We start from the raw sequence: 72089 nt of genomic DNA, 5'->3' as shown, positions 1-72089 counted from the left end.
GAGGGCTCAGGAGTAAAAATTGGAGAGTGTGTAAGTATCTGTGTGTGTGTATGCACGTGTGTGTGTGACTCTTATGTGTGTGCTTGTGCGTCTACGTTCATGAGTCTGTGCATGTGACCCTGTGACCTAGGGCTGGTAGGCATGTATGGAATTCTATGAGTTTATGTCTGTGTATGAGTGTGCTAATACATTTAGGTATATGTAGCTTTTACTTGTTTGTTGTTATATAGGAGGAAGGGAGTAGCTGAGCATTAGAAGTTCATTTATTCATTCATTCAGGAAATATTCACTTAGAGGATAAGAGGGTCAGACTGAGTGGGTGAGGTCATGGTGCAGCCAATGGAGGGATCATGCCAAATGCAGATGGAGAAATGCTGGTCTCTCTTGTGTGCTTTGAGCAGCACTTTGCAAACTCCTCTGTGGAGGCTCAGGTGGCAGCTGTGGGAATCAACAAAGCCCTTTAATGATCTTCAAGGCCATACATATTAGGCTATAAAAAACAGAGAGTTCTGTCTTTTTCTTCCTGTCTTCTACTCTATTCCCCTTCCTTGCATACCCAAGCCCCTTCTGGGAGAGCCTACTTCACCCTAAGGAGGAGAGACACTAACCTGATGTGCTCCTTCTAATGCAGCCGAAGAGGACAAGTTCCTGTTCAATTGGTGAAGTTTCTGTCGCTCCCAGTGAAGGCCCTAGGACATCATCAGGGGCTTAGGATGCAGTCTAACTCATTTCACATTTTGTTATTAAAGTCAGGAAGCTCAGTTAGGGAGACTTGTATTATCCCAATTGTCACCAGAGGAGCATTTTTGAGTGTTCTAAGAGCAAAAAGAAAGTTCATCATTTTTACTTGCTTCAGGAACAATGCCAGGAATGATGTGTCGTGGAAAGGAGAAATGAGGGCAGCACTTCCCAGAAAGAAGACATGCCCTGCTCAAGGCCTGGCCAGGGTGAGCTGTGACGGGAACCCGAAGCTCCCAGTTCAAGATCTTCTAAAACCCCTATTCCTGTGTGAATGCTGTCTAATTTCTCTTTTCCCAAAAGATTTATAGCAGAGTAAGTGTCTCCTGACCTACCTCTGTGTTTAACTGTTGTGTACCAGAGTAAGTCCTCCTGGAGCATTTCAGGCTCTGCTCCACAGCACATCCTGCAGCCATTTATAGCCTATAGGCACTTGGACCAGTGTTTACTCTTTTATGTGATTTTCTCATGCCCCCGGTGAGGCAGGTGATTACAACTATTCTAAACGTAGAGAAATTGAGGTTCTGGGGAGGGGGGAGGGATAGTAAGATGCAAAACCAGAACTGAAGGCTCACACCCAGGTTTTTACTGACTGGAGTATAGTTAATTTTTTTACACACCTGCCTCCCCCACACACTAGGTGTTCCTGAAGGGTAGAAGCTCCATCTCGTTCCTTGGTTCACCTTTGCCCTTGAACTTGGGGCCTGGCTTGGTGTCTAGGGTTAATTTCCCTGAGAGCCAGACTCTGGAATTGGAAGAGGAAGCTCATTGGAGAATCTCCTTAGGCTCAGTCAATGCCTGTGGAGGAATGAAAGTAGCAGAACTGGACAGAGGAGAACTGCTGCAATGGCAGCGACAAGGAAGGCATCCACCTATCCCACCAGCAGCGCTGGGGCTGGGATGGCCCTTCAGAGTTGTGTTCAATACAGGGGAGGGCTCCAGGCCTTTCTAGCCTGTTATTGACCAGTCACTGGATGTGAGCTGCCTCTAGGGAAGGGTGTGACGTTGGGCGAGGTGACTCTCTTTGAGGAAGTACAATTCAGGGATTCAGGGAGAGGAACTCAATTAAGTTCAGAGGAACTCAGAGTCGCCTGCTACCAACACTCCCAGCAGCTGGCAAATGAGTGACTCAGCCCCATGAGGGGATCTGGGTGGCACACTACAGAACAAGCAGGAAGGGGTTGTGACGTCACCCTTTCTCCACAGCTTGCTTCCCTGTTCTCTTACCAGCACACACTCCTGGTGTATGGTTGGTTTTCCTGCACAAGGCATCCCGGCTCTTTGGATATTGCTGTCTTCCATGCCCCACTTCTTACTGTGACTGTGTTCCGAATGCTGCTTCTGCATGTGCATGTGCGTGTGTGTGTGTGTGTGTGTGTGTGTGTGTTCATGAGTGTGGGGGCTGTGTGTGTGTAGAGGGGGCATATGTGTGCATGTGTGTGTGCAGACATGGCTGTGTGAACATGTGTTTGTTTTTCACCAACATCAGGGCTCATTCTATGTGTCACTCAGGCAGGGACCTCAGTTTTCCTGGCCACCCTGCTTTCCATGTACAGCTCCGGTAGTGAGAAGAGCATCAGAGCCCTGGCTCTGCTTTGTTTCTGTGCCCAGGGTATCTCTGGGCCTCAAACTCATGACCCTGGAAACCTGCCTAACACTTATGAGAACAAAGACTACACCCAGTGGTAGAATGACTCCAGGTTCAGCAGGGTTGAAGTCCCTGGCATCCATCTGGGAACTCTTGGACCCCTTGCCAGGGTGGGGCCCCACTGTAGGGGTCAGTGGAGACAGCTTTGGCAGCAAGGGATTCAGAGGACAGATGCTGAGGCTGAGGCTTGTTCTGAAACAGAGGCTCCATTCTCCACGGAGGGGTCATCGGTCATGCTGTGGCAAGCTCTCCAACCCCCTGAGTACAGACTCTGTGGGATGTGATGAACCAGGCCATGGGACATTATGCCCCCTCCCTGAATAGTTCTGTGACTGGACAGATTTCTCCCACATTCCAAAGTCTGCACCAGGGGTCTGGTGTGAAAAGTCTTCCCCCAAGGGGTCATCCTTGACCACTGTCCACACTTCACATTTTCTAATCAGAGAGCTGGGCTCCACCATCCAGCTGGTCCACAGCCTATGGAATTCCGTCACTCTCCAGGCTGCCTTCCAGGCTGATGGGCCACAGGGTGGAGGAGGCTGCTCCGTACTTGGGCAATTTCAGGGAGTCCAGAAAGAACTTCTGGCTCCCCTAAGTCCTGTTTCTTAGCTTTTGCCATGAGATTCCTGCTGGTTGATACCAGAATTCCCTTTTAGCAGATGACAACATTTTTTGAAGATAGCTCAGACACAGAGAGCACCTTTCAGGATAGGTAGGAGCGGGGCACAGTGTTAGAGATGGGACCCTTCCTGGGAGCTGGATATTTTGGTGAGGCGTGAGGAGAGGAACGAGACTCTGAAATGGGGAAGGCTATGGAATGCAGTGGACCCCAGAGGCTGGGAATGGCATCAAGACCAAGGCTACAGAATTTGCCAAGTGGTCAACACTGTCTCAATCTGACTGGCAGGTGACCTTGATAAATTCAGAGAGAACATTGACATAATTTCAGAGACAGGCTCAAGTGTGGGCTCACAGTGCTGTGTGTCACGTCGTGCTGTGAAGTGGGTGTGTCCCCAAGGTTCCTCATGAGGAAGCTGGCTCAGAAACACAATTTGGGTGCTCATTTGTAAAATTGATCACCTCTCTTGGAGCCAAGCAAAGCTTTCCAGAGGAGGCAACATCTGAGATAGGGCTTAAGAAGCAGGTTAGGAGTTCTACAAGCAGACCTTTGTCCCAGACTTGCTCTGCACTGAGGGAGTTCTCAGAAGGAGAGGACAGTGCCTGTAATTTCAGGGTCTCCTGGGGAGGTAGCTGTAAGCCATAGTTCTCATCACTGCATAGATCAATAACTGGTAGGAACTTAACAGAAGCAAGAGCAGTCGGAGAAACAAAGATGCTTTGAAAGTTACAAAAGAGAAGAGAATGACTAAGGCAGAGATAGAGAATTTATACAAAAGTTGAACATGAAGATACCGTGTCCTTTGAAAAAAAAAGACTATTTTTTTTCATGGACTTCATTTTTTATTTTTTTTCTGACTGGAATCAGAAACCTCATAGGAAGAGATTAAGGGAGAAGGCCACCTGGAATGGTTGTGAATCTGCAACAGAAGTACTTATGTGTCTTTAACAAAGAAAACTGAGAGGTGACTGTAGCTCACTGGAAAGGGCCCTAGGTGGAGCTGCTGGCTCCTGCCCCTCCCAGATGCTCTGTGAGCTCTCTGTGTGTCCTAGGACAAGCCCCTTGCCTTCTCTGGATCTCCCACGGCAAAATCATTAACTGAAAGATGCCTTTAAATTCTCACCCTCTATGGATCTATTTTTAACCAAAAAAAAAAAAAAAAAAAAAAAAAATCACACTTATCCCACACTGTGAGCTTGCCATAACAACATTTGTAGCTACACAAACTTCCCAGAATCAGAAAGAAATAGCATTTGTGAAGTGTCATCTCATCAAAAATTACTGGCAACCAGGGGGTTCCAAGTCCATCCCCAAAACCTGCTCCATGATGTGAACATAGGCCAGGCAGGCGTCTTCCCGGCACGATGCCTCTCGGGCCATGTTCTTGCTGACTACGCCACGTGTTCTCACAACAGAAATAGCATCCGTCTGTCACACAGCAAGTGCACTCCTGGGAGAGTGGAGTGTGTGAGTGTGTGTGTGTGTGTATGTATTTTTTTATTTAATTTTTTTTCTAGATAATTCTCTGTCAAAGAAAGTTATTTCGGAAGCAGGGGGCATGAGGCCCTGGAAAGCTGTTAGCTCCCTGCTAGACAAGTCACTTATCACAGCGTCTTGGCATCCCCAACTACAGACAGTGCCAAGAATGCTCAGCGCACGCCCTGCAGGGGTGTCATGGGGCCCATGTTGGGGACTTATAGACTTTTTAGATGTGAAACTCCACTGCAAAGCAAAGCATCCCCAGATGATTGGGACACATTAGTTGTCTTCTCCTAATCCTAGATTCAGGATACCCATGAGCTAAACCAAGCTGGTAGCTCTGAGCTCATGCCATCCTTAGATCAGAGACCAGTTCCTCTGAGATCACCCTTTCCACTGTGTTTGGTACAGCTTCTCTGACAAGGGGCATCCAGCTGCCTAATCATCCATCTGAGATCTACACAGTGGCCAGTGGGGTTTCTCTTGTCCTAATATAATCTCAGTGTTGAAACTATCAGCAACTTGAGAACCTCTTCGTAGGGGGAAGAATCAGGAGATTGGGATCAAGCTCCAACTCTTCCACAAATAAGCTGCATAACCTTAGCAGACTTTTTAGATCTCTCTGTGCATCAGTGTCATCTGTAACTTGGGGATCATGAAAGCATTTGTCTTACCATCTTGTGGGTTCTTGTAAATATGACCTATGCCACTGGGCATCAGATTATGTTAAGCACAGTCTAAGCTGGGCAAGGAAGGACCCTTGGGTGCTGTGTACATGGTACAGTGCCAGACACCTGCGGCTAAAGAGGTGGGATAAAAATAGTGCCCAGATGACAACTACCAGGCAGAAAGCTAGAATTTAGAGTGCAGGACCTCTGGAATGTGAGAGATCAGAGGAGGTAAAGTCATTGGCAAGTGTTTTTTTTTTTTTTTTTTCTTTTCTTTTCAACTTTTATTTTAGAATTGGGGGTCCATGTACAGGTTTGTACAAAGGCATATTGCCTGATGCTGAGGTTTGGGGTATGATTGAAACTGTCACCCAGGTAGTGAGCATAGTACCCAATTGGTAGCTTTTCAGTCCCTCCTCTGCACCCTCTAGTAGTCCCCAGTGTCTGTTGTTGTCATCTTTATGTCCATGTGTACCCAAGGTTTTGCTGCTTCTTATAAGTGAGAGCATGCAGTATTTGATTTTCTGTTTCTGTATTAGTTTGCTTAGGATAATGGTCTCCGGCTGCATTCATGTTGCTGCAAAGAGCAAGATTTCATTATTCTACATGACTGCATAGTATTTAATGGTATATATGTACCGTATTTTCTTTATTCAATCCACCCTTGAAAGGCGCCTGGGTTAATTCCATGGTTTTGCACTTGTGAAGAGCACTGTGAGAAACCTATGCACACATGTGTCCTTTTGGTAGAATGATTTATTTTCCTGTGGGTATATACCCAGCAATGGGATTGGTGGGTCAAATGGTAGTTCAACCCTTAGTTCTTTGAGAAATCTCTAAACTGCTTTCCACAGTGGCTGGACTAGTTTACATTCCCATCAACAATGTATAAGTGTTCCCTTTTCCTCTCAGTCTCATTAACATCTGTTATTTTTTGATTTTCTAACAGAAGTCATTCTGACTGGTGTGAGATGGTATCTCATCATCTTTCTTTGATGATTAGTGATGATAAGCATTTTTTCATATGTTTGTTGGCTGCTTGTATGTCTTCTTTTGAGAAGTGTCTGTTCCTGTCCTTTGTCCACTTTTAAATGGGGTTATTTGCTTTTTGCTTATTGATTTGCTTAAGCTCCTTATAGATTCTGGAAATTAGATCTCATTTCTTGAAGGAGACCCATGTCTAGGCAGTCCTCCCTGCCCCTGCCAGAATATGTGTGTATTAGTCTATTCTTATAGTGCTAAAAAGAACTACCTGAGACTGGGTAATTTATGAAGAAAAAAGGTTTAATTGACTCACAGTTATGCAGACTTAACAGGAAACATGACTGGGAAGCCTCAGGAAACTTACAGTCATTCCCGAAGGTGAAGGGGAAGAAAGGACCTTCTTCACATGGTAGCAGGAGACAGTGAAGAGGGAAGCATCACACACTTTCAAACACCATATCTCACGAGAACTCACTGAGTATCATGAGAACAGCAAGGGGGAAATCTGTATCCACGATCCAATCACCTCCCACCAGGCCCCTCCTCCAATTTGACATGAAATTTGGGCAGGGACACAAATCCAAACCGTATCAATGTTCCCTCAGACACCCCTCAGCCCAAGAGATCATTGGTCTTCCCACATATGTGAGCCGTGCCTGCTAGCCTTGTGACAGGTCCCTGAGAGAGAACAGAGATACTGGTTTCCTGTTGTTCCCCAGACCTGTCTAGCTGGGTAGGCTCATTCCAGGTGCTCAGGTCCCTTTTAGGGCCATTCCTCAGCCTGTCACACCACTGGGCACAACTTGACTGTTCTCCTGAGCCAGGTCTCAGCACACAGACATATCCCTGCACTTTCCTGTCCCTGGGACCCTCTAGTGAGGCCAAACCTCTGCCTGTTGCCAGACTCATTCATGCATTCATGTCATCTTTTCCTCATTTAACAATATTTGGTACATTTTAGACTCCAGCTGGGCACTGGAGATTAAGAGATGAGCGGGCATGGTCCCTGCTCATGTGGATCTTGGAAAGTTCCTTGATGAATGACTACCCTACCAGCCCTAAGGAGTCCTGACTAGCTTGTGGCTAAGCTGAGGAATGGATAGCCACATTTAAATTGGGCCCATCAGCAATGAGCATGCAGAACAACTAGTTATTTCCTTCCATCCACACAGCAGCCCCTGTGAGAAGTTTTATACCCATTTTCCTGATATGGCAACTGAGGCTAGGAGGAGACTAGTAAGAGGTAGAGCCAGGATTAGAGATAAAATCTTCTGGCCAGGCATGGTGGTTTATGCCTCTATTCCCAGCACTGTGGGAGGCCAAGGTGGGCAGATCAGGAGGTCAAGAGACCAAGATCTTCCTGGCCGACAAGGTGAAACCCTGTCTCTACTAAAATACAAAAATTATCGGCACATGGTGGTGTGCACCTGTAGTCCCAGCTACTCGGGAGGTTGAGGCAGGAGAATTGGTTGAATCCAGCAGGCGGGGGTTGCAGTAAGCCGAGATTGTGTCACTGTACTCCAGCCTGGCAACAGAGCGAGACTCTGTCTAAAAAAAAAAAGAAAAAATAAATAAAGTCTTCTGGCCCCTGGTAATGTATGTTCATAGTAAACCAAGATTCTTGGGTTCTTTAAGAGGCCCAAGATAAATTTGGGGATGAAAATGGTGGAAAGAGTGCTAAAATAGTCCTTCTGCCTGGGATAAATGAACATGAGTCAGTGGGGAGGCAGCATTTTCTCCTTGGAAAACATGTGTGTAATTCTGCAATTAGAGGTTCCAGTAAAAGTGGGTGGGCAATTCTCTGGGATATAAATCACTACCAATAGTCAAAGATGAACAGCTGTGGCTACAACGGGCTGGGGCCAGGGAAGTTCAGGCACTCCACGCTTTATGTCATGACCACCTTGGAACCTTCCCCTGACTTTGGCTATGGATCTCTGAGATTCATTTTTCTCTGTTGCCTCTCAATCCTTCCTTATCTCAGTCATCTTGGTGATATTTATTTTAAAAATTTGTATACTCTATATGTGTGTGCCTGTAGCCAGGTCACCTCCCTAATTAAAACTCTTCATTGGTTTTCTAGATCCACAGGTAGAATTTAAACTCTTGAGTATGGCTTATGGAGTTGTCTTAGTTTGAGTTATCCCCGAGGCAAAGATTCGAGTGAGGAATTGCCCACCGAGTGGTACAACAGCTGAGGCATTTATCCACCAATGCTTGTTTCTCTTCGATGAAGGCTTGTTTCGAGGGATATTAACTTCCCACCATGTCTGTTCTGCTCCTCACAGAGCCAGCTTGCTCCTGGGAGTAACAAGGGCTTTCAGATGGAGAAGTGGAGGCGCTCAAGGTAGTAGTCATTTGCCTGTGGGGGAACCGTCCACTCAAGCTGCTGGCACCCTCCCAAGGTGAGCCAACAGGATGTGGGTGTCAGTGTGTGTGTGCTGTTTACTGCAAGGACTCTGCAAGGCATTTCTTCTTGGCCTCATCCTCTGCTCCTGCACCTGCTCCAAGATTTCACAGAGATGTCACTCTATGAGAAAGAAAAACAAATAGATCATATACACAGTTACAGCACATTTGTAAGAATCTGTTTATCTGAAGAAGCAGGGAGTTAATCTTTTTTTAGTTGATTGACCAGGCTGTGAGCTTTGCACTGTTTTCTTTCTTAGTATAAGGTCTCATATCCTTACTAATAGGCAGGAAAAGGAACCAAATAGCAATATAAACAACTCACAGCTATCAGAAAACACAAATCCTTGTGTGATAGGCATGAGGCAAGGCTACGTTCAACTCTCTTCCTGGACCTGGATGGAAATACCCTATAAGACTCCTTAAACAATGGAGGATTCTGTAATACAAAGGAGCAATTTAGTTGCATTCTTTAGACTCTCCTTAGTAAGGCAAAACAAAGAATATGACCAGATGTGTGGAGATTTAACTTGAGTTTCTGATTAAATAAGGCTTGAAATCTGTTCCTGAATAGACAATTTCCCCAGGCTCCCATATTTTGCATATGCTGGTCCCTCTACTGAGACTTCCCTTCCCACGTTTGTCCATCACTGCTTCCGTGAAATCTCCGACCAGTGCATACATCCTTGTCTCTGCAGAATACCTGAAAATACTTTGTCATACCCTTTGAAACTATTAACCCCTTTCTAAAATTAATTTTATTTGTCTGTCAAAGTGTCCACAATAATGAACTTTAAGGCCAAACATTTTTGAATCTAATATAATCTTCATTATTTTAATAGCATACTCACCTAATCTGTAGAGCACTACGTATGCTTTTCTTTTTCTTAAAAACATCTATTTCAGATTGACTATAAAAAGAAATTCCTTGATTCAAAGGTAATTGCTAAATATTTTCTGTGGGCCAGGCTACATCTATAATTTATTATCCCTATCCTATCCTAAGGAAATTTATTATTCTGCTAAGAAGCTGATGTATAATCCAGGAAATAGCTAAGAATTAATTCCAGTCACTTGGCAAACCAGAAGGAATTCATGCCACGGAGAAATCCAGTGCAAGTTGGGGCAACATCTTAAGGTTATGAGGCTCCAGTTGAGCTTTGGAGGAAGAATGGGATATGGCTCTTCTGATGATAGAAGGAGGACATCCTGAAACAGTATAGTCCGAGTGGCACAGAACCTCAGTGGGAATAAGCAAGGTGTGTGGTTGAAGGAGAGTAGGACCATGATGGATTTTCCTGAAACAGCCTCTTTGTGCTGGTTGGAAGGATGTGTTCACTGAAAGGTGTAATTGGAAGGGCGCAGGTTGGCGAGAACCAGGATGCCAGCCAATGGGATTTAACATTCAACTAACATATAATCAGTGATTTTTTAAAGAAAAAGATGGACACTAAGATGCTTGTGCATAGGAAAGTCAATGTGGCCACTGTAAGAAAGATGGATTGGGTGAAGATGAGAAGTAGACTGAGATGGGACAAAGGGAAGATGGCAAGTCAGGAGACTGTCCCACTGAGACCTTCAGGAGAACAATGCTTGAGGTGAGGAAAGGAGAATAGATGCATGTTTGGTGGGACATTAGTCTGGAAGGCAAGAAAGAAGGATGTAATAACAACCACAATGTTTGGCTCTTGTCCAGGAGAATAGAATAGTGTTGATGGTGGTGGATGGGTAGGAGAAATTCACCCAAAGAGGTAAGACTTGTTGAAGCCACATAAATGGAGTGCATTTGTGTGTGTGTGTGTTTGCGTGTGTGTGTGTGTGTGTGTGTGTGTTTAGGGGGCACAGAGTTTTGCTGTGAGAAGAGGAGCAGAAGTGGGAAGAAGATAGAGGTAGTCAGAGGGCGGATTAATTGGGTTAAAGCCAGTTAGGATTTAATGGGGCTAAAGACCATCTTTGAATATAGCTTAGTTTCAGTCATACCCACTACTTGAGCCATTCTTTGGAGCACACAGGGGCTCTGCCTTCCCAGGGCATCAATAATGCAGCAGGGAAATTGCAGGTCTGTTCCTGAATAACGACATGGATTAGGAACGTAAGCCATTTGAAAAGCTCTTCCTTTATCACTGTCATTACAAACATAGCCCGTGTTTGGGACCTGGCATGGAATTTGATGCTTGACTTTTCAATATGTGACCACGCAGTTTCCATATACTTTCTTTTTGGCTGATGACACTACTGAAGTTTGTACATAGATACAAATGCAGCCATTCATAGCCTATACAAAAACACGTCTACAGATGTTTTGCACAAGAATCATGCTCAGTGACTCTCAAAATGCTTTCACCACCTCCACACTCCTGAGGGGTATAATACACTCGAATCAATAACAGAGAGTTAATTTTTATGTCTTCCATTTCAGCGGGAGAATGGAAAGGCATACATCCCCGAGTGCTTGAGTCAGAATCTACGGTGGGGAGAGTGGGAAGCCCTTCAGGAGGCAGGCCCCTCCAAGGGGACTCATTGTTTTCTAATTCAAGTGCAGCCTGGACTTATCTTTCTGCCAAAGCTGTATTTTCTGCCCTGCCTTCTGCCCTTCGAATCCGAAACCTAGCCTCAACCCTTAAATGCTCTTCAAGAGCCAGTTGTAGTTTTCTCTTCAGCCGAGAGACGACCTCTGACTCACATAGCCAAGGCCATCTCTTCAATGTGCCATCCTGGCCCTTGCATTTTGCATTTAATTATCTCTTTGAGTGTCTGTCTCCTCCTCTAGACTGTGAGCTCGCTGAGAGTAGGTGCTATGTCTCAGTCATCTCTGAAGCTCTGCATCATAGTGCTTGGCAGAGGGTAGATGGTGAAAGCTTACAGATGGGATGAATGAACGAGGTGGTTGATGAATCTATGACACACGAGCCGTTGCATGCTATGCTAGTTTTCAGGTGTTTGCAGCATTTCACAATACCTGACCGCTGCCATCTTGATATGGTTGATATGGAATCCTTGATATGGAAGGATATGGTACTTATCCTTACCATAGTGCTGCCCTGGAAGGCTAACAGTGACAGTATAATTATTCTCCTGTTGTATACAAAAAACTCAGGTACTTGAGAGTAAAGTGGTATGACTGAGGTTGATATCAGCAGATGGAGGAGTTAGGACCAGTACCTAGGTAGTCTGACTCCAGGATGGGGTTTTTCCACTTCATCACATTTTATCTTTTCCAGCCAGTATGCGTTCCCTTTCTGCCTTTGGGGATTGGTTCAATATTTCTTTGTTGGAGCTGAGTGGGGGACACGCCAACAAATACCTGGCTCTTGCCTCTTCTGATTCTTCTGGAAGGAGTCCACTTTCCGTAAGTGGAAAATCCAAAATAAACTATTTTTCTGGAGAGGCCCAGTGCCTGATCTCTCATGCTCTACATTTCCCGACTCTCTTCCGGAAGTTACACTGACCCCAGATGACTTCGGAGCCTCTTTCCGAGGCTTAGAGCAACAGTAATTGGCAAGCACTGTTTGGCATCCACCTTCTTAAAATGGAACACTAGAATACATATCATTCTATTTTGTTAAAGTTTTTTCCTCTTCTCTTCCTCCTCCAAGTCTCCTCTTCCTCCTTTTCCTCCTCTTCATCTTTCTACTCCTTTTTTTTCCCTGTCTATTCCTTTCAGCATTTTAAAGCTCTTCACACACATATGGGCAATAAAATTTTTTTTGCTAAGTCACTTTTGCTTCATTATAATTAAAACTAATGTGTATTTTTTTTCTGCAAAACTTTACTAAAGTCCCTAGCTAGAATACAAAAAACATGGGTTCTAGTCATTTTTTCTTAGTCACTGGACTTGTGGCTTCAGAAGAGCCACATAATCTTTCAGTTCTCTTGTTGATCATGTTTCATTTTCAATTATTTATTTTTACAATTGCCTTCCCTACTGGACAGCGAACAAGTAGAAGGTAAGGCCAACATTCTGTTCAAATACACATTCTCAAGGCCTAGCACAATTTCCAGCAGATATTGTTTGAATTCAATGGCGCATGGAATGCCAGAGAGAGGATGGGAGGCAATTAACTGCAGAAAAGGTACACTGAGAAGCCCTGCTCACCTGTTGGGTGCTTTCCTTGATATTTGAGGAGGAAAGTAGCAGGGTCAAAGGGGTGGGAGGTGTGGAGATGACGACAGTAATGATGATGATGACAATGTGTGTGCATGCATGTGTGTGCAAGCACTCTCCTGTGCACACACATGTGATGTTTGTTCAGAATGGAGGACATAGAGTTGTTGGCAGGAAGGGAAGGAAGGGTGCCACAAGTGACAAAAACCCGGACAGTGGATCACTGAATATCAGGATTTGATCTAACCAGAGAAAATGGAGTCAAAATTCCCTAGTCCAATACCCAACAGAAACCTAGTCAAATACCCATGATCTTAGCACCACTGTGTGGCAAGAGCTGGGAGTCAAGAGTTCTTCTAACTCATTGGGTGACACAAGAAAAGCTGTCTCTACTTTAGGGTGACCTTTCAATTTCCAAGACAGCAGAGGACAATGAAGGTTATCAGCTGAATTTTCGGAGATGCAAAAATACCAAAGAGTTGTTGAGTGTGCCATTCTATTTTCTGGGAAAACAGAGGCATGCTATGATTTGCTTGTTTTGGAATTGCTTCATATCAACAATGCCAAGGAAAAGGCCACATGCTGCCAGAAAGCCAAACTATGATTAGGATTGTTGGGCTAGGGATAAGAAATGCCCAGAAGATAGGATATTTTTTTCTAAAAGAAAGACTGTGAAATATATATGAAGGTGAAAATAGAGTGATCACATATGATTAGTGTGATTGGGACCAAGACATTATGGAGAAGGCAATTCTGCTTAATTATTTAAAAGCAAAAGAGATACCACAAATGAATCCTATGAGAGAACGCAACTCAGGAGATTGACATGGCTATGAGGAAGATAGGAAAGTATTTTTACCAACACAAAGAGGAGTGTGGAATATATTTTCTAAAAATGCTTCATACATCCTATCCTTCTGATATGATTTGGCTCTGTGTCTAAATCTCATCTCAAACTGTAATACCCACATGTCAAGGGAAGGACCTGGTGGGAGGTGATTGGATTATGGGGGTGGTTTCCCTCATGCTGTTCTCGTGATAGTGAGTGAGTTCTCATGAGATCTGGTTGTTTGATAAGTGTCTGGTGCTTCCCCACGTCACTCACTCTCCTGCCGCCTTGTGAAGAAGGTGCCTGCTTTCTCTTCTGCCATAATTATAAGTTTCCTGAGGCTTCCCCAGCCATGCAGAACTGTGAGTCAATTAAACCTCCTTTGTTTATACATTGCCCAGTCCCAGATAGTATTTTTATAGAAGTGTGAAAATGGACTAATACACCTTCTTAGGAATAATTTTAACATTAAATAAATGTTCAAGATAATACAAATAGTGGTTTTCTATAAGAAAATATTTTGTGTGAAAAGACCCAGATTCTCAGCTTTATGTATTCTGTGGCTGTCCCAACAACAATTTTCTTGGAATTAAGCAGCCATCTGTTCACTGACTCTCAAATGCTTTTCCCATTACAATGGCCAGCGTGAGAGGCTGAGACATACATCTCCATTCCTATATAAGAATTTGGGGGTATTTCAACAACTGAGCTGACTGTGTTTCATCTTCTCAAAGTACTTCTGTTTTGATCATTTTTTCTTATGAAATAGGGAAAATAAAATAAGAAAAACCAAAACCACAATTCCTATGAGTTTCATACTTTGTAAGTGTGTAATAACACTGCCAATACTCTCTATGAGCATCAAGGTAACTTTTCCATAAAACATCAGGTTTTGTTTGCTTTTCTTAAACTTAAGAAGCAGGTTTTGTCCTGCCATGACTTTGCATCGTTAGAGGCCAACAGAGGGGTCTGTTTCCTGCATGTTTCCTTACTGCAGAGCACTGGATTGTTCTGCATATAGTACTCTGCCAGTTGTCTGGGCATCATTTCATCCTTCTTGACTATGTCTCATCAGGTTTCACTCTGAGTTGATGATCTATTTTAAGGGTCACTCTTTCACTCTGCTACATCTGAGGAAACACTGTAAAACAATGCAAAACTAAATATTGGTTCTACATTATTGCAGGGGAGAGACTTTTTGCACATGTAGCCACCTTTCTCATAACATAAAAGAGCTATAAACATCAAAGCCTAAATAGATCTGAGATCACCTGTGGCCCACACCAAGGAGAGAAATTTAACCCACAGCATTTTTAGTTTGAACACAAGCAAATATGATTCCTGGGCAGAATGTCTAGAAGAAAAATAAATGGGCACTGCATCTTTCTTTGTCTATAGAATGAGGGGATAAGATGTCAGATGAGAGTTGATCATGGGTTAGGAAAACTGGTAAATTGGGGAAATTTGCTTTCAAAGGCACTAGCCTCCATATTCCCTGCACAGTGTCTCAGGCTCTCTGAAAGGCAGTTGATGCCTTAGACGCTTGAAGAAATTAGTGTTAGTCATTTTCCACTAGAAAGCGGTGTCATGGCATGCTCTCTCCTCATCCTCCCTTCTCATTGGACCCATTTCTTCTTCCTTCTTGAAGTCATCATATAACATGGACTCTGTATCTGACAAGCACCAATGATCGCAGAATGAAAGTTCTGCCTCTCTGCCTGCAACTTCACAGTGCAGAGAGGGTCAACCTAAATGTTTGTACTCAACATTTCTTGACTTTCATTTTCTAAATTCATCATCACTTTTTAAGCTTTCAGAAGTCCTGGGTTTTAACTGCTTGCAGGAGTTCTGGGTTCTAATTACTGTGAATGATACCTGATAATTTCCTTGGCCACAATTTCTCTGTCTGAATTTTAAACATCAAAAAACATACCGCATATGATAGCCAAGAACACATTTTAAGTCAAAAAATTTAATATACTCATGATGATGATAATTTTCCAACCATAGAGAAAATGGTTTCACACACTTGTTTTTGCTGAAATGCTGGCTGTGTGTGTCTATTGAGGCATTCGTCTCCTTCCTACCCAAGAGACTCTTCCCATTTCCTCAGAGTTGAGACTCACATCCCATCCTCCAGCAAGAGAGTGCTGCAAGGCCGTTCAGTATAGAGATTCATGTGTGCTTCACTTACAATGAATCTCACCCCTGTCACCCACATAAAATATTATATCTCAGGCCATCACCAAGAGGAAATTCCAAGTCAGCTAAATGCCTTCCTGATCGTGACACAAGAGCATGAACAAGGCTCTAAACCAGCTCCGGCGCCTGCCTCCCTTTCCAGCCTTGCCTCCACCAGACCCACAGTGCACCCCACGCTTCAGACAGACACAATCACTTGTACTTTTCCACTGTTCTTGCTCTGACTTGCCTCTGAGCAGGCATCCCCTTGATCTGGATATCTTCCATTCATTCTTCAAAAAAAGGCATCCTGTCCTCTGGGAAACTGAAACACTACTTTGCTGCTGTAAGGATGAGATTACCATCATTTTTTTTCTTGGCACTACTGGCATTCATTTTTCTCCTATCCTCTTTATTATTTTTTAAAAGCATTTAAAAACTTACAAATAAGTGTGTGTAATATAGCCATATACTTTAAAGAATAATAATAAAACGAACACCCAGATACCTACCATCTGGCTTGACTGTCAACTTTTTGAAAACATTGTGTGCCTTTCCCTGATCCATTCCCTTCCCCTCCCCAGGAAAAAAATTCAGATCCCCACTTTCCTGAATTTTTGAATTTTCTTTTTTATTTCTGTAGACTTTGACCACATTTGCAATCATATGTAAACAACACATTACATGTTTTACTTATATTTAAACTTTCTGTACATTGAATCAAATGACTTACAATTCATATTCTTCTGATTTGCTTTTTTCACTCAACATTATATCTTTGAGATCCATCCATGATAATGCCTAAGGCCAATGTCCATGAGTTCTTTCATTGTTATATAGGGTTCCACTGTATAAATCATCACAATTTATGTATCCATTCTACTGATGATAGAGTATTATTTTTTATTCTTGTAAGAAATTCTCATAAATGTTTCTGAACACTTCTCTTAGTGTAGATTGCAAGTCAAAAATATAGTTTTTAAGCTATATACTTAGAAATGACAGTGTTGTGTCAAAAATGCAAATTTCATTCTTTTAGGCAATGCTAAATTGTTTTTGAAAGCCGTTATACCAGTTTATCCTTTCTTTACTATCATTTGTAGTTTCCAAGTTTTTTTTTGGTCTTTCCTTTATTTTCTCCTTTTTTTTTTTTAAAGGTGGAGTCTCGCCCTGTCACCTAGGCTGGAGTACAGTGGCGTGACCTCAGCTCACTGCAACCTCCACCTCCCGGGTTCAAGAGATTCTCCTGCCTCAGCCTCCTGAGTAGCTGGGATTACAGGTGCCTGCCACCATGGTCGGCTAATTTTTGTATTTTTAGTAGAGACAGGGTTTTGCCATGTTGGCCAGGCTGGTCTCGAACTCCTGGCCTCAAGCAATCCACCCTCCTTGGCCTTCCAAAATGTTGGGATTACAGGCGTGAGCCACTGCGCCCAGCCTTTTTCCTTTCTCGCCTTCTTTTGAACTGATTTATATCTCTTTCATACTTTAATTTTCTTCAACTACTGTGGAAGTTACACACACACACACACACACACACACACAAGTTAAATTCTGAACTTGGTCAGTATCTTTAACTTCTTCTAAACAGTATGAAAATTTTATGACACATTAACTCTGATCGTCTCAATTCTAAATAATTTGCTAATGTTGTCCTGAATTTTGGCTCTTTCTTGTTTGCTTAGGTGTATGAATTAACTGTGCATATTATAATAGTTTAATGCAATAGATATTTTTACATTTACTCACATTTTTAACATTTTCTTTGTTTCCTATTCCATTTGTAGTTTTCAACTTTCCTTCTGAAATTATTGTACCTCTTCCTTTTTTCTTAAAGTAGTGATTTGACTTCAGTCTTTCTTCTTTCTCCTCTGATGATTCTAATTAGACACATTAATACCTTCTGAGTTTATTGTTCATGTCTCTTTACTTGTGTCTTTCTATTTTTTGGTGGGGGGGGCACATTCTGAGTAATTTTTTTCAGATAAATCCTCCAGGTCATAAATTTTATCTCCAATAAAATTGGTGATTTTTTAAACACATAGACACTTTTATCTCTATAATTTGTATTTGTTTATTTTTTTCTATTTTACATGTGTCTGATCAATTTTAATATCTTATTTCTTCATTACACTTTTGATTCCATTTTATATTTCTAGAAACATTACAGATATTTGTTTCATACTCTCTTCCTTATAATTGAAATACCTGCAGCCTTTTCCCTTGTAATTCTATATGATTTATACCACCTCTGCTGGGGACACTTTTCCTTTTCTGTTGAGTGAGTTTTAATCGTGAGCTCATGCTCTTTAGTTCTTTATCTGTGGGAATTCTTTGAAGTCTTGGTTTAAAATACATTTCTGCAGAGAGGATTTGCCCTTGGTGTCTTTGGAACAGTAGCATTCTAGGGCTGTTCAGAACTAAAGCCTAGAGGGTATTTTTGGTTTTGAATTTTTTTTTTTTTTTTCTGCTGCATAGATAAGTTTAATTTTGATCATAGACCTACAGGAGTATAGGCACAAGTTTAAAAATTATAAAAGAAGTTGGTTTTTATTTTTTTTCTGTTTAATTAAAACACAGCCTCACCATGTGCTTTTGTAGGGTGTGTTTTATCCCCTTGTTTTCCCATTTGAAATGTTGCTCCTCAAAGCGGCCTGGCTTTTGTGGGTATCTTTGATTCAGTCAATCCTGCTAAAGGCCAAGGTTTGTCTTTGGTCTTATTTGATACTCATGAAGACCCAAGTTTTAAGCACCCAGATATCCGCATACCGCCTCAAAGTACCTGGCTCCTGGACTAGTTTCACCTGTGGAATCGTGCTTGTCACTTCCTTGTCATTTCTGGCTTCTGAGGAATTTCCTTTCCATCTACTCTAGCTATGCATCTCTCTCTATATAGTTAATGTAGCTGCATTTAAACTGTGCTTAAGTGATTTTCTTGCGTATCTAATCCCTCATGTTGTCATAAATAGAATCCCCATCCTGAAAATTGTTCAGTCTTAACATTTATCACAATTGCCACAAATATCTGGTTTACTTATCTGACTCTCCCCAAGAGCTTCTTAGCAGCAAGAACTGTGATTGCTTCATCTTTTAATTCCAATGCTTGATACAAAGTAGGGACTCAATCAAAGTTGCATGAACAAAATAGTACATTCTGAAAACCAATAATCCAGCAACTGGAGGTTTCGTCTGTACCAAACAGAATCAATTTATTAAAGTTGGTTACCCTCACATTCCAGGCTGATTACTATAAATTGGATATTTGAATAAATGATGATCTTCTTTCAAAAATTCTGAATTTGCTGGAGGATTTATGGGATTGGAAAACCATGTTGAGAGTTAATTGGCTTGGATATTGCATACCCTGAGGGACTACAGAGAATGTGTGGGAAGCGGTGAGTCCAACAGGCAGCACCGTGAAGAGGCAGGATCTGATAAGCAGGTGCTTTTAATCTTCTGGGGTAGCACTAGAGGGGGCCAGGAGCCTCCCATGAGACAGCATGGACATCTGAGCCTGGAGTGAAGGCAGGATCCTGGCTGGATCCTGCCTACCCTGCTGGTGTTATCTTGAGGTGAGGGATGTAACTGCTCCTGGTCCCAGCCTCTTCTTCTCCACAGTCTCATCAGAGGACACTAGGCTAGCAGACTGATGTGCGGAATGTAGAGCAGGCCTGGCTGAGACTCTAGACTCTCCTGGCTGCATTAATTCAAAAACTATTGGACATTAAGTGACCCCAGTGAAGCTGTGAGTCCCTTCATTTGATCTCACATTATAATAATCAGAAACAGCTTGCGCCCACAGCTACTTCTTGCCCTCAACTAAAGAATTCTAAGTAGCTTTGAACTTCAAAAGGAAAATGAACATTTGCATGATCCCTTCCCTTATTGCAGTGGAATGGTGTTGCAGCATGGCAAGGTGATGGTTGGACTGGAGCTCAGGGATTAAGGCCGCACTCACTCTTAGCTCTGTCACTGCTGGGTACCTTGCTTAGTAACCCTGGGCCAGTTGCTCCCCACTGGAGACCTCAGTTTGCTCATCTATTCAGTGAGGTAGGGCACAGAATGCTCTCTAAGGTGTTTCCCAGTTTAACAAGTCTAGGATTCTGTGATTCACAATGTTTTACTTCCTGATTGTACTATAGGCTATGATTTATCTTCTTCTTTGGAAACTGACAAAATAATTTCCAATAAGGCATTCCATCCCCCTCTAAAAATAATGTAGATGCATCTTTTGAATCTGTTACTAAGTACTTTGCCTATAGATATTAGGTGAATATTATTTCAGGAGTCATACATTTAAAAATCACATGAGAATAAAAATATATCACCCATTACTCATTTTTCCTGTGCATGTATAGGCCTACCTACTTTTTTTAGTCTTCTAGAATTGTCTTGAGAATCATGCATTTTCAAATGATTATTTTTGGAGACTTGGCCAGAACTAATTCTTCCATATAATCACAATGTAGAACCATTCAATTGAGTCTGAGACCTCGGAACAGACTAGGTCTGGATGACTGCTGTATGTAGACTTCCTTTGATATTTCAAATTGTCCTCAGTTCCCTTCCCTCAGCTCTTACAAATGGAGTTTTAGGGTTATAGTCATTGATTTTCTAGGACTTCATGCCCAGTTCCCTTGTGGAGACACTGAGAGCAGCCTTCCCTTCTTTCTCTACCCAAGATGGTCCAGTTTCTTCAACACACCTGTAGTGAGCACACACCCAGGTGCTGAGCTGGGCACTGGGAGAAAGGGAGCTACTAGAGCAAGGTACCAAAGACCTCATGGGCTAGTTTAGTGGGGGTGGCAAGACAGAGTTACTTTATGAATCCCAAGGCCCTAGGCACTCACTCTTGCCTCCACAGGCTCCTTCTGCTGTTAAAATAAAAATTGAAAAATTGAAAATCATCATGTATTTTATGACTACATTGGCATAAAGATAAACACAATCTGGGCATGAGTCATTATTACATGTTCATTAATGTTACTATGCTCAGTTTGTCTTTTGATTTTAAAGGAGATTAAAATATTTTTATTCATCCCTAAAAGTATCATGGGTCCCAGGCACCGTACCTAATGGAAGTCAGCCCTGGGCAGGTGGAGAGGGGTTATACCTATGGAAACTGGCAAGTGAGCCTTCAAAAGAGCTCTGTGGGTACCCAGTGCTCTCTGGGACCCCAGAGCAGGGTTTCTTAATTCAGTAAGGCATGCAATGAGAAGTGCTACCCTGTCCAGAGAAGAGAGTTAATAGGGAAGTTTAAGCCTAGTGTTGAAGCTAAGTAGGAATGGAGCAGGCAAAGAGAGGTAGAAAGGCCCTTTTGGAAGAGAAAACAACCTGAGAAATGAAGAAGTAAGAAATGAAATCTGTGTGCAAAAAACCAGAAGCTTCTGGATGTAGGTGCAAGAAGTACCAAGCAGGAATGGTCCAAGATAGAGCTGGAGAGGTGGATGGGTCCAGACAGTGATGAGTCTCATGGGTCACTTGACTGGCATGGACTTTGTCCTGGATGGACAGTAGGGATCTATGGGCTTAAAATGAGAACAGGATGATCAGACTTCAGATTAGAAAGACTGGAAAATACACGTATTAATCAAATCAGATGAGGAAGAAGAGTGAGTGAGTGTGTGTGTATGTGTGTGCGCTTGTGTGCACATAAGCATTTTCTGGGCATATTCTGCTCCATCAGGGCCTCTTTGAAAACCAGTGAACTTTCTTCCATGGATGTGCCATAGGCCAGGAAGGCACAGCCTCTGACAAAGTCAGCTTTAGGAGCAGAGGCTGCACAGTACGTTCTCTCAAAACTCCTGTGAAAATAATCACTTAAAAAACTTTTGTCCTGTGATGTTATATGTGGCAATGTTTGGCACTGTTCTCAGGAAAGCAGAGAGAGAACAATCTCTTAGAGAAGTCCCATTTTTCCCATCCTACTAAATATCACACAGTTCCCCAAAGTGACTTTGCTGTCTTCTGTCGCCCCATGCCTTCCTGCATGCTGTTCCCTTTGCCCAGAATACATTTCCTTTCTTGTCTTGTGTGTTGAACACCTGCATGTGCTGTAAGATGCAATTCAAGTGGCTCCAATGAACGTTCGCTTGATTCTTCTCTCTGTGTGAGAGAAGTGAGTGAGGCATTACTCACTCCTTCCTTGGATCAGCTGTGACAAAGCATGGTTCTCTCTATGAGAGCCCCTTCACTGGGGCGCCACTGTGAGCATGACTGAGTCCCTGTGGAAGAGCAGGTCCTTGAGGGCACAGACTCTATTTCAGTGTATCCTCAGGATCCAAGCCACTCCCAGCACATGGGATCCAGGATAATCTTGAATCAATAAATGAGTTACTCCAGAGCTCACTTCACTTCAACAGGATGGACTCATCACTCCTGGTTTTAAGCAAAGTGCCTCACATCTAAAAAAAACAATGCAGCAGTGTTTTTGAACTTTAAGCTGTATGTCAATGTTTTTCACAAAACTGTGTATGCTTTAACATCTCATTTTCCCAGCGTTATCTCACTTCTTCAGAGGTTGTATAAATCTCATATTACAGGGGTCAAAGTCGTCACCACAGGGTGTTTTTTTTTTTCTTTGCGTGTGAAAGAGTTTCAGGCACACAATTCATGTCAATACATTCTACTCCAGAGTCTTTTCTAATAGAATAAAATGAGACCATGCATGTGTTTAACTAGAGGTCAGTTTTCCGGCTTGATTTGTCTGCCTTACACAGAGGAGGGCATTTAGGAATGAGCTGAATGCTTGTGATTCACATGGTGAATCTGGGTGATGATATGTCCAGGGCCCTCAGAGGAAGTCGAGATGATGGAATACACTCTAGGCCTCTCAAGATCAAGGCCCTTCTGTTTGCTAAGGATGGAGGAAGAGTGAAAAGCCTTGAAAATTCTTAGTTATGTGCCTGAGTCTGCACACAGGCAGGTGCCCAGAGGCTCAGTGCTCTTCTCTGGTTAGCTATGTCCTCTGGCCCCTGAGCAGAAATATACAGGCTGGGATCAATGGGAACAGGCTAGAACAGGCCACTCAGAAATAACTGCTACTCTTTACTGAATGAGCCAGGTACTGTGTGGGGAATCTACAGACACAATCTTATTCAATACTCACAGTTCATTCATTCAAGAAATACTCAGTAAACAGCTTCTAGTCACCACTGTGGGCAATGAGATACAGAGATTGTTAAAAGATTTAAAACACAAAGCCCCAGTTCCCCCACAGAGTCTACATTATGTTTTGGAAGGTACACAGACAGTAATGAAGCATGTAAATAGCAAACAGATAACTGTGTTGATAAATACCATAAAGAAAGTAAACAGGGCAAGAAGATAGAGTGAGATAATGGAGTGTATGTTATTTTACATAAAATGATAAAGAGAGGCCTCACTGATCAGATGGCATTTTGACCAAGACCCTGTTGAAATGAGAGAGTGAGCTACACAGATAAATGGAGGAACCTTGTGTTCAGCAGGGGGAACAGCATCTGCAAAGGTCTTGAGGCAGGACTGCAAGTAGTATCTTTGAAAATAGTAATCATCCTGCAAAGTAATTGCTATTGTCCTCATTTTACAGATAAAAAATCGGAGGCACCATACGGCAAAGCAGCTCATCTAAGGTCACAGGACTGGTGAACGTACAGCTGTAATTTCAGCCTGAGTCTCTCTGACTCCAAAGTCTATGTTCTTTCCTTCACATTGCCGTGTTCAAAGGCAGTGCTGGTGGTACAAAAAGAGAGAGTGGGATGCCCCCTGAATTTATCATCCCACCTCACTCTTCCAGGAAAGTTTCCTGGATCCTTCCTCCATCCATACATCAAGCAGTTTATCTTGACTGAGCAACCACTATGTGCCCACTTGTGCTGGGCACCAAGGGAAAGCCAGGGTTCCTGACCACCTGATGATCTTGCACCGGAGACAGCTCACAGGGGGTCAAAGTCCACCTGGAGTAGGTCAGAGAATGAGAGCTGGCCTGGGAATGCTTGATGAGGGAGATAGAATATGAGCTGGGCGTGAAAGAATGAGGATTGAATGAAAGAAAGCCAGAAGAATGAAAGCTTCTGGCTTGGTGCCTACTCAGCTTCCCCATCACCGCCACCTGTAGTAGGTAGTATTATTTGTTGACCCTTATTTCTTTCTCTACTTCTATTGCCAAGTCCTGTGTGCAGAATGTCGTCATTTCATTGACTTTGGCTTTGGCCCTATGATGTGCATGGGTTAATGGAATGTGAGTGACAGTGACAGGAACTGCTTTGATCTGAAACTTGGAGAGTCATGGCAAAGCTCTGCTGGTCTTTTACTCTTCTACTTCACCACAAGAATTAAAGCATACCAGGTAGTTGCTGGTCCAGAATGAGTAGACATATGGAGTGGACCTAAATCCAACCCATTTTCTAAAGTCAAGCTCAGCCAACCCGGCAGGTGCCAGTAGTATCACTGCTGGCCTGTCCACCATAAGCCAGTGATATGTTTGTAATTGTGTATTACCTGGCACTCTTACAGCAGTATTTAAATAATACGCCTTTGCTCTCAATCATAGGTAAACTCAGGTAAGCACCTTAACTGCTTTGGGGGATGGGGCACATTATGAAAACCAGCCAGAAAATGTATTAGTCACTCAGGTTCATGAACTCTGCAGCTCAAGATTCTGTCTCTGTCTTTATAGATGTCCCAAGAATTGTGTTTTTGTTCCCACCCCCCTCATCTTATCATCTAGCCTACAGATTGTGCATAGCACAGAGTATGAAAATTTTTTTTAGAAGTTGGTTCCTATATTAGTCCACTTTGCGTCACTGTACAGGAATACCTGAGACTGGGCAATTTACAAAGCAAAGGGTTTTGTTTGTCTCATGGTTCTGCAGGCTGTACAAGAAGCACAGCAGCAGCATCTGGTTATGGTGGGGCCTCAGGATACTTTTACTCATGGCAGAAGGCAAGGGAAGCTGGTACATAATACGGTGGGAAAGGGATCAAGAGAAGAGGAGAGGGAGGTGCCAGACTCTTTAACAACCAGTTCTTACACAAACTAATAAAGTGAGGACTTACCCATTACTGAGGGGAGGACACTAAGTCATTCATGAGGGATCCACTCGCCTGACCCAAACATCTCCCACCAGATCCCACCTCCAACATTGGGGTCACATTTCAACATGAGATTCAGAGGGGACAAATATTCAAATTCTATCAGTTCCTGTGACCCAATAATTTCTAGTTCTTTACAGTAGAGAATATTAATTTTGTTCCATGAAATCCTAGAGCACTATAGGGGCTACTGAAGGGCCAGCCATGGTAAGAGAAGGACAACAAGACCAGGGATTCTAGAACCCCATCTGGGCTGCAACTTACAAATTTCTACTTTTATTTGTTGCATGCAATCAGATGCCTTATAAAACTTTGTTTGAAGCTGAAATCCACTACTGAAGAATGTTTGGAATCACTAGTGTATATGGAAAGCCCCACTTCCACACCCTGGTATCTCAGGGCCTCCATAACCTTTCCCCACTTTTTAGTCTAATGGTCCAGTTTCTCCCTTGGCTCTAGTCCCCATTCCCAACAGTCTGTGCACTCCAGTTACTGTTCCCATGCATGTTCAGTTTTCTTCTGCCTCCCTTCTCTCTGTTTGCAAAGCCTTTCCCACTGCTATCTGCCAAAGCCACCATTTGTCTCCCAGGACCTAGCATCAGAGACAGAGAAAGTCCCCCAGAGACTGTCTAGTCCAACCCCTCTACTTTGTAATGTTGTAATGTTGATTTGTAAATTCCAACATCAATTGAGTATTTATTAAAGACAGGCACTGATAAGCATTTTACATAAATCAGTTCAGTGAATCCTTCAATACTTTGAACTGTGTGCTATTATTCTTTCCATTTTATGGAGGAAGAAACTGAACCCTAGAGAGGTTAAGTAACTTGCTCAAGGTCACACAGCAAGTTAGTACATAGTCAGTGTCTGAATTTATACAGGCTCCAGAGTCTGTATTTTAACCCTTTCAAAATATTGCCTTCCTCATTTTATAGATGAAGAAACTGTGCCATTCAGTTGAAAGAGATTTGCTTAAGGTTACACAGCTGGTTTATGACCAAGCAGGTCAGTGCCCAGGCCTCTCCGTGCCAGTCTGGGCTTCATTCAACCTTGATTGTGCCTACGCTAGAGATGCCTAGCTGGTGACAGAGCCAGGAGGAATCCTTACAGTGGTGCCTCCTGCCAACTGGCCATACCTGTGTGCAGTCCACGCTGGGCATGTTCTCATTTGCTTGCAGAGTTGGAAGGGATCTTGGAGCACGTCCAGGCCAGTGACTTTTACCTGAGTACCCATTAAACTTACCTGGGACAGTTTTAAAAATACTGCTAAGCTGCACTCTCAAGGTGTCTGATTTAATGGTACAGGGATTGTGCCAGGACATTGGTATTTTGGGCACACTCCCAGATGGTTCTGAAGTGCAGCCAAGGTTGAGATGCTCTGCTGTAATCCAACATCCTGCCGCGCCACCCCATTTCATAGAACGAGGAATGACCTATGTCAGTCCCCAAGTAGTCAGAAGCAAAGCCTAGCCTAGAGGAGACTCACTTCTGATATTAAACCCCATACTTGATTCTACTAAACAGGAGATCTGCCCTGATCATATCAGGCATCGACACCTTCCTGTGGCACATGAACCCAGAGCAAAGCAAATCAAATCCCACCTGGTTGGAGAAAAATAAAATAAAGACTATTGGGCACCCTCACCATAAGTAGGGACTGCTATCACAAAGTATTATAGACTGGAGAGCTTACAAACAACAAATTTATTTCTCACAGTTCTGGAGGCTGGAAGGCTGAGATCCAGGTGCCAGCATGGTTGGGTTCTGGTGAGGACCCTCTTCTGGTTGCAGAGAGCTGACTTCTCACTCCATCCTACATGGCGAAAAGACAGTGACTTAGCTGTCTGGCCTCTTCTTATAAAGGCACTAACCCCACTCACGAGGGCACCACTCTTACCACCTAATCACCTCCCAAAGGCCCCACCTGCTAACAAGATCACATCAATCCCGATGCCATGCTGTTAGGAGGTGGGGCCTTTGGGAGGTGATTGGGATTAACTAAATGTTTGTGGGGAACACAAACTTTCAGTTCATTGCAGCCACAGGACCTGGATGTCATTGAGGCCCCCTGTGATGCACAACCCAATGGTTGGGGATCAGGAAATGTAAGCTTCAAAGGCTTTTTCCATTGTCCTTTGTATTAAATTCAGTAACTCATGTATTAAATTCAGTAACCCTGGACTGTCATGGTTCTGCCCCCTTTCAAGGGGTATTGGCTGAGATCTGGCTACCACCTTCCTACCTTCCACACCTTGGAACCCCAGTACTTCATATGGAGCACACCCTAAACATTGATTTTTTAAAAATAGTCATACCCATACACCTCATATTTTATCTTTTTTTCTGAAAAAGAATTTTAAAATCCGACATACCACTTAAAACAAAACAAAACAAAAAAAGAAATCGCATGAGTATAGGCATGCCTGTTTAACTGGGGGTTAAAAAATCCTCACTTTCACAGCCTCTTGCTATGTAGTTGTCCCTGGTTACTGTTCTGCCTCTGTCTCCACAGAGACCACTCTGGGCCAGTAACCATGGCGATAGGAGAAGACGTGAGCAGATGGGAGCACTATGTGCAGAACTTAAACATCCTTGTGTTGGGGGGAGGTAAGTGGGGAATGAGGCAAGGAAAGAAATCTAAGAGAGACAGAAATAAGTTACAAAATCCTTAACCTAGGAATAGATTGCAATGTTGGGGACAAACCACAAGGCATGTTTTTTTATTTTTATTTTTTGCTGCTGAGCCAAGCTCTTCTTTTTGATTTCAATAATGATTTATTCCTAGGGAAATGGAGACAAAAGCTTTCAACGTACAGAGCTAGATGCTTTTTTTTAACCATTAATGTATTGCATTAATGTATGTTTAATGCATTATTCAACTTGGGAAGGCAAGAGTCTGAAACCCTGTCAATTTAGGTACAATGTAATTGTGGCGTATTGGGAAGACCATAGCCTGTGCAGGAGGAATGACATTGGGACACAGACCCTGCCTTGGCCAGTCACCTCCTGGAAGCCACAGGCCAGGCCCTGCTTCCAGAGACTTGGCTTATAAGATTCTCTGAAAGGGAGTCAACATATAGTTGGCTCTGAAATTATGCAAAAAGAAAATCTTAAAGGATGCTAAACTGACACTTTCTGTATTAGTTTTTGCTGAGGTTCCAAAGAATGACACCAATAAACTAGGTGGCAAGCAACCATGCATGGCATATGAAGAAATTGCAAATTCAATTTTTCAGTTCTTAGCCTAAAAGTAATAGGGAAGTGGCCAGGGGCAATTTCTTTGCAGAGATATTTGGCTGAGTATCACTCCCAGCTCATGGGAGAGAGAAAGGGGCCATTTTCCCGACACTTACCTAAAACCGAGGAAGGGATTATCAATAAAACCACTTGGAGCTTGATCCATGGCCCTCTGGAATTTGGGGGAAACATATGAACTTGCACCTGACTCAGAATAGAGATCATGGCTGATGCTGCAGCCTGTAGGGTGGGTGGATGGGGCAGGGGGTGAGGGAGAGGCTGGGAAGAGCAAGAACATAGAGAGGAGGGGAAAAGATGTAAATTCCACGAAAAGTCTGGGAGCTTTTGTTTTAGACTTAAATAAGCTTTTATTTGGTTTATTTATTGAAAGAGACTGGAAAAGTTGAAGCTAACCTGAAACTTTATGCAGAGTGGTGCTAAGAGGAGAAATGCATATATGGTGAAAGTTGTGTCTCCTAGTCTTAAAGAGAAATGATGAGAAAGGATGAAATGGCTTTCTGTTTGTACCCTACAGGTGCCAGCCCGTTCAATAAACTGGTTACAGGGTGTTAGGGAATGAATTGTGTCCTGTGAAAATTTAGACATTAAAGTCCTAACCCCCAGTACCTCAGAGTGTGACTGTGTTTGGAGATATGGTATTTAAAGAGATAGTTAAGGTAAAATGAGGCCATATGGGTGAGTCTTAATTCAGTATGATTTGTATCCTTATAAGAAAAGGGGATTAGGGGCTGGGCGTGGTGGCTCACGCCTGTAATCCCAGCACTTTGGGAGGCCGAGGCAGGCAGATCACGAGGTCAGGAGATCAAGACCATCCTAGCCAACGTGATGAAACCACATCTCTACTAAAAATGCAAAAAAAAAAAAAAAAAAAAAAAAAAAAAGCTGGGTGTGGTGACACAGGCCTATAGTCCCAGCTACTCAAGAGGCTGAGGCAGGAGCACTGCTTGAATCCGGGAGGCAGAGATTGCAGTGAGCCAAGATTGCGACATTGCACTCCAGCCTGGAGACAGAGTGAGACTCTGTCTCAAAAAAAAAAAAGGAAAGAAAGAAAGAAAAAAGAAAAAGGGATTAGGACACCACACACACAGAGGGAAGACTATATACTTTGGTCCTCAATGGACTTCACAAAACCTGCTCAGAGACCAGAGTGGACTGGAAGATACTGTGAAGTCCAGGAGGACCAAAACTGTGAAGATACCAAAAGATGACCGTCTATAAGCCAAGAACAAAGACCTCAGGAGAAATCAATCCTGCTGACACCTTGGTCTTGGACTCGTAGCCTTCAGAATTGTAATAAAATTTCTGTTGTTTAAGCCACCCAGTCTGCAGTACTTTGTCATGGCAGCCCTAGCAAACTAATATATGGCTATGGCTGTTTTCGGACTCTAGCTGCCTGTATATTTGGCCTGAAGAGAGGTGAAGTCCCTCCAAGTATATCTTCAAAATATTATTTATAGAGTCTTGAAAGAGACTTGAGGTTTTGCTGCCTCTCTATATCCTCCCCAGCTCACTCCTTGGCATCCATTCTTGAATGAAAGCCATTAACAGTCATTACTCATGTATCTGCATTGAGGTTATTGGATCCTGGTTTTTCTGGTACTTTGGATTCAGATAGGTAGAAATTCATGCCACTTCCCCCGGATCTCAGGACTGGAAAACAATGCCCAGGCAGGTCATGGTGGCAGGTGAAGTAGGGGGCTGCCTGTGCTGTGGTAGTTTAGGACAGATGGACAAGCCTATAGCCACCAAGTCACCAATCCAAACCAAACTGAACCTAAAACAAAGTCCTTCCCCACTTGCTCTCTGATTCTGATAATGCTTTCCCTGGAGTTTCTTCACACCTTTCCACAATGTCCAGAGCTAGAAGGAGCCACAGAGCCTACTCTGTCCATCACAATGACACCTGATACACAATCTCCATTCATTCATCTGCTCACTTACCTAACAAATGCAAATAAACCAATAAAACAGGGATGAGATATGCAAACAAACAGAATTTGTATTTTTCCATGAGTTATTCCAAGCAATTTCTTTCTAGGCCCAAAGAGTGCTTCTAAGGGGAAAGAAGTTTCCAGAAAAAAATAAAATAACCTGCATTTCTAAGTGGCTGATAATGAGGCTTGGTCTGGTTGATTTCAAGAGTGTCTCACAAGCTTGTTCTGCTCAGAGACCAGGCTGAACTGGAGCCAGTACTGTGAAGTCCAGTGAGGACCAAAGCCACAGCCACACATGCAGCAGAAGAGCAAAATTATTCCCTCTACTGGTGCCTCCAGCCATGATGGAGGATGCAAAGGCATCCAGCTTTCCAGGAGCAATCCCTTTAGGGTTGCAGTCATGAGCAGGCACATTGCCTAAGCACCTGGTATTGCCAGGACCTATGCCAGGAAGATTTTCTTATTGCCCTTAATTTAATGCAAGAGCCCTGGAAGGTTGGTAGCAGTATCCCTCACCATATAAATGAGGAACAAGGTATCCAGAGAGGGTAAAGAATATTCAAAGCCAACTCATTAGTTTTAAATAGCACAAGTCAAGCCAATGTACCCTACTGTTTTGAAGACAAGAATAGTTCCCTTTCTTTAACCCAACACTGAGGGATCCTGGAGCTATGGATGATTTAGAAGTCACTTGCTCACAAATCTTAGTGACAGGTTCACATCCTGAGAAAAGAAAAATTATAAACACCTGTGCCTCTTCACATGCCTGGCTGGGCTCCATGGGCATGAAGCTCACTAGGTTGGCACATCTAAAGGCACTTTTGTCATTTGGTGCACTGTGGGCTCCACAGGATGACTTCTTGCCACCTCTGATTCCCTGAGTAGAACACAAATCTTTAGCTGTCTAAATTGACCCCAAGAAGACAGGCCTTGCCCAGAGAGAGGGTTTGAAAGTTGGTAGGTGGAGATGGAGCCATAGTTTTCTTTCTGTGGCCTGAGACATCTGTGACTCCCTCCAGAGGACCTGCCTCCAGGCCTTAGGTTTGTGTTGGCTGGTGGGGATGTTAGGGGTGTGGAGTGTTAGGCTCGGCAGTGGTTCCTAGGAATGAAACATCATGGGCAGCAGTCCTGGGACCAATCCGTTTATTTATTTTCCTGCTCACCAGGATGAGAGCCCCCTCAGAGCATGCTCCCTCAAGAGCAGATCTGACATCTTCACAGCACAGAGGAGCAGTCTCCTTCTGCTACCGGGCCTGGCTGGGGAAAATTCAGCTAGAGACCTTGCACCATGCAAACCACAGGCTCTTCTAGGTCTGTGTTCCTCTGTGGTTCCTTATCCAATCTCAGAGCCTCTGAGTCACCTGTCCTCTCTCAGATGTCTCTGCTACTTCGTGGTTCTCTTACCAGAATAAGAGACCTTCCCAGCACCTCACTGCTTCCTCTCCTACTGAACCATGACTCTCTCCCCTCTGCATTTGCTGACCTGTCCCGGATCCACTGGATTCTTTATGGAATATTCTATCTCCTGAAGTGGTCAAGCCTGATTATCCCTGAAGACACAACTTCCAGCTGCTTCTTTTGTGGCATCTGCTGACTCTCCCTGAACCCACCTGTGTCAGATTAGGGGCGGGTTGCATCTGTGGTAGATGCTGGTGGTGTCTTGCTTAGATCCCTTTTCCACACTGGGTGACAATCCCAGAATGCTGTAAGTGTGGGCCACCGACTACTTACAGCTGGCCCTTTCTCTCCAGAACTTTCCTTGACCACATGGGGCCAGCTTGTGACAGTGGCTGACAGAGGGCTGGCATGGGGCTGAAAAAGGCTTGTTTCTGCCTCAGAGCCAACTGTGCCAATTTCATGGCACACTTTGGGATCTGGAAGTGAAGCTTGGGTCCATGCAAAGCCCCATCCTGCTTGATTCACTACTCTGAGAGCACTCCCTCGATAATCACTTTCCTAGAAGTCCTGCTCTCAGGCTGTGCTTCTGGGGAAACCAGCTAAGACAGCATCCTCCCTGCCCCTCAGGTCGCAGTTAGTCTCCCTTGGATAAGTTGGAGCTTCTGTCCTTCAAGTTCTCAATTCAAACACACAACCCTCAGCCCACAGCCTTCTGCATTTCAGATGTCTGGTTTCTTCCTCCACCCCTCATCCTTGGGTGCAGCAAAACTGTACCTTGACCCTGCTACTCTTATGAAACCCATTCTGCTGTCCCTCCCTCCCTCCTGCCCTCTCCTCCCTCCTTCCCTTCCCTCCTTCCCTCCCCTTCCTCCCTCCCTCCCTCCCTCCCTCCCTCCCTTCTTTTTTTCCTTCCTTCCTTTTACCCTCACTCCCTCCCTCCCTTCTCTCTTCTTTTAGCACCCTGGGCTTTAGGGTCCATCCATTCAAGCATCTCTGTCATGTCCTTAAGTTTTTCCCTTGTTAAATTTTTGTTGCATTTTCCTCAGACTGAACTCTGCATGATGCAACTGTCCCTGAGACTCACAAGGACCTCTGGGGAAATTCATACCACTATGCAGATTGCTGCCTGAGAACATTTGTGGTCTCAACTTGAAGCTGCCGAGCAATCCTTCTGTTTCTGGAGTCAACTTTCTTACCCATAGTAGCTATTTAAAATCTTCTTGAGGATTCTCAAAGTTCTCACCCACCACTTCCCACTCCTTCCCTGCAGATAACCTTATCTTCTACTTACAAAGAAGATAAGTGGCATCAGATATCTTTCTCTACTTCCTGCCTTCACATCTACGAGCTTCTGACATCCACTCCTATCCTTTGAAAATTCCCTCCCTACAGCAAAAAAAAAAAAAAAAAGAAAAGAAAAGAAAAGAAAAACCTTGTTCTCCCTGTGCTGTCAGTCTAAAACATCTGCCTAAGGTTCCATTCCTTCTTTCTTGCACTTCCTTGAAGCCTCGCCTGTTAATCCTTCTCCCTTTGGCTTGCTTTTGAATCTTTCGTTTTCCTGGAGCATCCCCTTTAGCTCAAGTAACTTCCATTCTTTGTCCACTGTGAGTACAGCCCCATCTCTCTTTGTCCTATGTTTATGCCATCTAGGTTTCATCCCCAACTAACATGAAACTGCATTCACTAAGGCCCCAAACATCTCAATGAAGCTAAACCCTGCAACCACTGCTCAGGATTTCTTCGGCTGGCTGCATGCACTGTGGATTGTTCATCCTTGACCCCTCTCTTCTTTTGTGTTACTCCCCAGGTTAGTCTCAAGACACTTGGACCATTTCTTTTGAGGCTTTTTTTTTAGGAACTCATTCCCTTTTTGTGCCTAAATTTTGTGTCTCTTTAATCCTGATTTTCTTCTCTTTGTCCCAAGATGTGTTTGAGGGCATGTTATCCACCCCATGAGGCACTTCCTCCACCCCTTTACAGAAGATTTTAGATTTCCCAGCATTGATGGCTCACACACTGCTTTAGATTACTACATCTAATTACCTAGTGAACATTTCTCTCCAGAAATCTCACAAACACATCAATCACAGCATACTAAAAATGGAACTCATTGTGATTTACCTAGAACATCTTTCTCCTTCTGCGTTCTCAACCTTGGTGGGTACAGTGGATTGAATGGTATATTAGTCAGGGTTCTCTAGAGGGACAGAACAAATGCATACATATATATAAAGGAGAGTTTATTAAGTATTAACTCACACAGTCACGATGTACCACAGTAGGCCATCTGCAGGCTGAGAAGCAAGAAGAGCCAGTCCAAAGTCCAAAACTGAAGAACTTGGAGTCCAGTGTTTGAGGGTAGGAAGCATCCAGCACTGGAGAAAGGTGTAGGCTGGAAGGCTAGGCCTGTCTCTCTCTTCACATCTTTCTGCCAGCTTATATTCTAGCCATGCTGGCAACTGATTAGATTGTGCCCAACCAGATTGAGGGTGGGTCTGCCTTTCCCAGTCCACTGACTCAAATGTTCATCTCCTTTGGCAACACCCTCACAGACACACCCAGGATCACTACTTTGTATCCTTCAATCCAATTAAGTTGACAGTATTAACCATCACAAGTCCACCCCTTGTCAACTTGAACTCATTCATGTCTCCTGAGATCATACATAATCTTCAAATAAAGACAGTAATAGGATCATAATTATGCCTAATGTAATACAACTATCCTTTGTACAACTGGAAATGTACCAATCCCCCACCCAAATACCATTACATAAAGTTAACAACACTTAAATGCTGATGCCAAGTCAATAAATCTTATGTCACATAATAAAGGAGAAAGAAAATAAAATGAAGATATTTTCTTAGTACAAGTGTATACATGCACAAACATGTTTTTAACAAAAAAGGAGGAAATACTCATGACAATTACAGTTATTCTTCCTGCAGCTAGTCATGTGGTTGTAGCTGGTATTGATGACCACATTCTTCTACTACCCATTCTGTATTCCATTTGCACTCAGCAAGTACCTCAGCAGATCATGGTTTTTTTCCTTGTGGACTGACCCAAACCTTCATTCCTGAAGGGTCTGGGTCATTTGTAGTCCTGCCTGGATTGGGCTGTTGCAGTTTCCCAGTGACGTTAATCAAAGGGCATGGTAATAGTAAGAGATGCCCTAACAGATCTCCTGTATTCCACACATACTCTTCCTTACCTCCCTTGTGGAATAGTAGTCCGATTTCATTTTGATAGTCCGGGTTAATCACCCCAGCAACACTGTGACTCCCTTCTTAGCCTGTTGACTTAAAGATTGGAGAAGCCCAAAGTGTCCAGGTGGCAATCTTAACTTCTAGTTTAATGGAATTGTTGTGGTGTCTCCTCGTGGCAGTGTTCCTCCCTCTGGAACTAATATCTCTAGGCCAGCAGAATGCAATGTTGCAGGAACAGGAAGGAAAAATTTCGCTTAGTGAATTGCTAGGGGTGATGATGAGTGGTGCTACTTCCGCTTCCACTCCTTGATTCCTGGAAATCCTGGCTATTGGAGAAAGAGTACCATATATTGGATGCTCATTCAGAGTATACACAGCCTTCTGGAGAACTTTGCCCCAACTCTGCAAAGTATTGTCACCTGGTTGGCATTGAAATTGTGACTTCAAAATGCCATTCCACTGTTCTATCAATCCAGCTGCTTCAGGGTGATGGGGAACATGGTAAGACCAGTGAATTCCATAAGTATAAACCCACTTCCACACTTTTTTAGCTGTAAAGTGAGCACCTTGGTCACAGGTAATGGTGTATGTAATATCATGATGGTGGATAAGGCATTCTGTGAGTCCATGGATGGTAGTCTTGGCAGAAGCATTACGTGCAGGATAGGTAAACCCATATCTGGAGTAAGTGTCTATTCCAGTGAGGACAAACCTCTGCCCTTTCCATGATGGAAGAGGTCCAATATAATCAACCTGCCACCAGGTAGCTGGCTGATCACCCTGAGGAATGGTGCCATATCCAGGACTCAGTGTTGGTGTCTGCTGCTGGCAACTTGGGCACCCAGCAGTGGCCGTAGCCAGGTCAGCCTTAATCAGTGGAAGTTGATGTGGTTGAGCCTGCATAACCTCCATCCCTGCCATGATGGCCACTTTGTTCATGGGCCCATTGGGTGATGACAGGGGTGAATGGAGAAAGAGGCTGAGAGGTGTCCATAGAACAGATCATCCTATCAACTTGATTATAAAAATCTTCCTCTGCTGAGGTCACTCATTGGTGAGCACTCACATGGGATACAAACATGTTCAGTTTTCAATCACTCACAGAGGTCCATTCACATACCTCTTTCCCAAATTTCTTTGTCACCAATTTTTCAGTCATGCTTCTTTGAAGACCCTGACCATCCAGACAAATCATTGGCTACAGCTCATTAATCAGTATATAATGGTACATCTGGCCATTTCTCCTTTCATACAAAGTGCACAACCAGGTGCACTACTTGAAGTTCTGCCCACTGGGAAGATTTCCCTTCACCACCGTCCTTCGGGGATGTCCCAGAAAGGGGTTGTAGTGCTGCAGTTGTCCACTTTTGGGTGGTGCCTCCATATCGTGCAGAACCATCTGTGAACCACTCTCTAATCTTCTCTTCGTCTGTCAACTGATCATAGGGAATGCCCCATGAGGCCATAGGTGCAGGCTGGGGGAGATAAGGCAGGGTGGCAGGAGTGGAGACCATGGGCATTTAAGCCACTTCCTCATGTAACTTACTTGAGCCTTCAGGACCTGCTCTAGCCTGATCACCTATATGTCACTTCCATTTGATGATGGAATGCTACTGTGCATGACCCACTTTATGGCTCAATGGGTCAGAAAGCACCCAGTTCATAATAGGCAGTTCAGGTCACATGGGGACTTGATGACCCATAGTCCAACGTTCAGTTTCCACCAAAGTCCAGTAACAGGCCAAGAGCTGTCTCTCAAAAGGAGAGCAGTTATCTACAGAAGATGGCAGGACCTTGCTTCAAAATCCTGGAGACCTCTGCTGTGATCCACCTATAAGGGCCTGCCAAAAGCTCCAAACAGCATCCTTATGTGCCACTGACACCTCAAGCACCATTGAATCTATTGGGTCCTATGGACCAAGTGGTAGAGCATCTTGCACAGCAGCCTGGACCTGTTACAGAGCCATCTCCTGTTCCATACCTCACTCAAAACTGACAGCCTTTCATGTCACTTGATAAATGGGTCAGAGTAACACACCCAAATGAGGAATGTGTTGCCTCCAAAATCCAAATAGGCCAGCTAGGCATTGTGCATCTTTCTTGATTGTAGGAGTGGCCAAATGCAGCAACTTATCCTTCATCTTAGAAGGAATATTGACAGGCTCCACACCATTGGACCCCTAGAAGTTTTACTGCCTGCTGTGTCTTGCCTGGAGTCAGGCAGAAACCCCCTCATCCTTCAAAGTGGGGCCTGCAGGCCATCACTTCTGTCTGCACATTTTCCCTCCTGGGCTGTGGATGCATTGAGGATAGGGACTGACTGCTTTCTAGTTTGTATCTTCTGTCCTCACCCCAACAACCATACTGACCCTACAGGTAAAAATACTCTCGATGGAATCAGAGAATCCTACCATAACTGGAAGGAACTTCAGGACCATCCTGTTAACCCCTTTCATTTGTAGTGGTGGAGAGTGGGAATAAAAGTCCCGAGGCTCAGATAATTTAAGTCACTGGTTGTAATTTGCATCACTGGTTGGCAATATCTTTGGGACTATCAGCCAATAGTCTTCACTTCCAGGTCATCACAGGGATCCTCACTGGGGTTCAAACTAGCTCCTTAATCAGGCCTTTCAAAGAATATAATCTCCTGTTCCTGTCACGTAGTTTTGGGGAACTTTTCTCAGTAGCATTTTGTCCATAGACACCCCTGGGATCCTACATCCTACCAAGAACAGAGCCCTGTGTTCAGGGCCAGACTCAGCCCTTTGTCCCTTCCTGAGCTGTGGACATGGCCACATGTGATGCAGCTGCAGAGAGAGGTGGGCATTGCAATCCTGTTCTTCAGATAGGAACTGCTTTCTCTCCTGGGAGGACTCTGCTAGTTGGAGGAACCACTATGGCCTGTGCAATGATCTTGTAAAGAGTTCAGGGCCCAGATGGATCCAGCAGATGCAGAGCAACGGCACTTGGAAGGAGCCCTTCTTAAGTGTCCAGCGGCTGGCTTGTCTCCCTGAGTCCGAGTTGTGTCTCTGGTTAGAGTGAGTGTGGGTGGGGAGAGGGGGCGATCTACACTGCTTGGAGAATTGGTACAAACAGTAAGTAAAAACAACTGTGAAGGGAAACTGGTCCCACGACCCACGCTGCTTCATAATCACATTTTTTTCTGCCTTTTGATTCTGGCTTCATCTCATCTGTTTGTTTTGGATGCTTTGTTGAAGCCAGCTACTCCTGAGAAATAGGAAATGACACTATGCAAACAGCTGAAGTTGGGACAATCCCGGGTCATATTAAACTTGGGATTTTCAAACAATTTCATCAGAAAAAAAAAAAAAAAAATCAGTGAACAAAGAAAGAAGAAGACAAGATCTTCAAATATCCTCCACTATTAGCCAGTGAAAATACAAACTGATTTACACATAAATTACATCTTGAGGATTTCTCTCCTGTGGATTTACAAAAAAAAATAATTGTCACCTCCGATGGGGCTTATTTTTCTCTGTTGATATTGCTGCCAGGCGGTGATCCTCGTTTGCTGCCTCCTTTCTGCCCTGTGGCCATGGCCCTAAGTCAAGCTGCATCAACTTCCGGCAAAGCTCCTACCTGCGAGTCTGGCTCTGGTCTGATCCCACGCAGCCTCCCAACCCATCTCTGCATCAGGGTGCAGCCATGCCACTCTCCTAAACTGATCCCTTCCTTCTCCAGCTGAAAGCTCCATAATGACCAGATAACTATCATTGCTCTGGGATAATGCAGAGCTATCACCACTCCATACACTGGGTCTATGTGCTCCTACCTCCCCGGCTCCTCCCTGCCTCTGTTGTATCTAGCTCTTCTTTCAAAATCGAAGTCCCAGCTACCCTAATACACGTTCAGCCCTCCAAACCCCAACTCTCTCATGGCCATGCCTTTTCCCCACTGCCCTCCTACGTGGATGGAGCCCTCATCCTCCTAGTGTCCTCCTGCAATGCTTGGCTCATGTGTCAGTTGCTATGTGAGTCTTTCCTGAACAGCCCGAGTCTCTGTGGGAATTAGGCTGAGCCACTCTAGCTTCGGTGGACCCTCTTTGGACTCTGTTCTCTCACCTGCACAGCCCTGTCACCCCTTTTTATGGACCTATCTGTCTACCAGCTGGTCAGGGAATTACTGAAGGTGGCATCAGATCTGCCTGAGGCACAGGACGCCTGGCACAGATGAAGGGTTAAGTGGATGTTTGTTGAATTTGTCAGAGAGCGAGAACAAATCTCAAGTGCGATGGTCCCCACTCATTCTTCTCGCCAGCCCTTGCCTGTGTGTGCCTCTTGTGGAGACAGCTGCAGGGCCCGCAGGCCAGAACCCCTGGGTCAGAGCAACAACTGCTTTGTGTTTTCTCCAAAAATGAAGATTGCAAAATCCTCATGGCCTAGAGTTTACAGCTGTGGGAAGAGGTTGCACGAGGTGACGGTGGGGTCAAGGGGTATGGGTGGGGACCACAGAGCAGGAATCAGCACCCACGGAGAAATGCAGCCCCCACCACTTCCACCCCCTCAGGTCTGGCTGTATAAACCCGGAGAGGGGGCTGCTCTTCTCAGCTTTTCCCACGTTTCAATTTTCTCTACATCTGGTTATGTAGCAATGCCTTCTCATCCCCTGAGATCCAGCGCCCCAACATTTACTAAACATCCTTCTAGGTTATGTCTTTGCGTGTCATCAAGCTCCAAGGGCATTCAAACGACCTTCTGGAGGAAGCACAGTGCCTTGGGGAGCGGCGCCACCTGGTGGTCACTCGGAGTTAATAACTACATTGTAGGGCGAGGAAGCCTAGAGCATACTGTAGGTGACCAGGTGGAGGCTCAGATTAAACAATTTCTGCTGTCGCGGTGGCAGAGCTGAGTGTGTGTGTCCCTGACTAGAGGCAGTGATTGGGCAAGGATGCTGAAAATGTATCCTGGAATCTGAGCGCCGTAGGGTGGTTTTGAGACCAGTAGAATCCCAGCCATTCATTTCTCAGATGGGCAAACTGCAGTCCAGAGGGGACAGAGGTTACCCAAAGTCTTGCAATAAATTAGTTGAAGAGGTGGGGCAAGAACACAGTTTTCTGGGCTCTTTGTCTGATACTCCTCCGTTCTAGCACTTCAGAGTGGTGATGACCACCCTTTATTTAATTGTATTTTTTAATGTGAATTGCTACTTTAGAGGAAAAAGAGGGCCAACCTCCTACTGCCATCCAAATCTTCTTTCTCTCTCCTAGATTTGTATCACTTGGTCCCGACACCAGTCTTCCTTCCTCCAGGAAGTTTTCCCTGAGCAGCTGGAAATCCTCCTTTGGAAGCTCCCAGGCAATCTACCCGACACTGACAGAGGGACCGAACTTGACTCTGGGATATGGCATGCACAGACACAGCCTTGCCCTCAGCAGCTTACAGTCTAGTGGGGAGAGACAAGTGACAGACAAACACACAGACAGACAGATAGATGCAGAAATGAGGGATGGACAATTTCAGGTACTAACGAGTGCTTTGAAGGTGATAAATCGGGCACTGTGATAAAGAGTGGCTTGGAGTGGAGCTATGTCAGCTAGAGAGAGCAGGAGGCTGCTCTGAAGAGGGCTTAGCTGTGGAGGACAGGAAGAAGGTGGTGATTATGAGGGGAGAGCACTCCAAACAAGAGGAATAGTAAATGCAAAGGACCCGAGAATGGAATGAGGTTGGCAGGTCCAAGGCACAGCGAAGGCCAGAGAGATAGCCGGCTAGTGGACAAGAGAGGAGTGGAAGATGATAGGATCAGAGAAGGCAGGGAAGGCCGGATCTGGAAAGATGAGTTGGGTTTGTATGCTGCTTGCAATGGGAGGTTATCAGAAGGCATAGGCGGACAGTGGCATGATCTTATGTATACCTCAAGTGGTTCGCATGTGTGCTAATGCTTAGGAACTCCTGATGTAATCCCTTGGCTCCTGCAGAAAGTCTTTTCTTACTCACCAAGTTAAGAAAGGTGTCCTTCCTCCAAGTCCTTGCATTAACATCTTCATGTCTCCATCACTGGGCCTACCACGTTGCTTTTGAATCAATTTTTATGTCTTTTTACTTTACCAGAAAGTAAATCCAATATTCAGAGACACAGCAGTACAAAGTTAAGATCCAGAACAGACTGTCTAGATGCAAAGACTCGCTCCACCACTTAGTAGCAGTGTGGCTTTGGACAACTTATTCATTCAGTGTGTCTACGCTTCACTTTCTTTATGTGAAAAATGGGGCTAACAGTATCTGCTGCATCAGAGAGTTATTATAATTAAATAATATATGTTAAAAAAATCTCATCACAATGGCAGGCACTATGTGATTACTCTAAATAATAGATATCACTTCTGGGTGTTTTCTCAGGCCTGCCATTAATAAGGTTGGTCCCAGAGTCTGTCAGGGCCCCTGGCTGTAGTGTGCATTGCTCATTGAATGGAATATGGGACTACACAGGGAAGATTATTCCAGGATACAGTTTCTGGCCTTGGAAGAAAGAGTCAGCGGAACTGAGTTGACGACAGACCTTCAAGCACACCTACCAACAAACATAAGCGGGAGGGCTTGTTCTTATCTTCATTTTATAGGCAGGCTCAGAAAGGGTAGTTTGCAAAGTGACCCAGGTACTAAGTGTTAAATCCAGGATTCAAATATAGGTCTGTTTGACTCAACATCCAAGGTTGTTCTTTCTAGTTTTGTTTGTTTTGATTTGATTTTAACCCCATAGCATCATGCATGGGTAACAGCTGGCCTTAGAGCAAATGTATTGCCCTAAACGATCATGCAGGTGTCTGAAATCCCGCCATCAGCCGTCTGCCTCTTCCATATGAGGCCCAACTTTCTGTTAGGGGACTAGGCTCCTGGGTGCAAAGGTGTGAATTTTAAGCTCTAGGTGACAGCACCGTAAATATGGAACTACAATGTCTTTCTTAGGCACTGACCCCAAAATGGAGGTGTTACCTCCATTTGTTAATCCCCATTACCTTCCAAAGGACTAAGCCCACAGAAGCTGTTAATGGTGTTCAAGCAGATTCTGGTGGCTACTCTCAGATCAGAAAAGGACCTGGGCACGCTAGCCTTTAAATTTTGAATGTGATGAGGATAAACAGCAGTAAAATGAAAGTGGCATTTGAAAAAGAAATATTTTCAGAAACAGATTGAAGACTGAAATTCACATTGTAGTTGTGTCTATCAAGCTTTCTCTTATCGTGTTTAAATTAGAGCTTGCTTATACTTTTTGAATTTATAATTTGCCCTCTTTCAAAATTGCAAGGATACAAACATAGGCAGGCTTGTGCTGGGAAGTAGCAGGGCCTGGTGGTCAAGAGCACAGGACCTGGAGCTTCGAGGATTGGCTTTAATCCCTAGACTTCCATTCATAGATCTGGGACCTAGAGTTCTTCAACCCTCTCCTCCCAATTCCTCTTTGTAAGATGAGAGTGACAGTGGTACCTGCCTCCTGCCTCCTGGTGACTGGTGCTGCTTAGAAGAGCACTTGGCCCACAATTTTGTAAGCAGTTATTGTTACTATTGCTATTATTGCTCTAAAAAATAATTTGAAGGCCGGGCTTTGTGGTTCATGCCTGTAATCCCAGGACTTTGGAGGCCGAGGTGGGCGGATCATGAGGTCAGGAGTTAGAGACCAGCCTGGCCAACATAGTGAAACTCCGTCTCTACTAAAAATACAAAAATTAGCGAGGCATGGTGGTGCGCATCTGTAATCTCAGCTACTCTGGAGGCTGAGGCAGGAGAATCCCTTGAAACTGGGAGGCGGAAATTGCTATGAGCCCAGAGTGCACAACTGCACTCCAGCCTGGGTGACAGAGCGAGACTTCGTCTCAAAAAGACAAACAAACAAATAAACAAAAATGTGATTTGAAACCTTACTAGGAAAGAAAAAAAAAACATTATACCAGGACTAGAGACAAAAGAATTATTGAAATAGAGTTCCACATTTGGTTTTATGTAAAAACAGAGCACACATGTAAAGCCAAGCAAAGCGAAGAAGCAGCACAGTATTTTAAAAGGTTGTTATGACAAAGCACAATCTAGTTTGCTGGAAGAGTTGACTGCTGTCACAACAAAGTGACCTTGAAATTCCAAAAGCAAAGTGTCTGCCTTCAGCTGTACTTGTTCATGTTGCTTCTGATTTTTCATTATTTGGGCTGGTGTCTTTCCCTTCAAAATCCAGCACAAGGCTGCCCCATCTTCCTGCCTCCAATGCCGTAGTCCAGCCACTGTCCCCCCTCAGCGGGATTGCTTCCCTGAGCCTCAGTCTCCTTAGATGGTCTCCCTGTTTCTGCACTTGCCCCTTTGCAGTTTCTTCTCCACCCAGGAGCTGAGTAAAAGCCCAGGTCCTTCCAGGTCACTAGAGCCCTATGAGATGTGACTCTGGACACTTCTCTGATTTCTCACGTCTCCTTCCTCACTGCATTCCCACCATCCTGTGCCCTCAGTAAGGCTTATAAACCTTTGCAAACAAGTAGGTCCAAGGGTTTCCTGGGAGCTGTAATAATTTGCTCCTTCCTTCCCTTTCCCTTTCCTAACATTTCTTCTTATTTTCCTCTCTTCTCTCTCTGTGGTTTTTATTCCTCAGTTACTAAATTACTGATTGTGTTTCTCGACTAAAGTGGAGTTTGGTTCTCTTGGTATAGCAAATGGGTACACCCATTCCCCTCTGAATTAAAATCACATTTCATAGACACGATTCAGAGGGACCCTTACAGAAAGGTTAAAGCTTGTTAAAAATAGTTTCTAAACACGTCAGTTATGAGCTTTACATTTTTATCTCAATAAACTTGCTGCAAGAGTAGAAAATTCTTAGTCCTACAAAAGTTTATTAGAAAATTACTCAACAATTTTATGAGAAATTCTAGTTTCTTCCAAGAAGAAAGTTACAAAAAACTTTATATAAAAACATTCCTTCCCAGAAAGTAAATCAGTATACCAAAGGATTACCTGCACTCCCATATTTACTGTAGCACTGTTCACAATAGCAGATATGGAATCAACCTGCACATCCATCAACAGATGGTAAATAAAGAAAAATGCAATATATATATGTATGTATGCATGTGTGTGTGTGTGTGTGTGTATAATCACATCTTCACAGTGTGTGTGTGTATATATATGTATATGTATACACACACACACACACACACACACACACACACACACACACACAATGGAATATTTTCTGGCCATAAAGAAGAATGAAATGTCATTTGCAGCAACATGTATAGAACTGTAGGGTATTATGTTAAGTAAAAGAAGCCAGGCACAGAAAGACAAATATCACTCGTTCTCACTCAGATATGGGAACTAAAAATTGGGCCTCACAGAGGTAAAGAGTGGAATAATAGGTACCAGAGACTGGAAAGGAAATGTGGATTGGGGAGGGAGATGGAGAAAGGCTGGTTAATGGGTACAAACGTAATTAGAAGGCATGAGTTCGAATGATAGAGAGCAGAGTAGGGTGATGATAGTTAACTGATATTGTATATTTCAAAGTAGCTAGAAGAGAGGACTTGAAAAGTTCCCAACACATAAAAATGATAAATACTCAAGATGATACCCCAACTTAATCATCACACATTCTAAGAATGTAATAAAATATCATATACACCCATCAATACATGCAAATATATGTAACAATAAACAAATTTCTTTCCAGGAATAGGTTTGGTATAATTTTTCCTACTCAATGGTTTGGCAAGCACAGTTTAAATGGAATTTTACCGAAGCCTTGCTTTTCACCGTGTGACCGAGTTCCCGGACTGAAGGGGTCAGCCCTGAATGAGATGTTACTTTGTTCATGATTTGTGCCTAGGGTAGCCATGCAGAACCCAAGGGGATTTAGATAGATGCCCCGAAGCTAGATGATAGATAGATAGATGCACCAAAGCTCTGGCAGAGCAGAGAGGAGCAGACATCTGCCTCCAGGCCCAGTGAGAGAGGGCACCATCTTGTCACACATAATCACTTCAGAATGAAGTTGATCTTAGGTGACTGACTCTGCCCTAAAGATTCTGATTTGTCCCTTAAGTTATAATAGTAGACTGGGATCTATTTCAGGCCATGGATATTTTATAACCTGGATTTTCTAGTTATAAGAAAATAAAATTATATTAAATAAAATTTAGAAATTTCTACAAGTAAAAACATGAGAAAATAAACTATCTGCAGTATGAAACCTATCTCCACAAAATAGTGCGTTAAAAAATCATAACCTGAACATCACAGATTGTTTCTTTCTAGTATTTTATGTATTTGTTTTTACCTAGCAAATATAGTTGTACATATATTAATTTTTTTTTACATTTAGCTTTTCAAAAATTTTATGTTTTAAAATAAAGTTTAAAAAGTACAGTCGTATCCAGAGCATTTTCCCTTGTTAAATGAAGTTTATTCCTTGTGAAACTAATTTTTCTTTGTTTTATTGAAAGATAAGTAGTCCATGGATTTAAAAAAAATCTAATAGCACATAATACAGTATAAAATATACTTCACTCTCAGTCTAGACCCCCAGTTCTCCTTGAAAGTTATTGTGAATAGGGTATTAATGGTGAATAGGATGCTAAAATAGGGGTTTTGTCCATTTTAGCACAGGCCCTAAGCTGAGAGCAGTGCCATAGTGGCAGAGTGCCTCCTGCCTAAAGCCAGGTGTGAACTCTCCTGTGCAGGCCATGCAAATAGATTGTGAAACTGATTCTGCCCAGACAGACCAACACCAGCCTCCAGCCTGGAAGAGTTGAGTTGGGCAAGCTGGGAGTTGAAGAGAACTGTTAGAATGTTGTGAATATCAACCTCCCTGCTTGTCCTAACAAGAGCAAAGAAGTGATTGTCTCTCACCTTAAGTGAGAGGCTTTGGCTTCAGGGCTACTCGAAGAGCTTCATTTGGATTCCCTGAAGTTTGAAGGACAGAGGGGGCCTATGATCTGAAACATCCCTGAGAAATGTGAGAGCAAAGGTTGCAGTCTGTGCCTGAAGCAGGAGGAGCGAGAAAGCCAGGGCTGTCCAGGGAGCAAACCGCTCTGCCACCTGCTGGGGCACAGATGAGAGCCCTTTTCAAGGACCAGTGGACTCATGGGATGGAGAAGCTGGAGCCCCTTGGAAGAGTTATGTGCAGGGAGACTGTCTGGTGGAGGAGGGAGGGGTGGCGGGGTTACCAGTGGAAGGTGTCCACATTCTTGGCATTTTGAACAAGGAGTTGTACAATACACACAAACAAAGCAAGGGAAGAATGAAGCAACAAAAGCAGAGCTTTATTGAAAACGAAAGCACACTCCACAGGGTAGGAGCTGGCCAGAGCATAGGGGCTCAAGAGCCCCTTTACAGAATTCTGGGGGTTTAAATATGCTATGGAGGTTTCCCATTGGTTACTCAGTATACAACCTATGTAAATGAAGTAGTGGCCCACAATCAGTCTGATGGATTGCTTTCTACAACCGATCAGTTGTGGAAATAATTGGTTGTGGAAAGTAACTAATCAGAGGCTGAAGTTACAAAGTTACCCTCCAATGCAAATGTCTGATTTGTTACAGAAAGCAACCCCCTTTTCCAAGCAGAAAATGGGGGTGGGGGGTGCAAAGGGAACAGCCTCCAGTTCTTTTGTTACTTAGGTATGGAAAGTTGGGGTTTTCCTTTTGATTTAGTTATAGGAAGTCAGCGTGCCTTTAGGTTCCTTGCCTCCACACCCCATTCTGCCTCAGTGGGATCCAGCACAGTGGCGGGTTGTGCAATGTCTCGGGAACAGAGGCCTCTCTCATGTCAAGAGAGATGTGGGTAGAGGTCCTCAGTAAACGACTCCCTGAGAAACCCACAAAACATCCACGAAAGAGGGAGAGATGTTTGCCAGGGCTAGAGGGCTCAATGCCAGGTCCACAGCCTGGTAAGACCTTTCCTGCCTCCTCGCTCCTCTCCACGGCTTCCAACCCTAGTGGGGCCTGAAATAGCAGCCTGTGAGAGGCGGAAGTCTGGAAAAGTAAATAAAACAAAACAAAATCAACATACATGCATCTACATCTGTATCTGTGTATCTCCACATACATCTGCTGTGGTCCTTTATGCATACATACATATACACATGCACATAGATGTATATGTATAGAAGTGTGTTTGTGTGTGTGTGTGTGTGCGTGCTCACGTGTGTGTGCATACTCCTATCATAGCCCTTACTCACTCAATCAAGGCTTCTAAGTCTGGGTGAGGCCTGCACAGAGACACGAGGACATATTGAACTTGCTTAAGAATTTGAGGTTTTCATTAATACTTTGGGTGACCTTTTTAATAATCAAAATGAGATTGCTTTCATGTGCACAAGTGATCTGAGGACACTTCTTTCTGTGAGTGTGACCAGAAAAGCTTTTGTAACAATGGAGAGAAAAAAATAACTCTCCACCCACCTATTCTAGTGAGTCCTGCCCATTCAGTGATGCCAGTTTCTTTTTTATTCTTCCAGAAATATTGATTGCAAACACGAGTGCATGTGAGTGCAGAGGGACAGGCCTACTCTCTGTATCCCTCTCCTGGCCCTCCCTGTGCTTTTGCTTTGGTCAGCAGTCTAACGGAGGAGGTAAGGGGCATTTGCAGTCTTCTCCTGTTTGTTAGAGCAGCCAAGGCAACTGGTGGGTAGATGTGGAATTGGGGTGGGGGTGGAGTTGGGGGTTGGCATGCAGGTTCACTTGTTTCAGGGCTGGCTTGTGTAGCTCCCTTGGCATCTAGGATTCCCTGGAGAGATTGGTGTGAATTGTCAATATGCTTCCCACCTGGTTACACAGTGTCAGCATTCCCCTGTCTTCTCAAAGTGGTCCTCCACCCCTGCCAACTCTTTCTGCCTTCTATGCAGGCTCCAGAACCCTAAAGCAACCATCTCCCACACTGCTTGGGCACCACTGGGATCTTGATGATTCATTGTTGCCCATTCCTGCCTGGAAGGCTACATCTTTCTCCTGTGAGCCTTTTCTTAACACTTAATGGCACCACTGTGCGTCAGCAGACATCGTGTCTCACGAAAAAATCTAGGCACCAACAAGACGCCCCCTTCCCTTTGCGTGTGCAGAAACACCCATGTTCCATGGGTGACTCTTGCCTGCTCAGTTCCGTTTGCATCCTCCAGCACAGCCTCCCTTCAAAAAAGGATAGTAAATATGCTTTTTAACTTTTTCATTTTAGGTAAATTATCTCTCCTTTGTACGTTTTGTTAATAAACTTAGTAGGTCCTTTTGTAGTCATGAAATAATATAGAAGTAAAATAAGTTTTCATTTTCTTGAATAAGAAACGAAGTTGTTAACATGACATTGTGATCCCCTGTCCCAGATCCCTCCTTCCATCCACAGCTGGGGCAAAGCATTGCATAAGGGGATCCTTGTTTTTCCTTCAGTCTTCCTTCAGGAATCTGGGAGAGCTGGGAAGGAAACACGGTCTCAACTTGCCATCACACATTAGATGCATGTTGTCCCCCTACTCTATGCGAATGTGTAGGATATTATCATACAATCAATGTAGTTATACTACTCAAAATACATAACTTTGCCCCAATGTCTTCCCCAATTAGAGATTTATACTCCACAGAAAACTTACTTACAAGGATGTTTGTAAAAGCTGAAGACTGGGAATGAGAAAAATATTTTATTATTTAAGTGTTGGGTTAAGTCATTACGTAATATCTATACAGTCAAATCAATAGTTGGAAGGTATAGATATTACATAATGACTTAACCCAACACTTAAGTAATGAAATTATTAGGTGAAAATTAACAGTTGGGCTGTATACATATTATGCAATTACTTAACCCAACACTGTTAACAACAGTCAAATTAACATTTATATATATTCAACATTTAAGATATAACAGATGTATCTTCTCTAAGATATATCATTAAGTGAATAAAGTTCATTTTCAATTACTATTTAACATCCCCAAATTAATACATTGTTTTACTTACGTAGTACCTTAGCAGAAGTCGGCTATGTGGTTTCTAAGTCGGCTATGTGGTTTCCTTTGCTTAATTTCTCCAAATCAGGCTCTAATGAAGGTCTCTGTCCTTAGATTTTTACTGTGCATGTCTGACTGTTTCTTTAAGATAATCCTGGTATTAGAATATTTGGATGATAAAGTACTCACATTTGCTATTTGGGCACATATTGCCAAGTAGTTTTCCAAAAGAGTTGTATACACTTATAATTTTATTAGCAGAGTGTGTGGAGATTCATCTTATCAGGGCCGTTTTTGTGTTTGGCACATCCTCAGCCCCCAAAGATACTCATTGTACTCATGCCTGTTGGTACTTGTGAGGGTTACATATACTCATTACCCTTCATGCAACTCCTTTCCTTTGAGTGTAAGCTGAACCTAGCAATTTGCGTCTAAGGAGCAGAAGAAGGCAAATGTAATGGAATGCAAATTCCATGATTATGTTACAAATCACCTTGACTTTGTCTTTCTAGGACTCTATATCTTGCTGCACTCTCTCTTGCCTTCTTAGCTTGGATTCTTGGTGAAACAAGCCACCATATTGGAGCATTCCACCTGCCAAAGAACTGAAGGCAAGCTTCAGCCAACAGCCAGCAAGGAACTAAGATCTTCATCCCAAAGCCACAGGGAACTGAGTCCTGCCAACCACCACATAAGTGAGCATAGATGGGATCCTCCACAGTTGAACTTTCAAATGAGACCAGAGCCCCACCTGACAATTTAATTGCAATCTTGCAGACAACCCTGAAGCAGAGCACCCAGCTCTGTCATGCTGGGATGCCTGACCCACAGAATCCATGAGAGTATAAATGTGTGTGTTTAAGACTCTAAGTTTTGAGGCAATTTGTTATACAGCAAGAGATAATGAATACACTTTTGTTACTTTTCATTTTAGGTAAATTATTTCTACATTGCTAATTTCTTTAATAAACCTAGTCAATCCTTCTGTAGTTGTGAAATAATACAGAAGTAAGAAAAAAAAAACCCATTTTCTTGAATGAGAAACCAAGGTGCTGACATAACATTGTGATCCTCTGTTCCAGGTCTCTCCTTCCATCCACGACTGGGGCAAATAATTGTATATGGGGATCTTTGCTTGTGCTACTCCTCCCAGGTGGACATCTTCTCTTCTCTGCGATTTTCAGTGAGAGCATTTATTCCGCACGGATTTGAGTTCCTAGTATGAACTTGAAATCAAGGAGGAAAAAGATATTTGGAGATTTGATGTGCATATCTCACATCCCGCCTCCATGCCATTTCTCATGTTGTGACTCCTCTTGGGAGCCTCTTCCTTCTTCATTTTGACTTTCAAAATTTTCTCCCCATTACAAAGCCCCATGTTCTCTATGATGTCTTCTTTCCAACCCTCTGGTGCCCATCTGCCTCTAAATGTCTACGACATCAGAACCACATAGCAAAGCCTGATGTTATCAATTCTCTCTGAGTTGGTAAGATGTCTGGGCCTTAATCAGTTATGAACAGGGAATGAGTCAAACCAAGTTATAGTTCCTAAAATAGTTGCATGACCCCTAGGCAGCCTTGTTATGAAATGCCATAAGATGAAATTAAAAGGTCACACAATTATTGTTTTTCCTTATTACCAAGGTTCAGAAATACACTTAACACATTTTAGCTCTTAATTATTTTAAGTTCTATAATATTAAGTCTTTTAATGAACATTAACTTAAAGCTGGGCATTAAACATTCAACTGTGAACTAAATGTATACTCTCTGACCCTAGCCAAACAGAATTTAAGTTTTTAAAAATGTGGAAATCTAATTAGCTATCACACTTAGGCCCCAGGAGGCCACTCATAATGTGTAACTGACACTTCCAGGTGTCCTGCTGGTGGCTTGAATCAATTAGTGATCTTTATTGAAGCTGAATATAATTAATTACACAACTTTGAGATGTTCAAGTCTAATTTCACTAAAATTACATCATAAAGCTGGGGCATTTGCAGGGCTTCTGACAGAAAAAAAAACCAAGCATGAATAATTACTCAGTTAAACTCATGGCACATAAATTCATACCACAAAATTGAACTCCTTTAGCTTACCATTGTCAGAGATAAAAATACCCTGAGGTCACACACATAGGATTGTTGAACAGGTGCTCACTATTGAAGAAGCATGTGTGTTACTTATCTAAACTATAAGCCTATCAGGGGACTATGTGCATGGATATTTTTCTCAAACATATAAGTTAATTTCTTATTCACTAGGATGACACCACCATGACCTATTTCTGATATGAGGTGTGTTCCCTGTCATCCTAGCTGCAAGAAAGGCCTGAGCAATAGGAACTGTTACAGAGAAAACCAGATCCAACACATACAAAAACTTAGGATCATAAAATACTTGAGAATCGAAGCTAATTTTGCCTCTTCCTCTAGTCTCCCTAAAATGTGATTGTAGGTTACATCTGAGACAAAATATCTCAAATCAAAGACATTTGAGATAGTTTCTCAGCATCTATGTCAGTTATCTATTGCCACATTAATACTGTGTAAAAAACCGCCCTAAAGGTAATGTCTTAAAAGAAGACCCATTTACTATTGCTCAGGAGTCTATAGGTCAACAGAGCGGTTTTGTTCTGCTGATCTTGGTGAGTCTGTTTGGCAAGTTCTGGTTTGAACCAAGGCTTACTCACTTGTCCGGTGGTTGGCAGGCCATTGGCTGATTGAGGATGCCACTGTTCCGTGGGCATGCTTTTAATGAAGATCTCAGGGGTGAGAAAGGGAGAGAGAGAGAGAGAGAGAGCAAGCTGCAAGGCTTCATGAAGCTTGGCCTCAGAAATGGCACCACATCACTTTTCCAACATTCTGTCCCCAAAGCAGCACAAAGACCAGCACAGATTCAAGGAGTGGAGAAATAGACTCTACCTCTTAGAAGAAGAACCTGTAAAGTCACAAAGTAAAGAAGGGGGAAAATTGGGTCTATTTCCCAATCAATCTACCACAGCATCCAGAAATGGATGGACTTATTCACGTTTGCACTCAGAAATATATAATTCATTTTCATTATTCTTGATAGTCATATTCTATAAAGATGCTGTGAATATTGCATTAGTGGGTACTGAATTATTGCTTCAAGGGGAAATTTGCTTTATATAGGCTTATTTGTCAACATTATTCTTGTGAAACAAGCCAGTCTCATCAGTGCTGAAAATGTGCTCTTCCACATAGCCCTTTTCCTGTGTAATACTTAGCAGGTGTTTTCAAAATTCTTCCATAGTCTCCTGATCTGCAGAAATGAATCTCCTCTGCAAGCTTAACATTTTTCACACTGCATTGCCTTCTGAATCATGTGAGCCAGCCAGTACCAGCCAAGAAGAGTGTAACATTTTCCTGACCATGAGTTATCTGACCGTAAATTTGTTTGGCTTTCAGCCTCACAACAATGCTGTCCCTTTTTAAATTATCTTTACATTAGTTGTCATCTCATGAATCCATCCATTTAGCTACTTCCCCATCTTTTCCATCTTCATCATGCACCATGGACTACATGCTACTTCAACATCTTCTGGAGCAGCCTCGCATGTGGATCTGAAAATTCCCTCTTCCTTTTTCTGGATGTATCTTGTTGTTGATTCATTCACATGGAACTCAGCCAACAGCACTGTAACTCGTGCCTGCACGAAGCTTAGCTAACATGTATTCTCTCCAAAAGGTATATCACAGTCTCCTTGCGCTGAGGAACACTAAACGGCACTTTAGCACCATGCTTGGAGGCCATTTTAAACAGCCAAATTGTCAACAAAAAAGCACAAAAATACAAAAAAAAAAAAAAAAAGGCACTAAATAGACCACACACACAAAAGACACTTGTTTATAGCTTGAAAGCTGAAATAAGAAGGAAAGGGTGTCTTGTTCAACCTCAGCTGGGAACAGGCGCATTGAATGGTTTACATTTTTTTGCAACTCTCTTCTAGTCCATGAGTGACCACAACATCACTGCAAGGGTGGATTTTGGGGAGTTACAAGTAAATTTGTGCAAGTAGACCAATTTGCAAATATGCAATCTGTGAATAATGAGGATGGTCTGCATATGGAAGACCTGCTCTGTGAAGTCACTGAGTCAAGTGCTGGGGAAGAGGCTGCGCAGGGACCAGCCCTGCCCTTGAAGGTGCTCACCGTGTATCAGCCAGAAGGGGCGAAAGGAATGACAGCACCAGCTCCTAAGGGGTTACATTCTGGAAGGAGAAAATGTCTGGGGAACACAGAGGTGGCTTCCAGTAAGAATTTTCATTCTAGTTGTGGTTCAGGGTCACTGTTTCAATCTTTACTTACAGAATCTACTGAGGGATGATTGAGTTTGGGATCCAAAGGTGTCCTGGGCAAAGGCTGAAAAGAAGCCCAACTCTAAAGTTGGTGGTGGTGTTTGGATTTAACCAGATTCTTATTTCCGGTTGAATAAGCAATTGGTGGAGCTCATATCACCGCTGCTCTGACTGCCTGCTGTATATCAAGCATGCTAGGTGTTGTGGATGTACAGCGTTGGGAACAAGGTGACTCCTCCTCCAGGGAGTCTCCCCTGGGGGTGACAGGGGAGGCACAGGCATACCCAGCATTGCTGTCACAACTGGACGAGAGAGAGATGTGGGGCTCCAGAAGGACAGGGGTTGTTTCCAGATGGGGATACCTGGGAAGGTTTCATGAGGCCACAGGTCATGTTTGATCTGGGCCTTTAATATAGGACATGTTTTCATACATTGCAGTGAGTGAAGGAATGTTTCAATCACAGGGAACATAGGTTACATAGTCCAGTGTTTCTCATCCTTTTAAAAAGCATTACCCTATAATTCTAACTGACTCTTTTTTCTTTTTAATTATGAAAAGTCATCAAGTTTAGTTTTCTATATTTTGTTTTTTGAAACCAGTAATTGCACTGTTTGCTTCATGTTTACTCTCCCTGCACCTCTTCTCCCCATGACAGTGGTACTGCCTTATTCCCATCTCCAAGACCAGTTATAGGAGACAGTGCATTCCTAGATGGCAGAGAAGGAAGTCAGCTTCAGCTCTGTGCTCCCAGAACCTAGCACAGGACCCGGCCCAGAGCAGATGCTTAGGAAGCGTTTGCTGATAGAAAAGATAAATGGGAAGAAGGAAGGAAGGAGGGGAGGAAGGAAGGAAGACAAGAAGGAAATAAAGAAGAATAAAGAAGAAAAGAAAAACCGATAGGCAATCACGTTGCCTCTAAATGCACTACTTGAATCAAAATCACCTTGAATCTTTGTTTAATTAGTAAGCGCAGAGTATCTGCTATGCCTGATGGAGACTCTGCTGCAAAGTTGTCAGGGATGGGTCAGGAAGTCTGTATTTTAAATAGCACAAATCCACCAGAATGCATAGGGGATTCTGATGGACAGCCAGGTTTGGGGACCACTTATGCAGATATGCAGATACAGGATGTGAAATCATTAATAGTATTATTACATCAGTGTTACAAGTTGTCAAGAATGGGCTTCCCCCACCTGCCTTCATATACCTGCCAGTATCACAGGTGTTGCAAGAATGAGCCCTGCCATAGATGCAGAAGTGTGCCTGCAGCTCTGCTGGCCCTTTTCTGCTCTCTGGAGCTGATTACCTCTGGGGACAGGAGAATTGGATGACCTTAGAGAAACCTCCCTTGTACTCTTGTGCTTTGAACATTTTTTCTCCATGTATGTACTCAAGTTGCCTACACAGCTTGTGAAGTGCAGGTCTTTGGGATCCATTCTAAAGATGGAATTTCCAAAATGGAGCCTTCCCTATGATAAGATACAAGAGGTTAGTGACACAGGCACTCACTATTTGATATGCAAGTGTTTAATATTTGATCGAAGGCAACACGTCCCAATGCCTGGATGTTTGATCTCCAGTGCCGCCTGCTCTCATGATTCATTAGGGTGCAAAAAAAAAAAAAAATCAGAACTTCTAATTATATTTATCTCATCCATTATGTAAAAAAAAAAAAAAGAAAGAAAGAAAAAAGAAAAAGAAAAAGAAAAAGAAATGGGTGTAGCATCAGCACCAGCACAGCAGTCCCCTTGCTCTGAGCCCCTCCCATTTCTCACCTGGATAAAGGCAGTAGCTCCTGATTGAACTCTGCTTCTGCCCTTGCCCCCTGCCTCACAGTACTCATCTTCTCTCACGGGCACGAAGGATACATTTAAAACGTCAGTAGGGTCAAGCCATACCTTTCTCAAAGTCTTCTGATGACTTTATTTCACCCAGTTAAAGTCAAAGTCCTTAAGGCCCGATGCGATCTGTCCCACTGTGTCCTCTCTGACTTCCTCTCTTCCCTCAGGGGTGGCTTACTCCCCTGCACCCACAGAGGTCTCCTCTGCTCCACAAACACGGTGGGCACACCCTGCTCAGAGCCTTTGCACTGGCTGTTTCCTGTGACCAGGGGCCTGAACTGTAAACATCCACGTGCCTCTCTCACCGCCTGAGGTCATATTTAAACATCATCTTCTCAACCTGCCCCCATTACCCTCAACCCCCTTACACAATGCATGGCACATACGAGGAACTCAATCAATTCACTACATATTTATTGAAGAATTGGTTGAATTAATAGCTATATTTTATATGCAGTGAGTAATATACTGAAGTTATAATGCATGTAACTAAGCGATAAATCACACATATTTAGTTAGATGGTCAGTGTCTTTTCTTTTTCTTCTTCTTCCCCGCCCCCCACTTGGAGAAAGTCATTGAGTCATTTAACGAACATTGGTTCAGATATCCGGGAAATGTGCGACGTGTTTCTAATTATGTACAGGAGATGGCGCTCATTCCCAACAAGTCAAGCAGTAGCAGGCACAGGACTGAACATCTCAGTCTTGGCGTTTTTTCGTCTTGCTACTTTTGTCATGTGAGTAATGATTGGTGGCTCTGGTACCATTGTGTGACTTAGCCATGCTGGTAATTGAATAATTGTACCCTGAAATTCCTGCCTGTGGAGAAGGGCTTGAGATCCTTGTTTTACGGACGTCAGCTGCCTGTGCCAGGACGGAGTGTATATTGGGCGGGGACTCCCCCTGCCCCAGTGACTTGGCAGCCTCTTTTGTTAGAGTCTTCTTCCCAGTGTAATGCCACAGACCTTCTCAGGGATCCTTGTGCACGCAAGACCTATTGCCCTTGCAATGACTGTTGCTTGCTGAGTACTGGTTACCAGGCAGGCACTGGGAGAAGCCCTTTATGTGCAGAGTCTGATCCTCTCAGCCTCCCGGAAGAAAGAGATTTGGAGTTTCATTTTACAGAGAAGGTAACTAAGGCCTTAAAAGATTAATAGCAAGTGACATGGAGGGATTTCTTTCCCAGTAAAGCAAACACAGAAAGTCTCTGTGCTGCTTTTTCCCCTGTGCACAGAAGTCCAAGAAACTAAGAACTTAGAGGTAGGCAAGTTCAGGCTCCATGTCCTTGAGGAGTTCTGCATCTGGTGAGCGGGAGAGAGACAGTCACGCAGACAAAGTCTATTTTCAGGCAACTTGGAATACATGTTGAGACAAAAATATGGATTACTTGCCAAGGGGGAACTTCATACAGTACCTACAAGGTTCTATGGAATTTTTTGTTGTCTTATTTTTGTTTTTGCTATTAGAGAAAAACACTGGTTCCCAAATCCTCATGTGAAAATTTCCAGATTAGTCATTTTTACTTGGGATCAAGCTGAATGCAGATTGTGCTTCAGTGGGTTGGGAATGGAACCTGGGACTCTGAATTTCTAATCACCTGTCATGTGATGCAGATGCTGCGGGTTCAGGTACCCCAATTTGAGTAGGAAGAGGCAAGTGAAGTGAGTGGCCCAAGGTCTGGCTCATGACTCATGAGCTAAGAATCTTTGTGTGTGTGTGTGGTTGTTTTCAAACTATTTTTAAAGGGCCGGTGGGGGGGGGGGGCGGGGGGAAGAAGAAAAACTGTGCAACACATGATATGTGGCCCACAAAACTTAAAATATTTAGTATCTGATCACTTACAGAAAAAGTTTGCAGACCCCTGGGCTAAAGTTAAACTGTTGACCTCTTAATAAACTCCACTGGAAGAGCAAGGTGGTTAGTTTGGAAGAAAGCAAGGCCTGCTCAACTCCACCCTTTCTCTGGGATTTCTTGCCTGCAGGGAGCATAGATTCTGGGAGCCTCTTGGTAAGAGTCTCCGCGGAGCCAGAAAGGGGCCTGTGGTCTCCAGTGTTACACTGATGGCATCAGTCTGTCCAGTGATGGATTCAGGAGCCCACTTTTCCGTAGACTTAGGTGAAACTCTTCAAACTACCTTATCAATAAAAAGGTTTCTATCTGCTTGATTCTTATTTCTGTATCTTAGTGATTCAGAGACTGAGTTGGAAGGGGAGGAGGAGGGCTCCTTTAGAGCCCCCCAAGCCCCAGTCTTTCCTATTACCTTCAGGCATTTGTTCTGTGTGTCTGTGTCCTTGTTGGACCCTAGGGCAAGGCTTGCATTCTAGGTCTGACTGACAGATACGTCAGCCATGCATGGCCGCAGACTCACCATCCTCATGCTACCAAATAACTCCTCTGTCAGACCATGCCAGTGGCTGATTGTCATATCAGAGGGCTCATTGCCAATCAGAGTTAGATCTGTGAGCTAGGAAGCTGATGTGCGTCCTGGGCGCAGGCAGGCCTTCCCCAGTCTGCAGTCCTCCCATGCCATCTCTGCACGCTCCTCTGGGGAGCAGCCGTCAGCTGCTTTGCAACAGGGGGCCAGAATCATGGGAAAGTGGGGCTGATTTCACAAAAGCTGCAGTCATATGTTTTTTACTCTTCAAGGTGTAACCATGGTAATGAGATCAGATGAAAAACCCTCAAATGCACATGGCAGTTTGGGGTACTGGAGAAGGGTTTAATTTTAGAACCTGAGCCTTGCTTCATGGAACAAAGAGCAGTGGAACGGGGCTTGCCACAGACCTTCCATAGCTTCCTCTCCCTCCAGGACTGCACAGCCTGTCTGATTGCAGGCAATTTTTGTGTTCATCAGTTGTGGAATTTGTTTGGCTTGTGACATTCTTCTACTGCCGCAGCTATTGTGACAGGGGTGTGCCATTAGAAAGTCATTCTGTTGTGGCAGTTTTCAGGAGTATCAACCGAGCAACAAAATAACCGAACTCAAGAAAATGCAGCTGTTCTAATCATTCCATATTTAAACGAGGCACTTCATTTGCTTTCGTAATCCTTACCGCAAACTCTACAGGGGAGATACCAGGATTATCCCCATCAGACACATGAGGAAATTGAAGTGCATAGGTTGTGTGAGATGCCCTGAGGTCCCAGGATGAGGAAATGATGCTGTTGGTATTTGATCCAAGCGATCTGGCTGAGAGCCTGCACTCTTAACCATCGCGTGGCCATCACAATCCAGCATCAGTTATGTGAGCTGCAGACAGGGCCACCTGGAGAAAAGAGGATCCCTGGCAAGGATGTAGGACGCTGCAACTTAAGAATTTTCAGTCATTGCTATTGCCCATGCATCTGGAAGGGCCAATCTCTGCTCCCATAAAAGGCAAGGCTCTTGGTTATAATTTCCAAGTATGAATGTATGTCCGTCCTCCCAAGGTTGCAGGGCTGGAGAAGAGGGAGCAAGAAGGGATCTCTAAACTCTGCCAGAGGTAGGGAGTGAGTGTGAAATCAGTGTCACGTCTTAAAAAACAAGTTTCCAGGATGTATAAACAGCTTCTAAATGTGCATACATGTTAATCCACTAATTCAATTTCTAAGATTCATCCAAAGGGAATAATAAAAGCATAAGAAGTTTTTTCTTTTTTCTCTTGAACAGTGTACACATTACAGCTTTATTTGTAGCAGAAAATTTTCAAAAGAGCCTATGCAGTCAACCTTTGGGGATTTATCATGTAAATAAGTAAATCTATTAAGTGGAATAAAAATAGCTAAAAATATTATTTTTGAGAAACATTTAGTAACATAAAGAAATATTTGTGATATAGTCCTGTGTGAAAAAAATCAGGGAGCAAAATTAGGCCACGTGCAGTGACTCACTCCTGTAGTCCCAGCAAGCACTTTGAGGGTTGATCCTCGAGCACAGGAGTTTGAGACCAGTCAGGGCAACATAGCAAGACTCCATCTCTACAAAAAGTAAAAACTCAGACAGCCATGGTGGTGTGCACCTGTGGTTCCAGCTACTTGGGAAGCTGAGGGAGGAGGATTACTTGAGCCCAGGAGTTTGAGATTACAGTAAGCTATGACAGCACCACTGCACTTCAGCCTGGGTGACAGAGTGAGACCCTGTTTCTAAAACAATAACATCAACTACAAAAATTATATGCGGCATGAACTCATAAATTTGTGGAGAGATCTCTTTATATATGAGATTGAGAAAATGATCAGAATATTTCAGAAAGATAGAATTTGGAGACATGTTAATTTTCTCCTTTATATTTTCCTAACTTTCATAATAATCACAAACTCTTGCAATTAACAAAATTTTTGTTAATGACAGAAATAATGATAAAAATAAATATTACTTATTTTTTTTTTTTTGAGACGGAGTCTTGCTCTGTCGCCCGAGCTGGAGTGCAGTGGCCAGATCTCAGCTCACTGCAAGCTCCGCCTCCCGGGTTTACGCCATTCTCCTGCCTCAGCCTCCCAAGTAGCTGGGACTACAGGCGCCAGCCACCTCGCCCGGCTAGCTTTTTGTATTTTTTAGTAGAGACGGGGTTTCACTGTGTTAGCCAGGATGGTCTCGAACTCCTGACCTCGTGATCCGCCCATCTCGGCCTCCCAAAGTGCTGGGATTACAGGCTTGAGCCACCGCGCCCGGCATATTACTTATTTTTATTAAGTGCTTACAGTACGTTTGGTGATATAAGAAAGAGATCTATATTTAAAGTACTTTCCTTACAAAGCCTAGCATGATATGTATTACTGTATCTGTTTTACCAAAAATTAAATGAAAAGATGAAGAAATTAATTGACTTCCTCAAAATGTAGTAAATAAACAAATTATTAAAGGTAGCTAAGTATAAGCATTTGTGACATGCTCAAGAAAGGAGTTGGCATCTGTGTGGCTGCAGACAGAGCTGAGGAAATCACAGGAGTTGGGGAATGAAAGGAGAGTGGGGCTGAATCATAGAAAGCCTCGAATGCCATACTAAGTGGGGAACTCTATCCGACCGGCAATGCGGAATCAGATGCACAAATTAAAAGGGAGAGAGAGCGATCATTATAAGACGCATGCGTGTGTGTGATAAAGTCTCAAGGAGTAGTGCTCAGCAGCACTTACTGACATTGCATGTCAGTTCCAGCTTTCATTAGGGACTACATTTCCATACATTCCCTGCAACATAGTTGTTACAGAATTCTGGGGAGTGTTCACAGAGTTTCCCCGCATGAAAAAGGCAGAGGTAGTCAGCCCTCCAGGGTGTCTAGAAGCAGATGAACACAGTCAACACAGAGTATCTTCAAATCCATTATCTCTGTTTCTTTCTTGTTTAGCATCAAGTCATGTGCTATTTGCACTGCAGGGGCTCCATTGTCCTGTGTGACTAATTTCTTTGCCACCTCAGCCAATGCTTGGAAAATGCTACAAACCTAGCTGCACTTGGCATGTGCCTTCAGCCTGAGAGATGCCAGTTCTCCAGCCTGCACACTCCATGTATGTCACCTTATTTGCACCACATAGTTCTCTCCCTATATTACTGTGACCCTCCACCTCACTCAGCCAGCACGTGCCACGAATCCTCGAGTCCCTTTCTGTTAAAACTTCTTGATTGGAACATCAATTGTATAGTCAACAATCCTGGCCATTTTTATCCAAACTGTGCATGAGGTGGCACAATGTTCCAATCATTTTCTTTCCATCTGGGTGTAGATCCATAAATATAAATATCTAACACTTTCACAACACTTATTCTGTGTCAGATGCAGGTCTCAGGATTAACTTACATTAACACCAGTAACCCTCAGGATAACCCTTCAAGGTAGGAGCCATACCCACTTTACCAAGAAAATAAAGAAAGTCTCAGGGACTTGCCCGAGGTCACAGCAGAACTGCTAAGATTTGAATTCTCAGTTTTGATTTCAAAGTCAGTGTTCTTAATCATTGCACCATGCTGCCACTCAAGCCAGAAGAGAACATACCCTAAAAACTTAGTGAATCTTCCTCAATCACAGTTAACATAGTTTCTCTATTCATGATGTTCCAACTCTGAAGCTTTTGATGTGCCATCATGGCTGGTTTTAGACAGGTGTGTGATGATGATGCCATTAGCTACTATATTTAGTGCTTCCCTCTCCCTGTCCCTTCTTCGGCTACTTAGAAGATCCCTTATTTTCTCTCTTCTTTCTTTGGTAAATCCTTTCTTTCCTGGTTATTGCACATGGACCCATGGTTTCCCCACCCATCTGCCTTGCTGAAGATTCTTGGTCCAGTCTCCAACCTTCCCCCACCATCCAGATGTAAATGTCCAACAGTGGACTAGATAGCTCCTCTGTGTGTGACACAAAGACACCAAACTCAGCACATCCCAAACCAGGCTCATTGCCTTACCCTCCTACCTTGCCAAAGGCTCCCCCTGTGTCCTATTTCCAGTGAGAAATCTCAGAGTCAGTTTTGACTCTTGCTGTTCCTTGACTCCAGTGTCTCCTGAGTATCCCCTTTCTGTTGATTTTTATCTCTTCCTCCTTGGAACTAACACTTTTCTGGCTCACCTTGCTCTGGTGTGTCCTTTTTTTGAAATGGTTTTCCTGGACCTGAGTTACAGTTAGAAACTCAGGGATCAACAGTTTTCTTAAAACATTATACTCCTCCTCCCTCCTCAATTTCCACCAACTTAATGCCTGGAAAACATCCCAGGTGCCAAGATAATGTAGCTGGAAAGTGAAACAAGAAACTTAACAATTTCTAAAAGAAAAGGGCTCTAGAAACTTGCAGGGTTATTGAACAGGACAGAGCAAATTTGTAAAGCCATTGAATCTACAGGAAAGTTAAGAACTTGGTGCCCGCTTTCAGCCAAGGAACTGGAAGGTAGCCTACTGATGTCACTCCTTCTCTCAGACATCTACCCATTCTTCATGGGCCAGATAAATGTCACCTCCTTCATGAGCTTCTCCTGCTGGAACTTCTTGGCTCTCTAGACTACCTGAGTAATTTATTTACCCCTTGCTATGAACTGCATCTCTATGTCTCCCCACAAATTCACATGTTAACATTCTATCCTCGAAGTGGTGGTATTAGGAGGTGGAAACTTTGAGAGGTGATTTGGTTGTAAGGGTAGAGCCCTTGTGAATGGGATTAGCGTCCTTATAAATGAGGCCCAAGGGCCTCAACCCTTTCAACCCTTTCACCCTGTGAAGACACAATAAGAAGATGCCGTCTATGAATCAGAAAGCAGGCCCATAATAGACACAGAACCTATCCATGTCTAGATCTTGGACTTCTCAGCCTCCAGAACTGTGAACAATACATTTCTGTTGTTTACAGCATCTGAGTCTGAGGTAGTTTGTTTTAGCAGCCCCAGCTGACTAGGGTACCCCCTTCACATGATACTCAATGATGCATGACCCGTATTTTCATGCGCTTGTCTCTCCTGCTAGGTTGCAAACTATAGACCAAAGTCTGCATCTGTCCAGAATAAGCCTGGCCACAGAGGCACTTCCTAAAGTTGGCTGAGTAAATGAATAAATGAACACAGTTGGCCAAAAGCAGTGTGCTAGATTGCATGAAAAAATGGCCATGGTAATTTCTCCCTAGCATCCATGCTGTTGGCTGACTTTCCCCACACTGACACTGAGTTTGGCTGTGTGGCTTGTCATGGCCTGTGGGATGATAGTGTCTATGACACAGGCATCTCTGCAGGGCTGACTCATAGAGGATTCCCCTCTCCCTTTTCACTCAGAACTCTCAGACCACCATGGGAATGACCTGAGCCACACTGATTGATGCTGAGTGGTGAAACAGAGGACTGAGAGGCCCCAACCTGCCAGCTGAGCCAGGCACATGACAATGCCTGGTGTGAACATCAGCTGAACTGGCTCAGGTCTTGAGAACCACCAACTGATGTACGAAACTATGAGATGAACAGAACATTCATGTTTAAGCTTCTTAGGTTTGGAGTGGTATTTTATGCAGCAAAAGCTAACTGGACAGTCACAGATAACTAATTTTCAAAGAAATTGATATGGTTTCGCTGTGCCCCCACCCAATCTCATCTTGAATTCCCATGTGTTGTGGGAGAGACCACAGTGGGAGGTAATTGAATCATGGGGGCAGGTCTTCCCCATGCTGTTCTCGTGATAGTAAATAAGTCTCATGAGATCGGATGGTTTTAAAAAGGGGAGTTTCCCTGCACAAGTTCTCTTCCTTCTTTGCCTGCTGCCATCCATGTAAGATGTGACTTGTTCCTCCTTGCCCTCTGCCATGATTGTGAGGCCTCCCCAGCTGCATGGAACTATAAGTCCATTAACCTCTTTCTTTGTAAATTGCCGGATTTCAGGTATGTCTTTATCAGCAGCGTGAAAGCAGACTAATACAGAAAAGAAGTGCAGTCAAGCTGTGTATTCACTAAACAGCTTTTGCTGCTGGTAAAATGGAAACAAATAAACAAAACACCCATATTCTAGTCAAACAGCCTTAAACTCAAGTCTAGGTTATCACCCACTAGCTGTGTGATATTGAACAAGTTACATTGCCTCTTGGATATGAAAACTGTCTTTCAGGTTCTCAAAAAATGTAATGAAACTATACTTATAAATTAGCCAATACAAACTACTGCATAGTACATGGTCAGCATATGTTTGGCTATTTCTCTTGGCTGGTCTGTGATTGAGAATAAAGCTCTGACTCTCTTCCCATGGACAAAATTCTAACCCTTGTCCCCTCTCTCCTAAGTGCAGACAATTCTTTGCTATTTAAGTATATGAACCAAACAGACTAAGTCAGTTTGTACCAAATCACCCCAGATTAAGTCCTGAATTGTTTCTGAGGAGTTAATTCCTTACACAAGTATATGGATCAGCCTTGGAATTGCATAGGTGCTCCTTCTTCATTAACACTTCCTACCTCAAAACCAACAAATAAATAAAACAGTGACCAGATTAGGAGGACAATCAAATTTCTCTCAATGTGGGTTCTCTCCCTGCCACATTCTCTACATGTCCAAGCAAAATCTTAGATAAAAAGATTTGGGGCACCTATTCCCAACTCTTCCTTTCTTGTAATTTTAAGGCACTCTGGGGCCCCAGAGTTAGAACATTTCTTGGGGCCGGAGGGGTGAGTGCAACACTTCACCAACCGTTTATGATTATTGGCTGATTAGCCATGGTCTCTGCCATCATAATGCACTCACTCTACTAGTAGGAGACAATTCTATGAGTGCCACTATATCAGGACAGCTATGGTGTGTGTATGTGGTATGTGAAAAGCATCAAAGAATTTTCAACTTTCTTTAATCTGCCACAAATGTTAGCAAACTTGTGTTCCTTTTCCTCTACTCACAGGGATCAAAGGCAGATAGTCAGAAAGGAAAAGACACTGTCACAGGCAAACCTCTTTAGTATTTTGATCATTAGTCCTACCAGGCAAGTCAACTGCACAGAAAAAAGACATGACTGGAATAATCATGGGATCATTCCATGTAACCATATGATGTGTATGGTTACACATTTTAATGTTAAGTATGTCGGGTGTTTCAAGCTCTAGGCTAAGTACGTAATAGCTTTATTGACCCAGGGAATTTAAAAATGGTGCAAATGTCACTACCACAGATAGACCTGCCCTTACCATCTCATCTAGAATAGGTCCCTCAGCTCACCTTCTCTGCCCCTTGTCCCCTTGGCCTCTTCCCTTGCTTTTCCTTCTCCACACCACTTATGGCTCTCTGAAATCCTATTATTTATAAACTTGTCTACTTCTTTATTATTAGCCTCCCCAGGAATATAAGTTCCAAGAGGGAAGGAACTCAGTATGTCTTGTCTGTTGCTGCCTAGAATGACACGTGGCACACAGAGGGCTCTCATTTGTTGAATGGTATGAGATGGACATCATAGCAATGGGTGAGGAGTTGACTTGTGTCTCTTTCTCCAAATAAGATGAGAAGCTCTCAGGACTGGGACTGTGTCATATGTGTAAAACCAGCTCCTAGCACTGTGCCAGGGACATCATGGGCCCTCAATCAATATTGGGTAATGAATGGGACAGGAAAATCCACTGGTAAATAGTAATATGCATTACAAAAGGGTAATTTCTGATATCAGAGTTTTTCAGAATGTTAGGGGAACTCAGCCATTAAGTTCCCTTGGATGGATGTATTTTAAGGAGTCATTGCAAAGGTAACGAGATATAAGACTTGTATTTTTATTTATTTATTTGCACTTCTCAAGTAATTTGGGTTGCTACAATGTAATTTTGCTAACTCAAGGTCATCACTGAGAATGTAATTCTTAGCATTATCATCTTACACTGTATTTAACAATTGCCACATCTTTCCTCCCCAGTAAGACAAGGATCTTTATGTCGATAATGACCAGCTCGGTGCTTTGTTTACAGTAGATGTTCAGTAAATGTTAAGTTGAATAAATTGATGGGTGGCTGAGCATTTCTTATCACTCTCTACTGTGGCTGCTGTGCCCTCAAGGACTGTCCAACCTTCTGGCTAGCTGACTCTACATATGCCAGCTTCAGGTGGCTGTCCCTTTGGAACTGCTGTGTCACCTTCTGGTAGTTTTCTTGCTTCTCCCATGATCATTTCAGTCATGTCTTTTTTCTGTGCAGTTGACTTGCCTGGTAGGACTAATGATCAAAATATTGAACAGGTTTGCCTGTGACAGTATCTTTTCCTTTCTGACTATTTGCCTTTGATCTCATGTGAGTAGAGGAAAAGGAACACAAGTTTGTTAGCATCTGTGGCAGATTAAAGAAACCTGAAAATTCTTTGATGCTTTTCACATTAAGAAATGGGTCTCTTTCCCTACCTATTAAATCTGGACATCATCAGTGATGGTTTTGACCATTAGAATACTGCAGACCTGGCCATGTCAGTTTCCAGGCACAGGCTTAAGTGATGGTTTTTGCTCCTTGTAGCTCTCCTGAAGCCCTAACCCATCAGATAAGAAGCCCATGTACCTGCTAGAGGGATATGAGGAGGGCCTTTGAGACTTCCTGTAGAATAGAAGGATCCCAGCTGAGCCCAGACCATCAGCCAGCCCACCATAGCCCCAGGCTAGAGAATGAAGCCATCTTGGACTCAGCAAAGAGGCCAGCTGCCAGCTGAATGCTGCCCAGGGAGTCCAGTTGGTGGCACAGGGGACAGAATTGGTCAATCACATTCTGCCAGGATGCCTGGCCTAAAAAATCATGCAATATAAGAAAGCAATTATTTTAAATCACTTCGTTTTGGGGTAGTTTGTTATGTGACAACAAAAAAGCAAAATAGCATAGATTATAAAATAAGATTAAATAAGTCTCAAATGGTCACTTAAATATAATGCTGTGGGTTAAGTGCATGAAAATTGTGATCCACATTGTGGTTCTTCCGTGACTGTGTGCATTTCTTTTCTGACTCTCCGATGCGTTCGGAAGTGGTGAGCTTGCTAGAGAGTGGAGTGCCATAGATGAGAGCACCTACTGTTTGCAAACACTGTGGTAAACAAAAATGAGGTACTGGTTGAACAAAAATGAAGTTATTGGCTAGAAAAGGGTACATAAACCAAATTAACAAGCTTTTATTAAATACCTGCATCACTTCTGTTACATTGTTTTGAGGGTTCAGAGAATTAATAAACAATATTATATGCATTTAATTTACTAAATACTTGTGTTTCTGATCTGTAAAAGATATAGGACAGTCAGAGGGTAAGAAATGAAAACTATAAACATTTGTGATTAGTTGTACCTTACATTTGTGTTGGCCCTGATATCCCCAAACATTTTTACAGTAAATATACTATTTTATTCTTATAAGAGGCCTACATGATTGCCAGGGCTAGCTATTTTATATTTTATAGATTTACAAACAAAGGCCTGGAAACATACAGTGGTTATTACAGGCTGCATTGTACCCCACCCCAGACCCCGCATTCCTGGGACTTGTAAATATGTTACCTTATATGGTAAAGGGATTTGACCATTTTGGATTATTCAGGTGGACTCATTAAAATTATAGGGTCTTTTTAAGGAAGGGAGAATAGAGCTAGAGTGAGGGAAGGACGATGGAAGCAGTAGTTAAAGTGCAATGCTTTGAAAATGGAAACCTGGGCTACTAGACAAGCAATGCAGATGGCCTCTAGATGCTGGAAGAGGCAAGGAAACAGATCCTCCCCTATAGCTTCCAGAAGGCAATGCGGCCACACTGACACCTTGATTTTAGCCTGTTACTGGCTGAATTATGTCTCCTCCCACCAATTCATGGATTGAAATCCTAACCCCCAGTACCTCTGAATGTGGCTGTATTTGGAGACTATCTTTAAAGAGATAATTAAGGTTAAGTGAGGTCAATAGTTAAGAGGTCAATAGGGTGGGCCCTAATCCAATATGCATGGCATCCTTATAAGAAGAAGAATGTGGACACAGATATGCACAGAGGGATGCCCATGTGAAGGCACAATGAGAAGGTGGCCACCCCCAAGCCAAGGAGAGAGACCTCAGAATGAAATCAGTCCTGTCAACACCTTGATCTTGGACTTTCAGCCTCCAGAACTCTGAGAAGATAAATTTCTGTTGCTTAAGTCATTCATCTGTGGTACTTGATTATGGAAGTCTGAGCAAATTAGTGCAGTGGTGTGTCCCTAGCTGCTTCAGGTCATTAGAGGCAGAATTGAGAATGGATCCAGGAGTTCGGGCTCTTAGTGCGTTTCCTGCTGCCTAAACTACCGTCCCTTCTGCTGGACTCTGGTGCAATGGTTACAAATTGCTTATATTGTATTCTGAGCCTCCATCAATCTCCTCCAGCCATGCAATCTTGGAAACATTACTGAAATTTTCTGAGCTGTGGTGAGGACTATAGTATGTACCACCTGTTCAGTGACTCTTAGATATTTTTTCTGGTCTCTGTATTCCAGATCAAAAGAGGATGAATGGAGTTCTCCAGCAAAATTCCTGAGAGCCCTTCCCTAAATGTTGATCACTTAATAAAATAAAGAGAATAGAATGGAGGAATGAGGTATGAGATCATGAGAGTACAAACTGCACACGAGGGAGAGCGTTTCTTTTCTAGTGTAAACTGTTAAATTTTGCAGCAAGTCTCTCTCCTATATCAGCTATAGAATCTGTAATCGTTGCAGGGGTGGAAACCATTATGCATCAATGTCACTCTCATCAAATAAAATGTAAGTGCCTACAGAGACGCAGTGTGGTCTAAGGAGTTTTGCAAAGAACCCATAATTGGTATCCTGCTGTTCAAATCATCGAGAAAGTAGGAGCTTGGGGCAGGAGATCCTGGCTGCAGATTTTATACATGATTCTCATGAACCTTGAAATGTCAGACCAAGGCCATGCTGCCCCCTCCCCTATTCAGCAACTTCCCGAGGGCTGTTCTTCCTCTGTCATGGACAACCAGTGCTGTGCGAGGATGTTCTCATATCCCAGAAAGCCTGAGGTAGTTTCTTACAGCCAACACAAATCTGTGATTTTAGCTCCAGAACCAGAGTGGCAAGCCCAGGGAGGCAGAAGATGATCCAGGCACCTGCCTGTGCGGCTCAGGAAGCGAGGGCAGTCCTCTTTTGTCTTGATGTTTTCTTGTTTGTTTGTTTGTTTTGAGACAGAGTCTCACTCTGCTGCCCAGGCTGGAGTGCAGTAGTGAGATCTCGGCTCACTGCAACCTCTCCCTCCCCAGTTCAAGTGATTCTCCTACCTCAGCCTCCCGAGTAGCTGGAAGTACAGGCACGCACCATCACGCTTGCCTAATTTTTGTATTTTTAGTAGAGACAGGGTTTTGTCATGTTGGCCAGGCTGGTCTCAAACTCCTGACCTCAGGTGATCCACCTACCTTGGCCTCCCAAAGTGCTGGGTTTACAGGTGTGAGCCACTGTGCCCAGCCCTGTTTGTTGATTTTTTCAGATGGAGTCTTCCTGTGTTGCACAGGCTGGAATGCAGTGGCACAATCTCAGCTCACTGCAAGCTCCACTTCCTGGGTTCAGGTGATTCTCCTGCCTCAACTTCCCAAGTAGCTGGGATTACAGGGGCATACCACCACACCCAATTAATTTTTGTATGATTTTCAGTAGAGATGGGTTTCACCATGTTGGCCAGGCTGCTCTTGAACTCCTGATCTCAACTGATCCACTTGCCTGGGTCTCCAAAAGTGTTGGGATTACAAGCATGAGCCACTGCACCTGGCCAGTGTTTTGTCTTTTCTGAGATAAATCTCAGTTCTCATTATAGTGAGAGCCTGAAGAAACAAGTACACAGGCCCATGGACCCTACTCAGTTGCTCTGGCAAACCTATCAAAACCAGCAGTGTGGAGCTGTGTGACACTGAATGCCAGAGCATGTTAGTGCTAAAACCTGAAAAATCCTGGATCAGAAAATATGTATCTTAGAATAAAAGAACACAACATACTCTTTAGCTCTGTCTTCTGATAACTCTCATTTTTTTGTCTTATTTAACGAAAGATACGTTATAATCAAACCCAATCTTTTTCTCATACAACTAAACAAAAATTCCCCAGGATAGCTTCATGAGCCCAGCGTGCACACCTGCGGACCATTGGTAGTCATACAAGGCCCCGAGTGCCAGGTCAAATGTTGCTGTGGCATTTAAATGATGATGCTTACTCATGGCTCATGCTTGCTGTTAACTCTTCATGTTCTCATTCATATTTTTGTTAACACACGTTTTAAGTATGATTTACTTTAAGTCACGTGCTAAGCATTCAAAAATTAATGAGCGAGAGGCCCTACCTGCAAAGAGGTTTACAGTGTCGTGAAAACATAGTGGTACAATTATGATTGGTTAGCAGTCTATGTTATGCCTTCACAAGTGTATCATTTACATAAAGAATTCTCAAAAATGCTGAAATGTATGGCTATGAGCCCAAAAGCAGCCTCATACTTCCTCAGGGCTATGGAGAGCTTCTTCCTGCTTAGCCTACCTCCTCCTGGGCATCGAGGGTAAGATCACAGATCAATTATAAAAGTACCTCTTACGAAGAGCTAGCAGGCAGCCCCAAGTATGCCTCTAAGAGTTCAGTCTAGAGTCCAGAACCGCCAGTAGGACTATTCCAAAGTACAGTACCTGGGCCACCGGCTACTGCTACAGTATTGGTTTCCAGACTGCGTATGGTGAGTATGGAGAGAGATGGGAAGAGGATAGACTGATTAGAGGAGAGAGAAAGAGAGGAAAAGGGAGGAACAGGGAATAAGGGAGTCAAGAGTAAGTAAAGAGAGAGAAAGAGAAGAATGCTCAAGTGAAGGAAGGACTGGGAATGGGAGAAAGAGGAGGAGAGGAGGAGAGAGCAAAGTTAACAGTCCACCATGGCCTTGTAGCATCCAATGATGTTATATGTTTATTTTTCAGTCGTTCCTATTACAGGTACATAGTAACAATCTCTGTAATGTATGAATATTACTCATTCATAACTTATAAATACTATTTTATTTAATAGGATAATCTAGGTGAAGTCTTATCTGAGGACAGAACTTCTTAATGTGATGAGCATTGCATTATGTATGAAGGATTTAAGATGATACCCATAAGACTTTAGCAAGAACGTTGCAGAAATAAGTGTTCCTTCGCGTTTGACATGGATTCACTCACTCATTTAACCAAGCAAACTTTTTTAATGGCAGACACTGGAGAAACAAAGATATTAAGACACAACCCTGCATTCTAGGGGCTCCTAGTCTAGTGGTGGGACAGACAAGCAAACATATCATTATGCTTCGGTGTGAAGCACTAAGAGTTTGAAGTCCAGAGTCCTTTGGGACACACGGGGGCGGCAAAGATGCCTGAGCTGAGACATGAAGGTCCATTGTCATGATCTAGGTGAACAATGCAAGGGATCAGCATGTGCAAAAGCCAGGTAGCAGTGTCTATTTTGGGAGCTGCCAATAGAGTAGAAGATGAGGAAGGGTCCATGCAGGAGATGAAATCAGAGAGCAAAATATGGAACAGAAGGCAAGAGGCTTTGTAGGCTGCTATCTTCTGGGGGCTCTCCTGCTGAAAGTCTCTGTAAAACTGCTTACACTTGGCATTTTTTTCTTAGAGGTACTTGATCTCCTGATTCTCTTTTCCTTCCCTTTCTTCCTTCTTTCCTTGTAGCTTTCTTTTAATCTCATGTGCTCCAGAAAAAAATGAATCATAAAAGTGACCTCTGTAACCATCAACATAATGGGTCCTGCAGTTGGGAGTTAGAAGCTCCAATTCCATTTGATAGTTTTTTTGACCCCAGCAGGTCCTTTCTTCTCTTTGGGCCTCAGTTTCCCTATATCTAATACATGGGAAGGAGGGGTTGATAAGTTTGCTTAAATTGTCCTTTTAGACTGAAATGTTCTCTATTTTGCTCATCAGAACTTAGATTTGCACAAGAAAGACTCAGTTCTTAGAGTGTTGGGAGAAGGTTTGTTGAACAATTATTAATTTTTGAGGCAGGCACATTTTTGTTTTCAGTCTTATCAACAATAGATTGGTGCTGGAAGGAGAAGCCTGTCACTGTTTTCCTCCCGGTGGTGCCTTGCAGGGCTAGTGTGTGTCCTGAACTCTACATATACGTCAGAACATCTCAAACCCAGCCTTGGAGCTTGAAAACAGCCTCCTCCGAGGCCTGGGGAGTTGAGTTTCTCCATTATATTTTGGCTCTTTTAAGTTTAATATTTCTGCAAACTTTTCCTCTGGTTATTTCTAAATAACTATTGTTAATTTTAACCATTTACTGATTGCCTACTATGCACCATTTACTTGTCATCTTTGAATATATTACTTGCTTATTCTATGCAAAAAGCACATTAAAGTGTGTATTCTCACCACAGTTTCGTATATGAGGAAAATAGAGTTCCTCTTTAAAAAAAAAATTTTTTTTTAAGAGACAAGGTCTCACTCTGCCACCCAGGCAGGAGTAAAGTGGTACACAATCCTAGCTCACTGCAGTCTTCAACTCCTGGAATCAAGAGATCTCCCTGCCCCAGTCTCTAGAGTAGCTGGGAATACAGGTGTGAGCCACCATGCCCAGCAAAAATATAGTTCTTCAAAGAAGTGAGATCGCTGAATTGTAAAGAAATAACTCAGAATTTGAAACCAAATCATGTGACCCAATCCTTTGCCCTTTCCACTCTGCAGCGTGTCCTCCCCAAGCCGGCCCTAGAACCCACACCTCTTCCTCTATTGGGCTGCCTTGTGCTGGGCCCCAGGGATCAGCAGCTCAGAAGCACATAGGGCATTATTAGGTGGTGTTCTTGCCTCTTTCTGTGAGAGCCAGACCCCTAGAATCTCACTGTATGTCCCAGGCTCTCAATAATTAGTTATTATTTATTGATAATTTAATCTTCACAATAGTTTTGTGAAGCAAGTATCATTGATTCCATTGTGCATGTGAAGAAACTAAAGCCTACCAATGCATTCCAGGCCTCACATTTAAAGAAGTCATTGATTCAGACTCAGTTCTGTCCTACTACAAAATCTGGGTTACTCCAGTCTATATATTGACT

General features: G+C 43.3%; 1 long non-coding RNA gene across 1 annotated transcript; it reads left to right on the top strand.

The window, feature by feature from the left end:
- Positions 1-13815: 13815 nt before the first annotated feature.
- LOC117063031 lies at positions 13816-47027 on the top strand. Its single transcript, XR_004428681.1, has 3 exons — positions 13816-13841; positions 32973-33129; positions 46982-47027. It is a non-coding gene; the product is annotated as an uncharacterized LOC117063031 (long non-coding RNA).
- Positions 47028-72089: the final 25062 nt, after the last annotated feature.

This window comes from Trachypithecus francoisi, unplaced genomic scaffold, assembly GCF_009764315.1.
Source record: "Trachypithecus francoisi isolate TF-2019V2 unplaced genomic scaffold, Tfra_2.0 Lachesis_group17, whole genome shotgun sequence".
Taxonomy (NCBI): domain Eukaryota; kingdom Metazoa; phylum Chordata; class Mammalia; order Primates; family Cercopithecidae; genus Trachypithecus; species Trachypithecus francoisi.
Note: the sequence above shows the minus strand (reverse complement) of the source record. Positions and strands in the feature narration are given on the sequence as shown.